The following is a 67002-nucleotide window of genomic DNA, read 5'->3' as shown; positions in this document are numbered from 1 at the left end:
TCCTTAATTCAAAATAATGGATGTGTAAAATGACTGTGTTTTTTACTGTGCCACTTATTTAAAGTCACATTTATGAAAATAATGAGTTTTCACTCACATTAAATGGGAGCTTTTGTTTCACAGTCTGCCTGTGTTCCTTGGATGCCGCTGTTTCTTAAAATCACTCTCGGATTCATCAAGCGGCTTTTCAGATACATTACTTTTCATTCTTGGTAATTTGTGGGGACTCCCTTTGTGTAATTCTTCTCTGAAAGTGCTGCCTCGCCCATAGAGATCCATCTTCATTACATTAGGACATTTCCCCCATTTCATGTCCTGTTATATGGTTGCTGATAAGAGGTCAAATCCCCATAATCAGGTATTACATTTTTGCGGTGATAAGAGGAGCAATAGAGTAGGGAACACTTATAAAAATAGCCTCAGCTGAGATCGTTTGGGACCTGTACTTCTTTGTCTTCAGATAGTCTTTCTCAAGCAAAATTTTGGGAACATGTACTAATGAACATTAACCATTGATTTGACGTAGCTCAGAAGCACCTGATAAAAACTAGTTTCAGTTGAGTAATTGTCTTCATCAGGTTGCTCTGTGGGCATGGCTATGAGGGTTGTCTTAATTATTAACTGATGCGGCAGGGCCCAGCCCATTTGGGCAGAATCATCCCCTAGGCACTTGGTCCTGTACTGTATAAGAAAGGCAGTTGGGAATGAGCATGCCAGGAGTGCTCAAATAATGCTACTGAATGGTTCCTGCTTTGCCTTACTTAACCATGACCTGGAAGTGTAAGCCAAATAAGTGTACTTCCCTAAGTTGCTTTTGTTCGAAGTGATTTATCACAGAGAAAACTGGCCTCAAAATCAACCTACCTTTTGCCTTTGAATCCTGGGAGTAAATGTGTCCGCCATCACACCCAGTGCACTAGGTAGTTTTATGTCGATTTGGCACAAGCTATAGTCATCTGAGAAGAGGGAACCTCAGCTGAGAAAATGCCTTTGTAAGCTCAAGCCATAGGCTGACAAACTTATAGGGGTTTTTTTTTTTAGAGCATTTTTTTTCTTAATTGATGGGGGAGGGCTCAGCCCATTGTACGTGGTGCTACCCCTGATCTGGTGGTCTTAGGTGCTATAAGAAAGCAGGCTGAACAGCCATGAGGTACAAGCCAGTAAGCGGCATCCCTCTATGCCCTGTGCATGAGCTCCTGCCTCCAGGTCCCTGCCCTATTTGAGTTCCTTCCTTGGCTTGCCTCAGGAATGTGACTATGGACACATAAGCCAAATAAAGCCTTTCTTCCTCAAGTTGCGTTTCGTTGTGCTGTTTCGTCACCACAACTGAAAGCCCAGCTAAGACACTCAACTTAAATATTTTTTAAAGATACCTTTTAAATAATTTTTACTTACGTGTGTATCAGAATCTGTGTATGGGTATGTGCATCATGTGAGTGCAATGCCTTCAGAGAACAGGAGAGGGCGCCTTCTCCAAGAACAGTGCATGCTCATAACTGCTTCTCCCACTTCTTAGCCCTAGTAAGATACGCGCACATAAGCTTTTGTGCTTTAAAGATGCAATGGAGCAGCCACAATGCATTCCTTCCCCTCTCTCTGCACCCCCAAGTCCCTAAAACATCAAATCAACTTCTCCAAAGTGCGAACTGCCAGAGCTTCTGCAACAACAATGTTTGATGCAGCTCTTGACTTCTGTTTCCCAGCAGGGTCCGTCACTAACAGGCCAAATGCTTCTCCTATCTCAACGCATTAAGGACCTTTTTATATGGAAATACGACACAGACCACAGGAGAAATGCCTCGGAGACCGAAGAGAATCATCAGAATCCTCCTTCACTGCAGTAAGAGTGATATCAGGTGGTTATTGATGGGTGATGGGGAGCTGTAGAAATTCTCTGAGATCGCGTTGAAATGCCCTTCGAGGGAAAACGGTGCCTCACCTGAATTAATCCTGTGGGTCACAGCCAGAAGTTGCAATACCCTCGTAAGTTTCTCATAGGCTCAGCTGCCCACAGATCAAAGATCCATCTTAAGGAAACAGTTCTTGGATTGTGTGTGTGTGTGTGTGTGTGTGTGTGTGTGTGTGTGTGTGTGTGTGTGTGTGCGCGCGCGCGCGCACGCGTGCGTGTGAGTCTGATTGTTGTAAAGTATGTATCTGTACAGGTACCAGCAGTTTCTCTCGTAGACAGATGCGTGTGAGATTTGAACTGAGGTTCAAATTTTTATTGATTTTTGAGCTCATGCAATTTGGCTGGTAGCTGCCCCTTGGGATCCTTTACAGATTTGTGTCAGAAATAAGCCTTGCAAATCCAGAATGGTTTGATTTTTCACTCTCTGCTCCAAGGAGAACAGGCTCAGACACTTCCTATTCATTTATGGCCATATATCATCCTTAACCCAATTTAAAAACACAAAGGTCAATTGATCAAATACAAAGTTTAAAAAATTGCCTCCCTAAAAAAAAACCTCAAGAAAGTGCTGAGAGCGCTCCTTTCTCACAATCCATTCATAAGGTTAACCTAAAATGCATCGTGGTACACACAGCAAAACTTGGTCTGCAGAGAGAACCCAACGTTTGTTATTTGAAGAAAATTCAATGCAAGTTTGTGCTTCTGTGTGTCATGATGCTATATTTTTCTACATACTGGAAATTAAACATTTATTTTAACTTTTTTATTTTATGTGCATGGGTGTGTTTGTGTGTGCCTGCAGAAGAGGTCATTAGACTCCTTGGAACTGCATGGATGGTTGTGAGCAGTCCTGTGGGTGCTTGGAAGGAACTCAGGTCCTTTGCGAGAGCAGCACATGTTTTTAATCCCTAAGCCATCTCTCCGTTTCTCCCAGACATTTATTTTGAATAAAATAAGTTTCAGAGTCCATGTTTTTGGTTTTGCTCTCAAAACCAAAGAGCAACCAGAAGCCAAGAACTACTGATAAAGGTTGAATTTGGGGCGGGGGACAGGGAGGAGATTTCATATGGAGTCACCCAAGCTGGATTGGGTCTGAATTAACCTTGAAAATGTCATAGTTTTGAAATGAATAAATGCTGAGCCAGGCTAAGTAGAAGCTCCTCAATGAAGATGCAGGAAAATCCGCAACTTTGTAGGCCATGCTTCTAGCTTATTGTACAAATCTTTCCTACTCTTGTGTATCTCAATTGCATTTCAGGTTCTTATAGAGGAGCGAGTACGTGCTACCTTGATATTTTGCAGCTCACCAAGACAGGCACAAGGGCTGCAGAGATGGCTTGGTCACTAAAGGGCTTGCTTCACAAGCACGAGGACCTGAGTTCAATCCCTAGGACTTGCCTAAAAAGCCAGGCATGATGTCATATGCTTAAAACCCCAGAACCAAAGAAGTGGAGACGTTTTGACCAGACACATTATCTAGTCTAATGAGTTAACACAAGGCCAATGAGAGATGCTGTCGAAAGAAAGAAAGAAACAAACAAACAAACAAACAAACAAGGAAACAAAGAAAGGAACAAAGAAAGAAACAAAGAAACAAAGAAAGTGAAAGCTCCTAAGGGAGGGCACATAAGGTTGACCTCTGGCTTCCACATGAACACATACACATGTATATGAGCACACACACACACACACACACACACACACACACGCACACACACACGCACACGCACACGCAAATAAATAAAATAAATAAATAAATAAATATAATAAAAAGGTGCAGAAATGCCCAAACAACTTGGTGTTTAGTATCCCCACAGCACAGATGTGACTTCTCAACCTGAAGATGGCTTATCCACACTCATTGCAAATACAACTGAGAGACACTCTCTAGTTGTCCCCGCCCCCTACACAGGCACACAACTAGAAAGAGTTCCATCAAAGTTCAATTTAACAAGGAAGGGAGGAACACTTAGGGGAAGTCCTGACATTTACAGTAATGTCACTGCAGCCACCTACCTTTCTGAAGTTATAATGGTCAGATAATTTAACCTTGGGAGTCAGAAAGCAGATTCCTCCCTCGGGACAGTGTCCCAGTGAGGCACCAGCTTCCTAGCTTCCCATACTGAGGCTCACCTTGCCCCACAGTAATGCGCCAACTCAAGGGGGCTCACCCCATCTCTCACATCGGTAGCCTGTTGCCTCCTGCCACTCTCGTGTGACCTTCTCCGGTCTGTGAGCTTTAAATGTAATTTACCCACTGCCTACTTCTGTGTATGCATCTTAAAGTCCTTTATTGAATGGCATGCGAGACATGCTTTAAATCTCCAGCAGTCAGCTCAAAGTTAGCGGATGCACAGTTTAAGGCTTAATCTTTCCAATCCATCCTCCCCTTCATCTTCTGAACTGTCATTAACGTCGCTGCTTGACCGCTAGTGTAGGGCCAATAATTTAGCACTGAGAGTCTCAGATTTGGGTGAGCACCATCACTTATAGAAGACAAGTGTGTAGGACCTTCCCTGGAAGCTCTGGCTCAGTTCCTCTGGGATGAGAGAACCTTCATTTCTTACAAGTTCTAGAACGGTGCTAATCGCCACTCCATATCATTTGAGGGACTGCCTCAGGGTTGTGTTTCCTGTCTCCCTTTAGCCCAGGTGACCTTAGCCCTCTATCTCTTCCACTTGGCACTGAGGCCACCCTGATTAACCTGACTCCTGTCTTGTCATCTCCCCTCATTTATTCACAGAGCAGCCCCGGTAATCCTTCTGAAACATAAAACCAAATCCTATCCTGTCTCTGCTCAAACCTCTCTACTGGATTGCTGTCTCACTGGAAATAAAATCCAAAGTCCCAGTAATACTGCACAAAGCCCTTGGGGCAGAGGTTGGATAAGGAAATTGGGGGGTGGGGAGCACTCGCTACATGAAAAGTGAGAAGCAGAGTTGAGCTGGAGGCACACTCAGCCCTGTTCCAAGTCCCCATGCTTCACCCCTAAGCGGTCATGGGAGTGGTCTATGGTTCTACTCTAAGGAAAGTTCTCCAGAGACATCGCTCCACTAAACTTATCATCCTGCCTTCACTCTGTTGGTCACAAGTAAGCTATTAAGACGACTTTTTCCCTGACTTCAGGATTTGTGTTTGTTTTCCTGGGGCTAAGGTGTAATGAAAAAGATGGGCATTGTTTTGAGAAACGTAAAGAATTGGCATTGTAGTTCTTGCCTTAGAATAACTGTGATATGCCAGTTGGGGCCAATGCGTTGGTAGAAAAATCTCTTCTGAGCTTGAGAGGATGGCTTGTTGCGTTGAATTGTCGAATGCTCTGTGGTACATGGTTATTGCTAAATATACGCATGTTCAGGTGGTGGTCTCACGTTTCCTTCTGTTGTTCCTTGAAACAGAAATGATTGACACCAGTTGGAATGTGTGACCTACCAGGATACTTCCTGAAGCAAATCTCTCATTTCTTTTACACCGTGGACAACCCATATCCACAAACATGGCTGTTGGCAAGCACAGAGCATAGAGAGGGCAGTTGGGAATGCGTCTGTCTTGCTCCTGGTTTTAAGGAGATTGCTTCTGGTTGTTAATGCAGGATTAAAAAGATCGTCAATATGGAAAGTATAGTAATGTTCTACTTTATAGGTGGTTTGGTCAAATAGAATATCACCTCATCTCGTCATGCTCTTCCTCGGACTTCTCAGGCTCCTGCTTCACTTTGCGACACCCGCACATTTCCACATCTTCATGTCTCTCTCACCTGGTTCCGTGATATCAGAGAGAAAGTACGCTGTTACAAAGCCCAGCATTCTAAGTTCTTCTAGAGTGGATGAGAAATTTTAATTTGCCAGATTACCACATAGAAAGCCATTTTCAAAAGATTTTTTTAATTATGTGTGTGTGTGTGTGCGCGCGCGCGCATGTGCGCGCACACATATGTATGTGTACATGTGGGTGCAATACCCATGGAGGCCAGAAGAGGGAGTAAAATCCCAGGGAGTCGGAGTTACAGGCAGTAGTAGGTCACCTATTGTGGGTACTGGGAACTTAACCTGGGCCTTCTACAAGCCAGAAAGCACTCATCATTCCATCCTCAGACATTTCTTTCTTAATAACCTATTATTTTCTTCTTTTATATCACTTCTCTGTGTGTTAAAATGATTTGTTTTCCTCTAAACTCCAATGGCCCACTTCAGAAACTTTGTTCTTGTACTTTTGCATTTATTTATAAAGCTGGGTCTCTTCTACCTCAGACTAGCCTCCAACTCTTAATATAGCCAAGGATGACCTTGAACATCTGTGTCTTCCTCTCTAGTGATGGTGTGTAGGCATGCACTACCATGCCTGGTTTATGCAATACTGTGGACTGAACACAGAACTCTTGTGTGCTAGGTAAACATTCTATAAACACCCTTAGCCCTTACCTCTGGGCCCTCTGTTCTGTGAGTTCAAAGTCCCCTCTGACACACCATTCTCCCATGCATTCCTCACTAACGCATTATTCTAAAATTTATGTTCGTTTTATTTTCTTCTGAGAAAGGTCTTTGCAAGTCGAAATTCTTTATTCTCAGTTTCTGGAGTAGATTAATTTTTTTTTCTCTATTGACAAGTATTCAGGGCTTCTGCATAGGAAAGACAAGATCCACACAAAGACATGCTCAACGTTTCCCCTTCTTGGGTGTCAAAGAAATTTGAAAACCAGACACAGTGAGATATCTCAGGAGGTAAATACTTCCTTTCAACAACCTGAGTTCAACCCCCAGTACCTGCGTGATAAAAGTTAAAAAAAAAAAACAATTCTTCTAAACTCCATGTGTGTACTGTGACTTATCACACACATACACACATATACACACAAAGAAAATATAAATCTTCACATCTGTTCCTTTATTGATCTCCGAAGTGTTGTAGATGAGAAAGGTTCTTTGCACACTTCAAAACTAGGTTGTGATCTTTGCTTGGCGTGAACTTGGGTTCATCATTATGGGTAGATAGATAATTGTTGTACTGTACAGGGAGTGGGAAAGATTGTCAAAGTCAACAGAGCCACATAATGAATCACTAACAAGAAGTATTCCATGACCTCTATCATGGTTTCTCTGGGGTGACTCCTGACTCCTCCCAAGATGCACAAGGACCAAGTACTCTAACATGATGACCCATGCTATTGGCTTCTGTATTGGAGGGACTCTGTCTGCGGGGTAAATCCTGTGCATCTCTATGGTAAATGTGTTGTGGGGGTTGGGGGAAAGGATCCTTTACAGAACTTACAACAAATGATTCCTTGAACAGCAGGATAGAAATTTGAAGAAAGAAACCCCCATGATGGGTAAAAAGGAGATGGGGTTGAAGGAAAGTTACTAACACAGCAGGAACCTGTGCCCTGAATAGAATAATATTTCCCACGTCCTGGAAATCTTTGTTGTGAAATGGTGCTGTGTGAACTCAAAACATCAGAACAAATTCAGTTTAGCATCTGAGATGGCATAGACAGCTTCTACCTGCACAGGGACGTCTATGAGAAATGAAGAGCTCAGGGCTTTGGAAAATAAATTCCTGTGGACAAGTCCAGGCCTTAAGGTCAGGCAAAGGAGTGCTAGGCCAGGTGAGCAGGCTGTGTACTCTACAATTCCAGAAAGGATTATTTAGTCACAGCCTTTTTATCATGGTAACTTTCTTGCAAGTTGTAGCAAAGTATCCTGTAAAAGATGTATCTTTATTTTCTAATTCATAGTTTAAGTCATCATTTGCAAGGGTGATGGGGCTGTAAATAGAAACTCAAATGCCTGATATTTGATGATTATATATAATCATCAAATATATATATGTGTGTATATACATATATGTGTATATATAACATATATATATACATATATATATACATATATATATATACATGTTTTCAGGACCAAGAGATATTGTTAGACAGGACAAGTGCCATTTGCTAGAATGTCTTAGAGATGCTCCTTTGGCTAAACAGATGTTGGTCATGGATAATTTTCACTTTTTATATTTATGTAAAAATTATGTACTGTCTTTGTGATAGTTAGCTTTAATTTTTAACCTGAGACAACCCAGTATTACCTAGGATCTTAATAAGAGACTGTCAACACTGGGTTGGCCATGTTTATGGGAGATTGTCTTGCTTAAGTTTATAGATCTAGGGATACTTAACCCACTGTGGGTGGCACCATTCTCTAGGCAGGATATACTGAACTGTGTAAGAGTGGAGAATTCCAGATGAGCACAAGTAAGCAAGTGAGGAAGTGTGCACTCATCGTTCTCTACCTGTGACTGGGGTTGTGATATTTGAAGTCTATGCCTTGACTTCCCCATAAAGATTGCCTATTACCCAGAATTGTGAGCTGGAATAAATCCTTTTCTCTATATTTTTATCCAGTTGTTTTATCACAACAGAGATGAAACAAGAATAGTCTTAATAATAAAAACAAAGCTAATTGGATTCAGCGTGTTTTTATTTTAAAAAGAGAGAGAGAGAGAGAGTTGAGTAGAGTGTGTTGGGAACATCACAGGGATACAGAGGTAGAATATGATCATATTTCATCAAATACACAAAAAAGATTCACAAAGAATAGCTTTTTAAATAAAATAAATAAGATGCAGAAACTGGAAAAGTTATTTCTCCTGTTGAAGTTAGTAAAGATCCTGATAAAAGGAGCCCAATGAAGGAGTTTTTTTTGACTCACATTCCTTGGGTACAGTCCATCACAGCAGGAAAGCCACCACAGCAAACTCGTGAAGCATCTGGCCACATTGCACCTACAGGAATATGAGAGCAATGCATGCTGATGCTCCACTTACATTCTGCACTCTCCCAGGACAGGATCCCAGCCTAGGGAATGGTGCCGCCCACAATCAGGGTGGGTTTTCCCACCTCAATTAACATAATTGGAGAAATCCCTTACGGGTACACCCAGAGGCTAAATTAATCTAGCTAATCCCTCACAGATGTGCCCAGGGGTGTGTCTTCTAGAGGTTTCCAGCCACCATGCTGTCCATAAACTCTTCTGTCCTCATCTTGTATACTGTTAAAGAAGTTAGGCACAACATATTGTGGGTAAGCATAGCTTTGCAGGACTACACTTATAGGATTATGGGAATTTTTAGAGACCTGCTGGTATTTCATCAGAATTCTCCAAACCCGGGGCACCTTTGCTCTGACTTGCCTCTGTAGATCCAAATTCCAGCTTCTCAACCTAAATAACTGAAACAGCTTCTCCTTGTCTGTGGGCATCAAAGAGATATGACTTTGTGCCTGTCCCCAATGCCACTGATGGATATTCAAAGCCCCACACTGTGCCTTTGCAGGTTTGTGCTGGAGGCGTGCTACAGATTAAATGGAAGTTGTCTAATGAGGATGGTGAATGGTGTTGCAAACCCCTGTTGTCTATGAATCTGGCTTAGGTGAAGTACAAAAGCGAATCTCTCAATGTGTCAACCCCTGCTCCGGTTTCCCATTAGTACCTGACCCAGGTGGTTCAGGTAAGTGAGAATGCTTCACCGTACATACTTCTAGCAGTGAAAACTTTATGCTGAAATTTGCCATTGGTTCTCTGGGCCCTTCTAGAATCCACCTCGAGACAGAGAGGGATAATGGAAACAAATCACTTGAAGCCCAGCTTCAGAACTGTGATTAGGGACAGTTGTGAGCAGCTGTGACTTTTTAAATGTGTGACTCTGAGGCACATTAGGAGTCTGGGATGGTTTGCCAAATTTGTGAGGGCCTTTTAAGTGGTTTTTTTTTTTTCCTAAAGAGCCAGTTGTTCTGAGCCTTTGCCTTTTGAACAAGGCTCCAAAATTTAATGAGGAAGCTAGGAAGTGTTTGATGCAGTGAGGTCTTCCTCGTATTCAGAAGATGCTTTTGTTCTGGTGTGGTCACATACACGAACTCTCATCTTTACAATTTACAACACAGGAGCTGATTAAAAAGCCTTTCGCCATTAAGAAGCTAGAGGATGGACTGGTGATATGGCTCAACAGATAAAGGTCAAGCCTGATGGCCTGGGTTCGAATCCTAGGTCCTACAAGATGGAGGATAGAATTGCTTGCCTCAAGCTGTCCTCTGAACTCCACGAATAGTGCAGCACACATTCGGATACACGGAGGCGGGGGCAGGAGCAACTAAAGTAATCAAACATTTTTAGGCAGGTGGAGGGTTAATAGAGATCCTACAGAGGTGTCAGCAGAATTTGGGCCAATCTGGGTAATGGGGAGGAGCCCCTTAAAGAAGGGTTCCTGATCCCAGGGTTGCCGCCCTCCCCAACAGATTGCAACTGCTAAGCCATGCAGGACCAATCAGGGAGGAGAGGGAGTGTCTTAGTTAGGCTTTCCATTGCCGTGATGAAACACTGTGACTAAAGGCAGCTTGGGGAGGAAAGGGTTTATTTCACTCACAGATCCATAGAACTATGAGGGCAGGAGCTCAAGCAGGGCAGGAACCTGGAGACAGGAGCTGATGCAGAGGCCATGGAGGAGTGCTGCTTACTGGCTTGCTCCCTATGGCTTGCTCAGCTTGCTTTCCTATGAACCCAGAACCATCAAACGAAAGGTGGCCACACCCACAATGAGCTGGACCCTCCCTCACCAATTACCAATTAAGAAAATAACTTACAGGCTTGATTAAGGCCCCATTTTTATGGAAGCATTTTCTTCATTGAGATTCCCACATTTCAAAGGACTTAATCTTCTGCCAAGTTGACCAAAAAAACTAGCTAGTACAGGGATTCTACATGGGGCAGGCCCCCAGGAACCATATAAAGTGCCCTCCAGAGTCCCTGGATAGAATCTCATCCATGGGGTCCCTCTCATGCCTTTGATGGGAGCTGTTTATCTGTTCTAATGGAGTTTGTTAGTTTTTGTTCTTTTTCTTTGTATCTGTTGCTTTCACTCTCCTAGCTGCCCTGAGGATCTGTGTTCACCACCCTAAGGTCAGCCAAAAGTCAGATCTATAACTGTTACTATCAGTACTTTTAAGTCCCCTGCCTTAGCAGTCACTCTTAGCTGCCCCATCTCTCTTCAGTGCTTTCCATTTTCCCGTCTGTGAGCATCTTCTTTCCAGTACCAACAATTCTTTGTTACTCTCACAAAGTCTGTAGTCCCCCTAAGCAACCACCCCTAACCCAAGACCCCCCTCCCCCAGGAAGTCAGATGCCCTGAGTAGCTGAAAAGGGATACCCAGCTTCAGCCTGTTATCCAGCTGCAGCTTCTTTCCCTGGTGAGGGTCTTGAAAGCAAGCCACGCCCCTTCTGGGAATGGACCTTACCAAAGATCAAAGCCCTAAACAGGGATAATCTTACAGACAGAGCAAGGAGCACATTCACATCATATACCAGAGAAGTCTACAGTTCTCCCCACTTGTCTGGGAATGCCCTTGGGGCTTTTAAACACCTGCATTGGCTTGAAGTAACAAGAAAACACAATATCTGGCCTCTTTACGTGACGTCAGCTGACCTTGGCTCTGTTTTCTCATAGCAGACTCCCTCCATAGACTCTTAATCACAAGGACCTCAGAGAGTGAACACTGCTTCCAAGGACAACAGAAGCCTTTCTTTCAGACCACATCCTGTTGTTAGGTCTAACAAACTCTGCCTGAAGGTGAGTCTGACTCGCTCTCTGGATCTAGATCTAGTGAACTTTCGAGCCTAACTGCAATGGCTGGGGCTTAACCCTGTGGACAGAAATCAAACGCAAATCAGCCTTCCTCATACTACAACCCTTTATTTAATACACTGCCTCATGTTGTGGTGACCCCCAGGCATCAAATTAATTTTGCTACTTCATATCTCTAATTTTGCTACTGTTATGAATTGTAATTTAAATATCTGAGTTTTCTGATGGTCTTGGGCAATCCCCAAAAGGGGTCTTGACCCACAGTTTGAGAACCACTGCTCTAAGTCCAGAGTGAAGGGATTCTAGCCCTGGAGTACGTAACTCTGGCAAGCTTTGCTCTTTTCCCCAGATTCCCTCTGCCTTATTTAAAAAAAAAAAGTTATATTCCTAAAGCTAGCCAGCCCCCAAGATACATTTCCTTACTTGACCATTTCCTCTTCCTGAGGCTTACTACCAAGGTCCAGCTATAAAAGTACTAGTGTTCCGCAATTCAAGCCCCCACATAATTAACATGCGCAGTTGAAATTAAACATGTCAGCCTAACACGAGGTTTACCCTTTTACCTTTATAAACCTCCGTTTTTTCCTCTGGGCTCTGTCTGACTCTTCCTTATCCAGAGGCAGTCCTTGGTCTCATTCCCCTACAGGACAAATAGCCCCTCTCCCTCCCTGTTCTCTTCCCCTTCTTCTCTATGTCCTTTCTCTGTCTCCTTACTCCCTGCTCTCTGCCCCTTTAGAGCAAATAAGTCTCCTTTGTACTGAGAACTTGGTCTTGGGGGGTCCTAAGCCTTTAACATCCTTTCACAGAGCATCCATGCAGAGGCCTGGGTTAGGGAACTGCCATTTTCTGTTTCTTCTACCCCATGTCATGAGCGAATGGTGCTGTCTCCATTCTCAGGGCCACCAAGTAAAGGATAATCCATCCACAGGCACAGAACATACAGGAATGTATAAGCGTATAAGTAACAAAAGACACAGTGTGGCCAAATCAGGGAAAGGGAGCTGTCTTAATCTCAACAGAGCATAAACAATTGTGAAGGCCCCTGAGCTAACAGAAGGGGACCCCAGAATAGACAGCAGGGAAGATAAGGAGGCTATAAAAGACAAACAAGTATGGAGAATGCTAGCTAACACAGAGTGGTCCACTGGGACAAGGGGTGGGGGGGGGACCTTTATAACTTTGGAAGATTGTTATAACCATTCTAGAAAGGCTACTGGAGACACAGGTAAAAGCGTGCACACAGGAAAAAAAAACCCTGAAGACAAGGAGGGATGCGGTTTGTGCAACAGAAATAAAAATTATAAAATCCTGGAAGAAAGAGGTCAGGACAGGGCCTTTGAGGAATTACACGGTCTGAGGGATGGCAGGTGGGAAGACTGGGTGAGGACACAAGTCATAATAGGATTCTAGACTCCCCGGGAGTTCTTAGCCCTCTGGCAAGATCTGACATTGCAGCCTGGAGTCCTGTAGCCGGGGAAGTGAATTAGAGACAAGTCATCGCACACTGGAGGTAGGTGTCCAGGTCAGGATCCTGGAGTCTCAAAGGTTGATAAAAGTTGTAGGGAAAGAGAGATGGAATGGTTTCAGTATAAATAGAAGAGATCACATTGTTCCCAGTAATTGAGCCCAGAGAGAGAGGGAGAGAGAGAGAGAGAGAGAGAGAGAGAGAGAGAGAGAGAGAGAGACTGGTTTCTTACTCAGCTTACAAATCATACAATGTGACATTGACTTCTTTCCCTTCCACAGCACCGGAATACTTTTGTTTGCACATATTCCATTTTGGTGGCTGTGGGGATGAAAATCAGTCAGTCAGGCTGGAGAGAAGGTTCAGGGGTTAAGAGCACTCTCAGCTCTTCCTGAGGACCCAGGTTCAATTCCCAGCACCACAAAGTGACTCACAATCAGCTATAACTCCAGTTTCAAGGGATCTAATTCCCTGTTCTGAATTTCAGGAGCACTGTGCACAAGTGATGTGTGTGTGTGTGTGTGTGTGTGTATGTATATATATATGTATATATATGAAACATTCATACACGTTAAATAAAGAAATAAAATTCTAAAAAGAAAGCAAAACAATCAAAATCAATACCCCCAAAATTAATGAAAATTCATTGATTTTTTTAAAGATATTTTTGTTTTATTTGTATGAATATTCTGCCTGAATAGATAGATGATAGTTAGATAGTTATTAGATAAAGGTATATAGATTTTTAAAGGTCATGGGAGGTCTGGGGAGATGCTTCAGAGATTAGAAGGTTTGACTTATGCCACAAGCATAAAGACCAGAATTCAAATCTCCATAAATCAATGTCAGTGCCTGGTGGTTCAGTGGCCCATCTGTAATTCCAGTCCAGGTAGGAGGTGACAGAGAGCCCTCCAGAGCAAACCAGCTAGCAAGACGGGCTACATCAAGCTCTGGGATTGATTGAGAGACCCTGCTTCAGTGAGTGACGTAGAAGAGTAATAAAGGATCAGTCCTGATGTCAAGATCTGCTCTCTGCATGCACACAACACAAGCATGCACTCCTGCATGCACATGTGAGCACATATACACACATGCATGCACAAGTGCACACACATACACACACGTGCATGCATGAATGCACATACATGCAAGCATACACACACACAAACACACACACAGACAGACACACATATCACATACACATACAAATATGCACTCCTGCATGCATGTGTGAGCACACAAACATGCACAAATATACACACACGCAGGCATGCATGAATGCACATACATGCAAGCATACATGCACACAAACATACACACACCACACACACAAACACACACACAGATAGACACACATACCACACACACATATAAACATGCACTCCTGCATGCACATGTGAGCACATACACAGGAGCATGCACAAATATACACACATGCAAGCACACACATGCACACACAGGCATGCATGTATGCACATACATGCAAACACACACACACACACACACACACACACACACACACATCTCAACAATGGAAAATAAACAAACACCCCTGGCGAGCATTACCAGCCCGAAGCCTCATATGCTGAAGACGTGTGTGGCCACTCCCCAGCAATTTTACCCGTTAACATCACATCAGCGTGAGATGCAACAGATCTGCATTTCTGAATTATCCCATGGCCTTCAGACTCCAGGAAAATTCCATTACTGAGCCATCCCAGAAGAATGTCAATTACAGAAGTGCCAAAGTCTTCCCTGAATTTCGTCCTCCTTCTGAATCCATCCCTAATTACTAGGTTTACGTTTCCAGGTGTGAGTTCCTACTGCCATCCTTGCAGAGAGAGACACCCCATGCCTTGGGAGGCAGTGATGGGATGGGGAGACACTGAGGCTCTGCGAGGTTAGTAGACTCCCAGCCAATGGGTGTGCATCCTGCGACCTTACGCTGTGTCATTCGCCACTTTTCCTACCATCTCAGGTGCAATCTTTAACCTTACCTCATCTTCTTTCTCGGGCAGCCTTATGCTTCTTACTCCACCAACAAAACCAATTTCCCTGATGCATGGACCTGCCCTCTCTATCCTCTGCTTGTGTCTTTACTTTTGACTGCAGGAGATATGTCACCTGCAGTTCAACCTCCCATACTCTCCTCCCCAGTGACTCTGCCACATCCTGCCTCCACTCCTAGTCCACCAGGTAACCTGGGAGGGGGGGGGCGGGGAGCATCCTCAGGCAGACTGTTGTAGTAAACAGCCACATACCTCTTGGTGGGGAGTCTGATCTTGTCACTCTCTGCTTTCCTTTCTGTCTAAGATGGGATTTCCCCAGTTACAGTAAACCTGGCTGTTGAGTTCATTCACGAACTTGCATCAGGACCCAACAGATATTGAGGAGATGACTCGTGTGAGTGAGAGTTCTCTCCCTGTTTTCATGGAAGAGGGACCTAAGACCCAGAGAAATTCAGGCACACTGTGATTTCATGACTGAGCCAAGGACATAAGTCTGAGTGTGATCTCTGGAGCCCATTCCTTGGACAGAGCAACCAGCCATCTGGAGTGGTTCAGGACTTGGCAAACCTTTAGTAGCAAACCCACAGCAGAAGTGCTGTGTGTGTGTGTGTGTGTGTGTGTGTGTGTGTGTGTGTGTGTGTGTGTGTGTGTGTGTGTTGTATGCTTATGTGTGTACCGGTGTCTATGTGGATGCACGTACATGACGTCACGTGTTCTTTCCTTCAACTAAATTATTTGTTCATTTGTTTATATACAAAGAAAGTTGTTTACTGGAAGGTAAGCTGTTATAAATCACAGCAGAGATAAGAATCCGAGACAGGGAGCCCGTGGTCAGGCAGTATCCTTAGAGCCATTTTCAGAAGCCTTGGGGATTCTCAGTAAATAAGAGCCAACCAATCCCAACACTTGCACACCAAGGAAATCTTGACAAAAGTAAAACTTCCTTGTGGACTTACAGACACCTGTATCCTTTTCCAATGAAGGTCCTTCCTAACCTCACGATTAATCTTTTTTGTAAAAAGAAAACATCCGATTCTTATTGGTTTCTTCCTATTGCTACATTGCATATAAAAATAAGGATCAGGAACCAGATCAATGACTTGTGGTTAAGAGCACTGGCTGTTCTTGCCCAGGACTGGGGTTTAATTCACAGTACCTATACGGTGGCTCACAAGTGTGCGCAATTCCTGTACCAACTAATCTGTCATCCCCTTGTGAATGCCATGGGTGCATACCAATGGTACACAGACATACATGCAGGCAAAACAATCACACATAAAAATAAATACAACTCTGGGGTTGGGGATTTGGCTCAGTGGTAGAGCGCTTGCCTAGGAAGCGCAAGGCCCTGGGTTCGGTCCCCAGCTCCGAAAAAAAAAAAAAAAAAGAACCAAAAAAATAAATAAATAAATAAATACAACTCTTTTTTTTTTCGGAGCTGGGGACCGAACCCAGGGCCTTGCACTTGCTAGGCAAGCGCTCTACCACTGAGCTAAATCCCCAACCCTTGCTTTTTTTTTTTTTTAAAGGAATACAATAGTTGCATCTTCTGCACGTTCTTACGAACGTACCTTGATATGTTTGCTTCTGAGCTTTTAGTTTCAAAATTAGTAGCTCTACTCTAATTGTACGTTAGAGGAAATATAATTAGCCCATCAAACGCCTCCTTTCATGGATATTTTAGCTTAGGACAAACTGGGAGTAAATAAGCAAAGGACACCAATAAAGCGCAAGAAATCATAGAGCAGTTGGTATCTGTGAAGGTCCATGCTGGGAAGAAGGTGCCACGTGAAAGCTGTCAAGTCTCAGGGACTGGGTCCCAACCCAATGACACACTTTAATAAAACAGATCATTTTGCCAAAGTTCTTGCGCTGAAAAATCCTGCAAAAGGAAGGGAAGCTGTGCATGAAATTATCTGTGTTTCCAAAATTCTAAGTGTAATTCGTCTTATACTTAGGGGCCATGGGGCTATGGAGATGGCTCAGTCAATAAAGTGCTTTACTGCATGAATATGAAGACTTGAGCTTTGAACCCTAGAACCCATGGGAAAGTAGGGGAAATGTTCCACTTATATAATCCTGGTGCCAGAAGCTTGAAGACAGGAGGATCCTGAGGTCTGATACCCAGCTAGTGTCATCAGCTCAGTGAGGCTTTGAGGTGAGTGAGAGAAAGGCACCCAAAATGGACCTCTGGCCTCGACCCATCTCACACATATATACAGCAGTGCGGTAGTCTATGGGACAAGCATCACATTACAAAAATGGCATTTGAAAGGCTGTAGAAATGACTCTGGTTAAGAGCACTGGCTGCTCTTCTAGAGGACCCAGGTTTGATTCTCAGCACCCACACAGTAGCTCGCCATCTCTAACTCCAGTTTTGGGAAACCTGAAGCCCTCTTCTGGCTTTTGTGGGCACTGAACATACATGGAGCACATACAATATGCAGGCAAAACACTCATACAGTACATTTTTTAAAACCTATATGCTATTTTGATCCACTAATTATATATTAACATGTAAAATCCAAAGAGTCTATTCAGTGGCCAATCAGTCACACACATTCATTCATTCATTCATTCATTCATTCAAGTGTGCATTACCCACTTACTACCTACTTATTTCCTGGATGATATTTTCCAGTTTGGCTGGAAATTACCAGTCTCAAAAACCCTTTAAAATAAAGGCTTTCTGTCTGAAGAATGGACAGAAAATAGCCAGAGAGGACATCAGTCTCGTAAAAACAAGTTCAAAGGCTTACAGCATCATTGCTCTCTTTGATGATGGCCAAGGAAGGGAGGAAACTGCAGGTGCAGAGCATGACCTGAAAGACAGTCCTCAGGAAAATGGGGACCCCAGTAATCTGATTGCAAGAAGCCGGATCATTTCAACAACATGAATGAAGCTGGAGCAGATTCTCCCCTGAAGCCCCTGGGTGAGAGGCCACCAGGTAGATACTGAAAGACCCCAGCTTAGCAGCAGTAACGCCATTTTGCAAGGCTGTACTTAAGATGACTGGTTCAGGGAAAGGTTAGAACACTGAGTACACAGCAGCTGCCAAGCAGGATGTGTTTGGTTGAAGGCCTGGCAACAGGACGACTTCGGTTGAGCACCTGACAATGAAAAAAAGCCCCGGGAGAGGTCCCACACCCTGGTGGGGGGCCGAGTCAGTCGTTATGTTCCAAGAAGGTAGCTAAGAAACTTGCCCCCGGGCTGAACCCTTGGGGGGCCGAGTCAGCCGTTATGTTTCAGGAAGGTAGCTAGGAAACTTGCCCCCGGGCTAAACCCTTGCCATATTAGAATCCACCAATTATATCCCTGTAACCATGCATCTGCTTCTGTATGCTTGCTTCTGCTCCCCAAAATCCTATAAAAGCCCATCCTTGGTTCTGTGGGGCGCGCCAGTCCCCCGAGTGACTGAAGCGCCCGCAGGTGCCTGTGCCTGTGTATCCCGACAATAAACCAAATCCTCTTGCTGATTGCATCCTGTGGTGTTTCGGTCTGGTCTTTGGAGTTAGAGGGTCTCCATCCCGAGGGAAAGTTCTCCCTGAGAGCTTTTCAGATACCTTGTTAGCAGTCTGGGGAGAGCTTAGACAAAACGCAGTCAAGCTAGACTGAAGAATGTCCTTCTGGTCTGCAGAGCTCTGGGGCGAGCCACTGTGTATGTGGCTTTTTTTTTTTAAATCCCATCTTCTCTTAGCCTGTTCTATATCCCTCCTGCTTGGATCTAAACCTTTTACCTCTCTCCCCGTGTGAATCCAGGTCACTGGGCTTCTATCTCTCTCTTCTGTTCCCTTCCACGGGTCCAGTGGTTCACACAGCTGTGTGACCGTTCTATTCCTATCAAAACCAACCTGCGGGCCCTCATCCTGGGCCAGTATGTTCATGAACTCTGTCTGTATGGGCTGTGATTATGAGCACACTGGAAAGATATTCTTTCTTACTCCATTTCAGTCAGGGACTACACACACAGTCACAACTCCTAAACCAGATTCTTGGCGGTCAGAAAGAACTCAAGCCTACAAAACCCACAGCGTGCACGCCGCTACTGCATGTTTAGCTTTAACCCTTTCAACGTGGATATTACGTCTTTTCCGGTCTGACCCTGAGCAGATCAGAGGCTGCAACCGTCATATCTGTACAGTCCACGTGGTCAGCACTCATTTATTTGTTAATTGACCCTCTTGTCCATATGACCATGTATTTACAAAGGTCAGCTCTGCAGTAGTCTCATCAATGAGCTAGATAACTTCCAAGTGTGAATTTTCAAAAGTATCAGTGAAAAGGAGACAAATGTGTCCTTTATTTTGGGGCCATGATGATGTGAATTAGAAATGTTCCCCTCTGGCTCAAGTGTTTGCTCTCCCAGACAGTGTCAACATATACTCGTGACAAGACTTTGAATATCCATATAAATCTTATTTTTGTTTTTATAAGATTTTTATTATATTATCTCTCTCTCTTTCTCTCTCTCTCTCTCTCTCTCTCTCTCTCTCTCTCTCTCTCTCTCTCCCTCCTGTGCATGTGTGTGTGTGTGTGTGTATGCGTGTGTATATGTGTGCATGTGTTGGCCACACATGTATGTTTGCCCTGGATTCCCAGGAGCTGGAGTTATGGGTAATTGTGAGTCAGACATAGTGGGTGCTGTAGACTGCCCTCAGGTCCTCTGGAACAGCAGCCAGCGATCTTAACCTCTGCATCATCTCTCCAAACCACCATCTTCCTCCCTCATGAACACTAAACTTGATATCAAGTTGTGATGATGGTGATGGTGGTGGTGGTGGTGAGGGCTGGTGGGGTAGAGATAGGGGGATGAGAGTAGAAAAGAATCTACTAATGAGGTTAAAGAGGCTGTTTCTCCAGAGTGGAACTGTAAGGGGTTTCAGTGTGAGCAAGGCTTACCTGAGCCCATCATGGGCCAGGATGTGGGGTGCTTAGAAAAATTGTTCAAATGCTAAAAACAGGCCCTCCACATAGACCCAATTTGAACTCAGTTGAAAATACACCTTAAAATAAATCAAAGCCAAGGCTCAGGCAGGACAGGAGGGTGACAGGCAGCTTTAAAGCAGAGAGGAGAGTGGCTTTCTCTGTCTCCATCATCCCAGCCTATTAGGAGACATCTTTGATTCTGTGTGAACTTATATTTACTTCATGGGTACTACCTCCTCGTCACCACCATCCTTTTGTAAGCTTGGGACTTTCAAAGGCCACCCTGCCTGCCTCTCAAGGACAAGAACATTTTTATACCAATGCTGGGAAAGCAGTCAGCTGAGTCGGGAGCTGTTCACCCCTCTTGGAATAGCCTCAGCTGCAGAGCAGTGTCTCGGCCAAGGCTGTGTCCTCTCTTGGGCAGCTGCATCTGATGACTGGCTGGTGCAGAAACCAAAATCCAAAAACCTGGCAAGCTCATCCTCACTAGGGAAATTTCCTAAGCCACCGTGTCACAAAATGTCCTTGGGGAGTCAACTAATGAGTTCCTGAGCATCTCACTGCTCATCAGCATTGCCCTATCTTCCCTTCCACAGGTATTGTCCCCAAGGTATCATTTCACACTCTCCATCTTGAAGACGTGTTCCCTGGCTCAGAGAGCCCAACCTATGATGTACAATCCACATGGCTAATGTTTCTCCGGCATTGGTGAATTTGGTCAGGCATGATGCTCGTGCAGACATGATGTCATTTCACCGTCAATTCCCCGTGACCTGGGCTCTTAAGTGCATCTATGGATGAGAATTCCAAGACTCAGTGACTCAGAGAATCAAGGATGCAAACTTAGAATTATAAACGCTACTCTGTGGATACCAAATCCCAGGCTACATAAATATGTCTTCCGTCTCCTGGCATGCTAAAACAGACACACGGGACTGTTCACAAACTTGCTGTATGTAAACTTAGACTTCTCTGAATAGCATTTCTGTGAAGTGTCCATATGCACGCCTTGAATGTATTTTCAGATGACTATACACTGTATATTCTCCTGTGCCTTCATACAATGGACTCTTGGTGCTTGCTTATACAACCAAATGTGAGCTCCTCTGAGAAAGTTTCAAGCTCCAGAACACATCTAGAACACAATTCTACTTCTGGTTGCTTTCATTGCTGCCAGATGTTCGTCTATAGGTAAAATTTATAGCAGTGAGTTGTGTCCAACTCAGCTTACGATGGTGTTGTTTCACAAAAGTGCCATGCAGAGGTTAGGGTGTGGAGACTGAGGAATAGTCAACCACATCCCTGCACAAAGGGATGGGTACAGGAAGCCATCAGTCTCTGTTCCTCTGAGAGTCTTGACATAACTCTGAGCTTTCATGAGGCATGAAATTTCCTCAGATCCCTCCTCTCAGCAACCACATGAATCATCTGTGAACATTCATCTTGGAACCACCATAAACCACAAAGTGGCACAAAGACAGAAATAAGAAACAGTGGAGGAATGCCTCCAATACAGGGTATACACTGTGCTTGAGATCTGGCCCAGGGTTCCCCAAATCACTTGTTTGAAGTGTTGCTTAGGGAATGCACAGGATTTGGTACACAGGCCCTCATGTCTATGATTTGCTAATGCACATGGATGCACAGACAAGGCACCAAAGGGAAAAGGCACATGAAATAAAGTCCAGGGAAAATCAGAAGGGGGCATTCATCCACATCCTCTCCCAATGCTTACCCTAGGATGTGATTATTTCCCCCCAATGTGAGTCAGGCCAACCAGTGTGAACATCCAGCACTGGAGATGCCCATCAGAGAATCCAGGTACAGGACATACATGGAGAGCTCTGTGTGTACACAAGCATCCTGTAAAAGTAGGAACCCAGTGTAGCTACAGGCTTTACATAAACAGAAAGGTGCAGAAAAACCATTGATCTAAGTGGCATGTGCCATCTGTAGGAAGCCTTCAGAATGACAGAAGGCTCGAATCTGTGAGGGAACTCTTCTCTGTGTAGCGCCCAGTATGGATGAGTAAATGAGTGACAAAACCAGGGAGAGCCTTGTGGACAAGGAAGGCATGAGTCCAGAGATTGCATCAGACCTAACTTCAGTGCACCATGAAAGCCGATTGTCTGAAGTGCAATGGGGTATGGTGACCTTAGGCTGTGATCTACTGATGCCTGTTGTAGATGGGAGATGGCCAGGCAGTGATGGTACCCACACTGTGTGCAGGGATTGTCACCAACACACCTTTCTTGTCCAGTTTTTCACACCAGCCCTGTGTAATCATGGTGGCTCTCCTCCCAGAATGCTGTTCCTCACTTAGCCTCTGCTAATGAGAAGACTATGCATACCATAGGCAATCCTCATGTCAATGTGGCCAGGAGTGGACACTCTAAGCTGGTCAAACAGTTTCATAGGCTAAATATATCCCGAGAAAGTATCACATTTGGGGAATGCTGTGAGGGTGGATGTAAAATCCATACTTCTGACTTCGCTTGGAAAATCGGAAAATAGAATAAAAATTAAATTTACATGTTTGAATGGCAACCACTGACTGGAAACCAGATGCATGTGTGAAGTAGGTGGTTTTTGGAGTTAGGATCTACTCAGTGATACTTCATAAATTATTTGAAGACGTGGGTTGGAATGTTCTAGCAAAGGGAATATCCTGAATTAGATATCAAAAATCTAAAATGAAGAAATAGTTTATATAAAAATACCAAATTACTCTATGCTTCTGAAATGGGAAGAATTGCCCCCAATGGACCATGGTGCCCCAGTGGCCATTGTTGACATAGACCCTGCATGGGGAGGCAGCTTTACTGTCTGTTTCCCACAAGCTTAAGCTTCCCTGGCTTTGAGTTGAGAACCCATAAGCAAGGAAGGACAGGGAGTTGACTCAGTAGAGTGCTTGCTTGCTTTGCACATGAAGACCTGAGCACTATCCCCAAGACCCCAGTACTGGGGAATCCGAGAGAGGCAGATTCCTGAGGCTTAATAGCCAGCCACCTATCCTGAGTGGCAAGTTCTAGGCCAGCGAGAGACTCTGTGTCAAGACCAAGGTCTATGGTACCTGAGGAACAAGAGCCAGGGTTATATTCTGGTCTATACATACAGAAGCACGTGCATACATGTGTGCCTACCCACATACGTGCATGCACATGAACATGTGTGTGCGCACACACACACACACACACACACACACACAGACCACACACACAGAGAGAGACCACACACACAGAGACCACACACACACACACCACACACACACACACACCACACACACACACCACACACACACACCACACACACACACACCACACACACACACACACACACACACACACACACACACACACACACACACACACACTATACAGTCATGTCTGCTGGGGTGTCCAGGGAAATATCTGAATCCCTTTAGATCTGAGGTTTTGTGTTCTCATCAATGCCTTCTTTGACAGCAGTATTCCAGCAGATCAACACTCCAGTTGGATTTCTCCTCCCTTAGAAGAGCATCCACACCCTTGATAAGCATCTCAGTTATCTTATATGGACCAGACAAATGCAATCTCTCAAATGTCTACCAAATTAACCAACTTGTTATTGCTGGGGTTTTTTCAGTCAAATGAGAAACATATACTAATACTTCACTTATAACAAAGCAGAGATTTCTGAATCTCATTATATTCTGAAAGGTGGACTCTTCTGATGCCTGGATGCATCGGTAGGACCCACCTGGCGCCACATCTATTCAGTGCGTCGAATAAAGCCAGCCCTGTTATCTGTTGCCAGGGCGAGGGAGATTAAATAGTTCAGACCCTTTAAAACTCTGCTAGCTGTTCCCAACTTTCATCTGAGAAAACTCCTATTCCAAATCTATTCATCTCAACTCACTGCCCTTCCCATCAGCTCTGAGGAGTCCTCTACACACTGGCCCGCTTGCTTTCTGTTTTCATCATTAAATTCCACTCATTGTCAAGTTACTGTGTCCGCCCAGTAAAGCAGACAGACATCAGTCACAATCCACACCCACTCATATATCACACATAACATACATACTATAAATAAAAAGCCCACAAGTAACCCTGTAGTGTGTGGTTTTTGCTACCACGTTTTAGGCTCTGGGCAGACTGTACTATCATCCCCCGCCCAGATTCCCTTGGGATAAAGAAAAAATACACACACACACACACACACACACACACACATGCCAGTTAATCTTAAAATGCCTTTGCTAACTCAATGACTGGGCACTCCTAAACCTCCCCTGGCACCCTAGGCGTAATCCAATAGAGTTGTCATTGGCCACTCAGCCCCAGATCTCACAGGACTCCATCTCTGAAGCATAGGAGGCCATGATCCATGCTAGGCAGACACTTTGAGTGCTGCTGCAACGGGGTCCCAGGCTTCTCAGGCTTCTGTCAGTAACCCCTCCTCCATTCTCTGTAACTAAGCCCAACCGAATCCCTTTTTTCTGTGGTCCTTTGAATAGGAATGTTCCTCAAAGGCTCAAGCATTTGAATGCTTGGTCATTAGGGAGTGGCACTGCTTGAGAGAGATTAGGAAGTGTGGCCTTGCTGGAGTAGGTCACTTGAGTTAACCTTCCCAGCCTATATAGACTCTTGCACCTTCTCAGACTTGTGTAGCCATGTGTAATTAGAGCATAACTGCTTACAAACTGCTTGGAGGAGTGGCTGGAATCTGAGGTTAGGGGCCAATGGCCCTGGGACCCACATTTCTATGAAGGAGTGTCAGTCAACAAAGACCACTCTTAAGGGGTGAGATCTCAGCAAAGAAGTGCAGCTAACGGGGTTGGGGATTTAGCTCAGTGGTAGAGCGCTTGCCTAGGAAGGGCAAGGCCCTGGGTTCGGTCCCCAGCTCCGGAAAAAAAGAACCAAAAAAAAAAAAAAAAAAGTGCAGCTAACCTCAGGAGGAGGCAACTGTTTTCCTCAGAGGACCTTGTTCCACACCAAATATGCTCAGTAATATTCCCCGTTAGTATTCTCTAGGCAATATGGCAATAATTTCAATAATTTACATGACATTTGCATTGTATTGTCTAGTATACAGAATCTACAAAGTGATGTAAAAATGTTTGGAAGACTTTTCTACAATTCACCTGTGAGCAAATGCGGCATTTTATACAAGGAGGTTGACCACGAAGTGATTTTTTTTTTCACACGGGGCTGGAACTGACCCCCTGCGGATACCGCGGAATGATTTTGAGATTATATATGCAGATTTTTATATTTGTATCAAGTTAAATCTGCACTTAGCTGAACGGCCCCATCAGCGGGAACAATAATGAACGCTCCTTACGTATGCTAGAGAAAACGCTCCTTGGTAAAGCTAACAAGAGAAGGATCCAGAATGGGCATGGCTGGTTGAATCAGAGAAGCCCACCTGGCCACGGGCATGCTCTGTAATGACAAGAATGTTCTAGAGGATGGAGAGGCAAAGGCCAGTGGTCAGCCTGAGAATATGGAACAGCCAGCTCTGGACAAGTGAGGCCAGCTTACTGCTCACAGCTATATAGTTGAAAGCCTGTCTGTGTGGCATCTCCTGAATCCCTCCTTGGAGACACGATGGATTCTGATAAAGGGTGAAAGAAGGTTGCTACGAAAATGATGATGAAGGGGCTTTGCCCTGAAGGTCCTTTCTAGATCCTGTTGTAAAGGTCTCATCATTCAGTGGGGCTCACTGTAATTATGGATCCTGCATACTCCAGTCCGAGAGTGGATGTCAAAGGTCACAGAGCAGCACAGAGATTGGAAGGTCACCCTCTCTCTGGGCCCTTCATCGAAGAGGAAACAAACAGCAAAATAACCATAAATACCTCAGCGACAGATGTGATCCAAAAATTGAAGTTCCAGATAAAGTGACTCCGAGGAACAAAAGCAAATTCCCAGAAGGAGCAATCGCTGAGTGGGTTCATTTTGTGAGGAAGTTGCCCTTTTTTATGACGCGCTGACTTCGAAGGCTGAATTGCAGAGACTGGAGCAGAAATATTTTCATCAAGATGCCGCCGCTCTTGGGAAGGGGAGGGCAAAAGAGGCTTCTCAGCTCTGTGCACCATGGCAACTCTCAGAATGTTTTCTAGGGCAGGTATGCCCTCTCAGTGAGGCAGGCGAGTTCTGGCTGGATGTCCTGTCTGCAGACTTGCCCTCTAAGTGGCAGGGAGGAGGGGGCTTAAAGGTTGGAAGCACCGGGAGCCCGAAGGTACGTTAAACAATCTGAGGTGACTTTTACTGGGACTCTAATCCTTAAGACAGGACTCCAGTCACAGCAGAGGATCCTCAGAGAATCCCCCACACCTACTGTCCCTGTTCCTTTCCTCCTGCTGCCAACTTGGGCCCAGGAGTCCTGGGTCAGCACCCCTCCCCTACGCGCCGTCTCTGCTTCCTGTCTGTCAAAAGGAACAGCACCGGGTTAACCGGAAACAGCAAAGTTCTCCTTCTCATAGGTTTAGGGTCAGACAGTTGTCACCATCAACGCCAAGGGCTTCAATCACATCAGTCAGGAGTGATGGAGTTGCTTCTGGGGGTGATTTACAATCAGACCCACCTGTATTTGCAGCTTCTATACACTTCACGAAGAAAACTAAGATCAATGGGCAGAATGGTGCCTGGGCAGGAACATAAAACCATCCTCCTGGGGGTTGGGGATTTAGCTCAGTGGTAGAGCGCTTGCCTAGCAAACGCAAGGCCCTGGGTTCAGTCCCCAGCTCTGAAAAAAAAGAAAAAAAAAACAAAAACAAAAAAACAAAAAACAAAAAAACACCCTCCTGGGTTCACGTCTTGCTTCTGCCATTTGATAGACCAAAGCGGCTTCCAAATGATTGTGCTTGGGTGAGCTTGCCTGAGAATGGGAATTATAACAGAGTATGCGATATGTTGCTTTGCTGGGCCATGGGGACAGTATGGTAAAGCAGGGGAGGGGACTGGGAGCTCCCTTGTTTTCCCCAACACACTCTTAAGCAGGATCCCGTCACAACCTTACAGTGAAGAAGATGAGGAACAGCACACAGCCTAGAAAGAAAACAACAAACAAACAAACAAAACCCCCAGTATTTGCTAATACCTCAGATCAAAGGTCTGAGCTCGCTGTGCCTTCTCCCATTTAACAGTCCCCAGGCTCCCTTTCTCTGTCTTGGACTCCCATCGCATTAGTTTACTGTGGAGATAGCCTTTCCCAACAGAGAAAGGTTGGTCCCTGTCTCAGTTTGGAAGCAGAGGGGTGCTTGTTATCTGTGCATTAAGTTATAACTGGAGAAGTCAAAACCATCAGAACATCACAGCGAAAGACAGTCCAAAAGACTCTAGCCTATGGAGTACAAACATTTCTGTGTGGCGTCATCCAACCCAGTGTGGAAGTCTGGGAGTAAATGACAAACGCTTACATTGATAAGAGGGTGGCACTGCCCTCTGATGACCTTTAAACCTCTATTCTCTAATCATTAACCAGAAAGGAAGTGGCATCACTGGTGTAGCAGACTCCACCTAGTTTGTATAGCTGGGACAGAAAGTGGAAACTCCCCACCCCTTTCCAATGGTCATGCTAATGCTCAGTGTGTTAATAGATTAATTAATTAATTAATTAATGCTGAGGATAAAATGGACTGAAGAGTGTGTTCCATAAAGATTCTCCCCTGCCTAGAACCTAGCTGGCCTACTTTTACATTGGTTTCCATTGTTAAAACTCTGTAGAAGTTAGATAGTTCTCCCTCCCACCCCCAAGCTCCCCAAAATAAGACTCAGACTCAAAATATATTTACAACTACCGTGGCCATATAGCTAGGCTCTTCTCTCACTAGTTCATAATTTAGAAAAACCCATTTATTCTAATATGCATTCTGCCACGTGGCTGGTTACCTGCGCTCAGGTATCATGCCTCTGTCTCCCCAGGTGAATCTCCTGCTTGGCACTTTCCCAGAATCCTTTCTGCCTCCTGGCTGTTCCACTTCCTATTTCCTGCCCAAGCTGTGAGCCATCAAATGTCTTATTGACAGGTGCCACATCCATAAAGACGTAAGATATTTTCTTTACAAATCTCTACTTCTTATAGCATGAGGTACTACATTCCATAAGGTATCCCAACAACTATATAACAAACATACTTTGAGTATGTCACCTAAGCAACCTGGTGTGCACTCTCCCACCCATCAGATGTCATCCAAGCGGGGAAAAAAAAGGATCCCACATTCCTTGTTTTGAATTTTCCATTTAATATTTGGACTTACTAAGACAAACACAGAGAAAGGTCTGCTCTTACCAAGAGCTTCTTGCTCGATGGGAAACTCCTACAACTTCATTCATATATCTCTGCCTTTAATGTCATTTTCAAGAGGGAGTTTTAATGAGTTAGTGAATTACATCCCTTTAAATATTTCAAAATATGTTCATAAATTCAACATATCTGGCTCCTTTTAAAGCAACGAATAGACCTCATTAACATGGGAAGCGCTCTCAAACACTTAAGGGGTCCTAATAAATCTCACAAGAGAAACTTCCGAGAGCCCTTGACTTCTGCTGAGCTCCCCGCTCTTGTTGGTACTTACAGAAACTCTCTTAAACTCCTCGACTTAAAATCACAAGTCCAAAATTAATTTCTCGCCACAGGAACCTCGAGGCTATTCACTTGCCTGAGAGAATGCTCTATCATAAATATACATAGAAAATACACTTTGATAATTATACCGCTTAGCATAAATAATAAGAAGGAGCAGACCTGGTTTTATTTGGCAATGACTCTTAAATTGTTAAACTTTCTGGGTTCTAGACTCAATAAGAAAGCTGTTTTTACCATCTCCAGAAAGTGTAGATTATACGCAAGCAATGTGGGACGCACCATTCTTTTATCACCATAATCCCCGTTTCAGTGAGCCAAAACAGTCAACTGACCAACATTTAGGATCAAGTACCATGACCCGCTATCACCACATACTCTATTATTGTCCTCACCGCCCTGACTAAGAGCATTACAGTCACTCTTCTAGCGTCTCCATGGAGACAGCTTCAGGGCCAGCACTCCAAGGGAACTTCTCTAATACCCCTGCCAATATGGCTGCTTACAACCTGGGTCTCACCCCACCTTGGTGGTTATGACTGGATTAACTCAATCAGCTGACTACTTTTTAAAAAAAAGAATAAGAAGACAACTTCATTAGATGAACTGATAAATTTGACATTTCTGAAGTTATTAAAAAAATACTGCGCTACTGCAAAGAACCACCATCTCACATCACTAAATGCAACAGGGGTTTTAAAAATGAGAATGGGATTGTGATGGTTTGTATATGCTCGGCTCAGGGAGTGGCACTGTTAGAAGGTGTGGCCCTGTTGGAGTAGGTGTGTCACTGTGGGTGTGGGCTTTAAGACCCTCATCCTAGCAGCATCAGATGAAGATATAGAACTCTCAGCTCCTCCTGCACCATGCCTACCTGAACACTGCCATGCTCCTGCCTTGATGATAATGGACTACACCTCTGAACTACTAAGCCAGCCCTAATAAAGGTTGTCTTTATAAGAGTTGCCTTGGTCATGGCGTCTGTTCACAGCAGTAAAACCCTAACTAAGACAGGGCTCTAGAATTTAATGTAAGGAACACTGTAAAACAAGAGAGGACTGGAGAGATGCCTCTCTGGTTAGGGCACCCGCTGCTATTACAGAGGAACCAGGTTCGATTCCCAGCACCCACACGGTGGCTCACAGCCATCTGTGACTCCAGCTCTAGGAGATCTGCTGGCCTGCATAAATAAGATTAAGAATAAATTGTTCAAAAGATGAATCACATGAGATCAGTGGGAGAAAGCAGATGAATTCTAGGGAAAAATGAACAGTAAGTACAGAGCAACCTCTAGATATTACAGTGAAGGATAGGATGGGGGATTATGCATAAATCCCATTACAGAATCATTATAGACTTGCCTGACAGTAGGATCTTCTGTAACCTGTTCAATAAAATTTTTAAATTAAAAAATAAAGCTATGACATGTCCTCAGAGGAAGATAATAATCCTCTAAGCAGGATAAAAAAAAAACTTTCTTCGGTCATGGCTGCATGCCACGCTGTGGTGAGTGTGTGTGTCCTGTTTTGGAATGATGACAGATTTACCGGAAGACTAGAAGCAATTACAGAGAAATCACATGTGGTCACTGCTCGGCCCCTCCCAAAGGTCATTTTCAAACACACCATAGGCTCAAGAAGCTGAGCTGAGAGCCAGACACAGAGCTTACTGTGAATGGAATCTGTCCAACTCTTAACAGTGTTGTTCGTGGCTCCTCCTGTCCCCTCCCTGGAATGCCCAGGCCATGCCCAGCCCCAGATGGCCTCTTTTCCCACAGTCTGACTCTGTGAATTAAGTTTGCTTTCCAGAGTCCTTGACTGATCCCTGGCGAGGACAGCCTCCCCTCAGGTTTCCGTGATACTTCAATCACAATGTATCCACTCCTCACCTCATTGTTTGATCTGTCTCTCCCTGTGTCTATTTCTCAGAGTTGAGCTTCACATCTGTGTGAGCATTCACCTCCTTAGTCTAATCCTAAGCAGAGGGTGAGCATTCGATGTTTTAATCTGTTCTGGAGGAAAAACAGCTGGGGTCCTCTTCGATGAAGACCTGCAAAGCAAAAGATCCTAGAGGGAAAACAAAGAATGGTCTCATTAACTGAGTACTGGTCCTGATACAGGGGAGGGGGAAAAACTGTGTTCTTGAATAAAAACTTCCATTAGTAGCTAACGTTAAAGTAACTAGTTTGATGAGGGCGAGAAAGATGTCAGGCAGAAAGACAAAATAAACTCACAACGATCTTACATTTAAAAACAGATATGGAAGAAAATGGAGAAAGGACTTTACACATCAAGACTCCTGGAATTCAGAGTTGATTAAACGAATCCCAAAGGCTCTGGCTTACGATGTGATTGGTTATTCATACAAATGGCATTTGTTTTCTACCTGCATGAGCATCTTAAATGTGGTTTTGACAAGCAGGAAAAAAATAATTTCCACGCTTGGCTTCCAAGTGGACAAAACTTGCAACTTGAAGGGAGTTGCTGTTTCTAGGACTCTTTAAGAGGAAGCGGGAGCTGTCCAGCTCGGGGCCACTCAAACGAAGGAATGAGAAATGGAGGCTATGAAGAGAAGGAAAAATCAGAAGAGGAAGGAAGGAGGGAAGGGAAGAGAGCTGATGTGCCAAAGAGATTGATAAGAAGCAAATAAAAAGAAAAAAAGAAAGGGATAATCTTCTCATGGGAATGGCATTAATTGGAAACTCATCTTTAAAACCTATTCCACTAGAACTAGAAATAGACTCAAGAGGGGTCTAGAGAAAATGGATGGATAATTGCCAGGAAATTTAAATTACTTTAAATTAAATTACTCTAAGGGTATTTCATAAACGCTCCTTTGGTCTTCTTTGTTTCGAGGCCACTGAGCTGGAAACCCACAGTCCTCCTTTCTCGTGGACACCTGTGCAGCCTCTGCCGTGGGTGATCAGCCAATGGGACTGCAGTCAAATTAACCCACAGTCACCAGGAACCTCAGATGAGATAATGAGTTACCAACAGGAGCTCAAACTGGATTGAGGTAAGGACAATAGCTGTCCCTCTGACAAAAGGAATGGGCCAAGGCACAGACACAAGAGAGAGAGTCGTATGATGATTGAGGTGGAGAAGGATGTTGCCACAATCCATGGAACCCAGAGACAGCAGAAAGAGTAGAAGGCAGAGGTGGGGCTTTCTCCTGAAGTCCCCAGAACAGCATAGCCCTGATGGTACCTTGACTTCATATGTCCAGTTCCAAGAACTAAGAACAAACAAACCAAATTAGACTGGATTGGGCTAATCTTACAGGGACATGTGAGGCTGTGTGTGGAGATAGGGTCTCTTGGGGGTAGCTGGGGGATTGAGATAAAGGAGGTCTTCACAGTAGGGCCATCATGCAACAGGGCTTAGAAGAAGAGAGTCCTCTCTTCCCCTCCCCCTTCCTCCTCTTCTTTCCCCCCTTTCCATCCCTCTTCCTGCCACCCACTACCCTGTTGTGCAGACAGTATGCCAGGAAGAACCCTCACACGAACTGAAAGACTCTAATACTCTGACATTAATCTCCCAGAGTCCAGAACCCCAATAAAAACTGCACCTCACTCGCTCGATAGACTCAGCCTATGATGTTCCCTGTTGACAGACAGCCAGAGTTGACCAGGACAGCCATTGAGCGTGGGGTGACCTCACACAGCAACCACTGAGCCCAGATTGTAGAAGATTCTGGAGAAAAGAAGGCATTGTGAGGATGTCGAAGTTTACCTTTTCCTGTTTAAAGGGAGACCATCCTAGTATTCTTCCTCCTGAACACAGACTGAGGGGCGACAGGATCTCCATCCTGTAAGAGAGGTTCAGGAAAATCTCACTCCTGGGCCGAGATTCACATTTTCTGCATAGATATATCCCAGGCTCTCGTGTGCCTGACTCAGAACCCATTGATGGAGAAGAAGAATGGGGAGAGGAGGGTGGGAGATGTAGGAGAATGGAAGATGGAGGGGGAGGAGAGAGGAAGGGGGAGGGGAGATGGAGAAGGAAGGGCAATGGAGGGCCATAGGAGATGGAGGAGTATCGGAGAAGGAGGGGAAAGGGGAGGGGAGATGGAGGGGGATGGGAGGGGAAGGGAGGGGAGATGGAGGGGGACGGGAGATGGAGGGGGATGGGAGATGGAGGGGGATGGGAGATGGAGGGGGATGGGAGATGGAGGGGGATGGGAGATGGAGGGGGATGGGTGGTGGAGGGGGATGGGAGGTGGAGGGGGATGGGAGATGGAGGGGGATGGGAGATGGAGGGGGATGGGTGGTGGAGGGGGATGGGTGGTGGAGGGGGATGGGAGATGGAGGGGGATGGGAGATGGAAGGGGATGGGAGATGGAGGGGGATGGGAGATGGAAGGGGATGGGAGATGGAGGGGGATGGGAGATGGAGGGGGATGGGAGATGGAGGGGGATGGGTGGTGGAGGGGGATGGGAGGTGGAGGGGGATGGGAGATGGAGGGGGATGGGAGATGGAGGGGATGGGAGGTGGAGGGGGATGGGAGGTGGAGGGGGATGGGAGATGGAGGGGGATGGGAGATGGAGGGGGATGGGAGATGGAGGGGGATGGGAGATGGAGGGGGATGGGAGATGGAGGGGGATGGGTGGTGGAGGGGGATGGGTGGTGGAGGGGGATGGGAGATGGAGGGGGATGGGAGATGGAGAAGGAGAAGGATGGGAGATGGAGGGGGATGGGTGGTGGAGGGGGATGGGAGATGGAGGGGGATGGGAGATGGAGGGGGATGGGAGATGAAAGGGGATGGGAGATGGAGGGGGATGGGAGATGGAAGGGAATGGGTGGTGGAGGGGGATGGGAGGTGGAGGGGGATGGGAGATGGAGGGGGATGGGAGATGGAGGGGGATGGGTGGTGGAGGTGGATGGGAGGTGGAGGGGGATGGGAGGTGGAGAAAGATGGGAGTGGAGAATATTCTTAAGAGAAGTACTTCCTTGAATAGATTTTCCTTGAATGTTAAAACTTTCTGATTGGGAGACGTCTTTTTATTCTGGTAGATGGGAGCTTCCAGCATCTGTCAGGCCATGTATCCAATGGGGAGGGACCATATGTACATGTGCGGGAGGAGATGGTTGGGGTGAGAGGGAGGAAAGAGGGGGCAAGGAGACTACATGGGAAGAGGAAAGGATAGAATGGTGTTTGTTAGAGTGTTTGAAGGTAGGGTCACTGCAGGCTCTATCTGGAACAGAGGAGAAGATGACGACCTCGTGGTCTCCACCCCAGGAGTGAAGATCTCTGCACCTCAGGTAATGACGCGAATCACCTCTTCCTTGCTTTCAAAGCGGAGCCCGGGTCACTGTTAAACGAAGTTATTGTACACAGGGGTAATGTGTGCCTGAAATGTAGCATAGAGAACCTTTGTAAATAGTCCTACCGTTTCTGAGGTTCATATCATTAACTACTCACACTGAAGCTGACATTCCCTATAATGGAATCCGCAGCATTGAGCAGGCCCAGCTCATGCCTGAAAGCATTGACCACAGGATGGCAACGTACTGTGGCACTCGCCTACCTTTTGGGTGAATTAGCTTTGTGACCGACTGCCCCATTTCCAACTAGAGACAAAAAAAAAAAAAGAGAGAGACTGAATGGACCGTCATGTGGCTCGTCGATTAAAATCACTAAATTGGTCTGGAGAAATGTCTCAGGCATTAAGAGCACCCTGGGTGATCTTCCAGAGGACCTGGGTTCAGTTCCCCGTGCCCATATGGTGACTCCCACACGGTGACAACCACCTCTAATTCTTTTTTTCTTTTTTTCGGAGCTGGGGACCGAACCCAGGGCCTTGCGCTTCCTAGGCAAGTGCTCTACCACTGAGCTAAACCCCCAACCCCACCACCTCTAATTCTTACTCCAGGGAATCCACCCTCTTCTGACTTCTCCTGGCACTGGACATGTATGGTGCACAGACACACATGCAGGCAAAACAGCCATACACATACAAATATTTTAAAAGCCTAGAAATTTTAGAAAGCGGATATGTCTTGACATGTGAGCTGTTTGTGACAGCCAAGAAGAAAGTTCGGAAGAAGGCACCTACCTAAGCCATCATCTCTCGTGCCACTGTGGGATAAGAAGGGCTGAACATGGACTGTTCTCTTCCCACTTTGCTTACAGAGCCCGGCTACAGACTGGACAAACATGTGAGACACAATTGTCGATTCAAATACCAAAGGAGTGACCATGAATAGTAACAATTGCGTATTTTTATCGGGCACTTAACTACATGCCAGAACAGTTCTAGGTGGATTTTAAGGTACATGGATCATGGCATTGGCTTCAGGGACTGGGGAACATAACAGAGAAAGGTTCCATATGGGTGGTAGCTCTCACCTGTAATCTCAAGTCAAGAGGATTCTCTGGAATTCAAGGTTTCTCAGTCTACATGGCAAGATCCATGCTGGCTTAGGCTAAAAAGGAGACACTGTCTCAAAGATGAAAGGGAAGAAAAGAGGGGTTGGGGATTTAGCTCAGTGGTAGAGCGCTTGCCTAGCAAGCGCAAGGCCCTGGGTTCGGTCCCCAGCTCCGGAAAAAAAAAAAAGGAAGAAAGAAAGGAAGGAAGGAAGGAAGGAAGGAAGGAAGGAAGGAAGGAAGGGAAGAAAAGGAGGATGGGCGGAGAGGAAAGGGGAGGGGAAAAGAAAAGAAAAAGGGCCTTGCTCAGAATGTTTGTGGGGATTGGCAAGGCGGAAGGATCAGGACTAAATAACTACTTGGAAATTAATTTAGCAGCAAGCTCACTGTATACACAATGGCTTTTGGCTTTGAAACCACTTAGCTATTGAATTAAGGATTCTCCATTAAAAAGACACAGCTCGCAAAAAAAAAAGAAAAGCAATTTAATACAACTGTTTGAAGACCAAACCCGTACATGCAGGTAAATTCAACCCTCAACTGCAAACATCACACACACACACACACACACACACACACACAAAGCTGGCCAACCCTCAACTGCAAACATCACACACGCACACACACACACACACACACACACACACACACACACACAAAGCTGGCCCCTGGGCATGGAGGTAGCCTCAGTACAGGTGAAGGTTGGGAACAGGCCAACAAGATGCAAAAGAGATGCTGGCTTAAAGCTTTGAGCTGAAGTCACTGGTTTTGAATGTCCTTGAATGTCCTTTGAATGTCCTTTGAATGTCCACACTGACTGGATGAGTCAGGTTCTCCAGAGGAGAAGTGATAGGAGGCATGTAGATTACAGAGGGGATTTATTCGAGTGACTACATGATGTGGGCTGGGCAGCCCAACAACAGCTGTCTGCACACTAGAAAGGCTGAGAACACAGTGGCTGCACCATCCCCAGGACTGCATGCCTCGGAAGTCCCAACCTTGTGCTGAAGAGCTGGAGGATGTCTGGAGGAAAATCACCTTTGGTGCAGAGTGAAAGGCCAAGAAGCTGTGCTCCGACGTCAGTGAAGGATAGCAGCCATGATACCAGGCAGATGCACTCAGCGGTGTGGAGGGAAGACTGTCCGCACGAGTACCACTTTTCCTCAGATCCCTTTATAGCTAGGCTATCACTCGGGGGAAGGGTCTCACAGATCTTCTAACTGATCCCACATCAAACCATATTGTCAATCAACAGGCATGTGGCCATTTTGTTCCTGTGCCCACAGGTGAGACCCACGAGCTATCCAGAGACAGGTCAGCTCCTGAGTCACCGTGGTCACCGGCTCCTCTGGCTCATCTGGAACCGCACTTGTGTTCTGAATAAAATGTCCCCCACAGGCTTGTGGGTTTGAACCTTTGGTCCTCAGCTGATGGTGTTGTTTAGGGAAGTTGTGAACCCTTAAAGAGTTAGAGGAAGTAGGGAATGGGAGCAGACCTTGTGGTTTCATAGCCCAGGACCACTGCCTGTTAGCTCTGCTTCCTGTGTGTGGTCACAATGTGACTAACCAGTCTCCCAGCTCCCACCACCATGCCTTAGCAACCATGATGGACTCTGGCCCTCTGAAAGAGTGAGCCAAAATAAACATGTTCTCCCCTAAGTAGCTTTTGTCTTATACTTTCATCCCATCAGCAGAAAAGTAGCTGGAGAGATGGCTCAGTGGTTAAGAGCACTTGCAGCTCTTCTGAAAGACTAGAATTCAGTTCCCAGAACCCAACTGGCAGCCCACAACCACCTGCCACTTCAGCTCTGAGGAAATCCGGTGCCTTCTTCTGGGCTCTATGGGCACTGTACTTATGTGCCCAGTGGTTTCTGCCTTTCCATATTAAATACTGTAAATAATATGTGCCCTCCGACCCTCTGATATCAGAAAACAAGACCAAAAAAAGGCACGCAGACCACATAGGAAAAGCTTTCAGCAGACCTAGGAATCTATAAAGCTTTTTAAAAAGTTGTCTTACTTTGCCTTTTGAAGATGGATGGTGTGTAGTCTCTTGGAGTCACACTTCACCTTTGCTTGTGTCTTCACTTGGCCATGGGTGTTTCACCTGGATTTGTACTGCTTGGAGACCCACCAAGCTCTACAAGTCACTGCCATGAATGCTGGACTGAGTTTGCTACATAGCAGGGTCACTCGCTAACTAACCAACTGCCCAACTTCCCATTCCTCTGCCCTTCCCCTCACTTCCTCCCTCTTTGTCCCTCCTCCTTCCTCTCTCTACCCTTCCTCTTACTTCCAGCCCCTTCCGTGGATTCTAGATGCCTCAGAATTCAGTTCTATGGAAGGAAGCTGTTCACTTCCCACTTGAGTAGGATAGAACCATTCCCAGCAAAATCACAGGGAGGGAGTGTGCCTGGGAACATAACTGATGTGGGGCAGAAATAAGACAAGAGAAAAATAGAGGAAGAGACTGCTATTTTTAAGTAGAACATTCTTTTCTCTTCAGTGACTCGGGAGAGAGGCAGACTCTGCTGAAAATGGGTTCCTTACTTACGGCGAAGTGCTGGCAAGTGGGAATCTATTTTGGACTAGAGCTGAAAACAAAGTCTATTTTGAGAAACAAGCCGTGATTGGCAGTCTGCTTTGTTTGACTTCTGCAGACCATTGTCCCTAGCAGAAAGAGAAGCGTGCGTGTGTTTGCTCGTTTTTTAAACAGCAATACTGTCTCCGCTTTGCAAGATTCGAGATTTTTATACTTTTGTCAGAACTCTCTCAGCAATGAGAGAAACAAGGCAAATTTCCAAACTCCCACGGTTCTGCCCTCTCTTCCTATTGCTGCTCTGTCTTTGAGATGCTTGTCTGTGTCACTCACCATCACTGAAACCATCCCAAGCAACCTCTTATCCTGAGAAAGGGATTGTGGGAGAATCCAGAGAATGCTAAAACATGAATTCTGTAGTATGAAATCTGGGGGTCTGTCTGGGTCTAGATGACGACCATAGGGGTCCTTCTCTTGCAACTTTGGGCTGAGACCCTCGGGGTAACACTTCATCTGAACAAGCTTAGACAGAAAGGACTCAAGATGAGAGAAAAGATACTGTGTCCATTAGCAATAGAACCTCAGGTTGGAGATATTAAACATTGTTTCTCTTAAAGTGAAGTGTCTCATAGCCCAGGTTGGACGACCTCTCACATTCTCACTCTCTTTATTGACTGAGTGAAGAGTACATATGGCCATTCCATTACATCTTTGCAACATCTTATGAACCTGTAGCCATTTAAAAGGAAGTTTTCTTTTACAATAGTAGTAGTAGTAGTAGTAGTAGTAGTAGTAGTAGTAGTAGTAGTAGTAAAAAATAATAATAATAATGGCCCAGGTACACTGACTAGCCTCACTCTTATTTCCTCCAAAGGCCACAGACTTTCTAGGGTACACGACTTGGTGCTAACTCTGCACATAAATTTATAATGAGCAGCATCCATGATCACTCTTGTGACATGAATAAGTGATGAGTTTACCTTCAGCCCATCTTGTTGCCAGTCTGTGATACTGCTGTGTATAGTGAAGTTAACATGTAAACTCATACTTAATATATAATCCCCCATTAAAAGCAATTACCAGGGCTGGGGAGATAGTTCAGTCAATAAGTGCGTCTGGGTAGGCATAAAGACCTGAGTTGAGATTCTCAACACACAAAAGCCAACCGTGGAGTTGCATATCAATAATGGAGATACTGAGGAGACAGAGACATTAGACTCCCTGGGGCTGGCTATGCAGCTAGTCTAGATGAATTGGTGATCTCCAAGTTCTGTGAGAGACCCTGTCTCAAAAAATAAGGTAGAGAGTGATAGAGGAAGATTTTGCCACTGACTTCTGACATGCAGGCTTACCCAGGCATAGAGTGTACCATTGGAGAGCAAAATAACTAGAGATATTGACTATATTCTATCAACAGATGGCCACAGTGGCCCAACTTGACCACAAGCATTTTTAAGCGGTAAATGCCAGGCAATAGGATCATAGAAGAGATGTGCCTTCCTACCTATAAGATGTGGGAGACATCAGGGAAATATAATCACAATGGTGGCGTGGATGGATTGTGTCATATATAAAACACAGCAAGCCCTGAAAGTATAGAAGAATAAGTTTAGATAAGGAACCACATTGGAGAAATAGCCAATCCTCCTGAGACAAGCAGAGGTAGATTAGGAGAGAGGCTTGATGGGGTTTGCTGGGTAAAAAACTGTTGATTCATTTAGTGTCTATTTAAATTTTCTAAACTTTCTAGTGTCCATGGCAACTGGATTTGATGATGCAACCAACTGTATTTCTCAACACCCAGACACACAACCAATGTAGCATAGTTATGCACATTTTCAGACCTCTCTCAAATATTTAACCTGTATGAGACACAGGTGTGTAATGGGCTTGTTTGATTCTCTGAGAGCCTCTGTGACGGATGGATGGGGTCTCTAGGGGACAGCATCAAGAGTGCCTTTGACACCCTTTATAAAGGTTCACCCACATGTAGAGACTCTGAGGTAAATCAAGCTCAGGAGAGAATGTAAAGGGACACTGTGTCTCCAGGATTCTAGAAGGAACGTTCTATCCTGTATGCTGATTTTTCCTTTGAAAACTTTCAGACACGAGTCAAAAAAAGAACGAAAAAAACAACGAACAAACAAAACCAGGGAATCCTGTTTCCATGCACCCACATCCCACTTAACTGAGTTTTCTAATGCCTGTTTTCAAGCACAGTTTTTTTTTTTTTTAAGATTTGTTTATTCATTATATATAAGCACGCTGTAGCTGTCTTCGGACACACCAGAAGAGAATATCAGATCCCATTACAGATGGTTGTGAGCCACCGTGTGGTTGCTGGGAATTGAACTCAGGACCTCTGGAAGAGCAGTCGGTGTAACATGTCATACAGGTGAAGGCGGGTACAAGATAGAACGAAGCCTGTCATTGGACGAGAAGGAAGGATGGGCGGGAGAAAAGTTTGAGCGGAGAGGAGGAGACTGGAACGGAAGGAGACCGGAGAGGAAGCCATTGAGAGAGAACATGGAGGCAGATGTCAAGATTCCACGCTGTACCTTTACAGGTTGTTATGAATGTTCTCAAGGGATGGGTGGCTTTGTATAGGTGGGCAATTATATCTTATCAACTGGATCAGAGGTTATTGTGCTGTGTGTTCTTTCCTGTGGTGAATTAAGTTTAAGAGACTATGTGGCGGCTGGGACGCTAAGCCGCCATGGAATTGAGATGTATATTTCTGGCATGGTGGCCTCCTGTCTTGGGAACTAGATGGGTAGAGAGATTGTTGCCAAGTCCAGAGAGAGGCCATCAGCAGTGTTTTATGGGATGGAGCAAAGCGGGTGAGAGGCTTTGCTGACTGGGATTAAGATATCTACCAGATATCTTGGGGCACTGCAGTGCCGGACCTAGTGGTGTAAAAGCCTTTATTTTATATAATTTTACAACAACAAGTCCATGCTCTTAACCACTGAGCTGTCTCTCCAGCCCAATGGCTGTTTTCAAATGAGTCGATCCTTTTCTTCATTGACAGGTACCAAACAACAAATCCCCAAACAGCACTTTTCAGTAGACTCCTTCCTAACTGGTCAGGGACTCAAACTTTCCTCAGAAGCCACTGCCTCAGTTGCACAATCAAACCCTACACCACTGGGTCCATATTCGCTGTTTGCAATACTAAGCTAATTAAAGGCTGTAAGTTCGTTTTACATGAGAGTCCCAAAAAAATGTACAGTGTTGACAGAATTGTGCGTTTAATATTCTACATCAATCTAAGGCAGCTTCACTTACAAAATCAGAACAAAACAATCGGTAACTGGTGTGCAGTTCACTCTAGGTGTACACACGTACCGGAGAGGTTTGTTTTGTTTTGTTTCGTTCTGAGGGAAGTTGTTTTTGTTTTTGTATTTTAAGACTGGATGGGGTCACATAATCCTGGGGTCCTTTGCATTTGTGAATCTGTGTGTCTTGGGCGAGCCAGAGGACTCATGCAGCATGAAACTCAAGACTCAAATAAACTCAAGTTGCATGTGGCTCTATTTTGATACCTCTTATTCCCCATAATAAAATGGCAGGGGATGGAGAGATGGCTCAGGGATTAAGAGCACTGACTGCTCTTGTGGAAAACCCGGGTTTGGTTTCCAGCACCCACACGACAGTTCACAACACCCTCCTCTGGCCCCTGTGGTACTGTATGTATGTGGTGCACAAATATACATGTAGGTAAACCTAGCCATACACATGTAAAACCAATAAATAAACCTTTAAAAATAAAATGGCAGTTTGCACTTAAGGTGGTAAAAGCCTGTGGTAATTCATACCGGTCTCATTTACAGTTATTTACTGCCAGCTACAATAATTTGGTTCAATAATATTTGGCAAATCAATTTTGACTGAATCAGTAAATTAGTGGGAAAAAAAATTTGCAAGGTGTTTCATGAGAAAGCCAAGCTGGTCAAAAACGGTTGAGTATCTTTGACTCAAGCTTTTAGTAGATCCTGCATATTCAAGTGTATCATATAGTCAGGAAGCATTGAGGTTTACTGCATGAACATCATCAACATATACTACCTGTAAATGGAAGTAGTATTTTTAATATTTTATTTTTACTGTATGTGTATGAAGTTTTTGCCCACACATATATGTGCACCATTTGAGTGCCATGCCCAAAGAGGCCAGAAGAGGACATCAGCTCTCCTGGAACTGGAGTTAACAGATGGTTGTTAGTAGACATGTAGGTCCTAGGAACTAAATTCGGGTCTTATAGAAAAACAGCCAGTGCTCTTAACCACTGAGCCATCTCTCCAGCCCCTGAAGAGGTATATTTTTGCATATCCAATGTTCCCATCATGAACAAGATGGGAATCTGAGCTTGGTCCAGTATGGAGGTCAACATTACTCCTCAATGTGTCAGAAATATGCCATTGTGGGATATGAGAATAGATTCAAGTACTCATATATAACGGTCAGATTTTAGTCTTCAATGTGAGGTTCAGAGGTTTTTTGTTTTAACTAATTTAATGATTGATGTTTGTATTTAAACTTTGTCAACTTGATTTTTAAAAATATTTAGATGTAGTAGCGATAAAATCTCAATCAGTTTTTGCTCAAGCCCTTCATCGCGCAGCTGAAAAACCAAAAGTTAATTTACAAAAATAGCAATAGCATATTCCCGCAAGACAGCACATCCCCTCAGAGGTGTGCATTCTTACCTGGGACTGTGTCTGGAATAAAAGGATGATAACTGAACCAAACCAACCCTCACGGCTGTTAAAGTGTCACTTCGAGTTTGCGCCTCTGAAATTATGACACAGGCACATTCAGCAGGAGAGTCGTTTAAAAGATAGTCCTGTGGCCTTGGAGTATCCAAGGCTGGGAAAATCCACATAATACTGTACAGATCATTATGCTGCGAGATCTCATGGGCCGAGACGGGTGGAAATGGGAGACAGGGGCATTTCACATTTGTTCAGCCATTCTACTGACCTTTGATGAAAAGACACTTAATCATAATGTTTGCCTGCTTGGAAGAAGGGTAAGACAGGTTTACTATTAGCTCAACACTAGGAAAGGCCCAGGTGGGTGCCATGAGTGTGAGGTTTGGTCTGTTGCTATGTATCACAATGCTAAGTGTGGGCCCCCAAGACCTGGTTGCCCCGGAGACGAGAGAGTCTGCACACAGATCCAAGTGGCACAATGTGACTTTACTCCCATGTTATTGCTGATTGGTGAATAAAGATGCCAGCAGTTAATAGCTGGGAAGAAGAGACATAGGTGGGATGTAGAGTTCCTAGATTTGGGATCAGAAGGGAGAAGAAGGTGAGGAGAGAAGAAAGCAGCCATGGGTTAGGGAAGCACAAAATAATGGCCGTGTAGATTGGCTAATTGGAGTAAAGAGCAGCCCAGAGGAAACATGGCAAATTATGTAATGGGATTATTGGCTAGGAAATAGACATACTAGCATAGAGGATAGATATCTACCTTACTTACTGTAAATTAAAGGTTGTGCATGCATGTGTGTGTGTGTGTGTGTGTGTGTGCGTGTGTGTGTGTGTGCGTGTGTGCGTATGTGTTTTATTTAAAAGGTTAAAGGCGGGGTTGGGGATTTAGCTCAGCGGTAGAGCACTTGCCTAGCAAGCGCAAGGCCCTGGGTTCGGTCCCCAGCTCCGAAAAAAAGAAGAAAAAAAAAGGTTAAAGGCAGGGTAGAAACCTCAGATTGGGATTAAACTTTTCTACAAGAGCAATAAGTAGAAAGTTACTCTATTACCCGGACACATTCAGAGACAGGTATATTATGTCATTTGCAAATGGGTGGTCACAGTTCAAAGCCGGCCTCTAAGGAGACATTCCTAGAAGTCAAGCTAAAGGAATTGATTTAATCTTTGAGAAGATGGGTTTATGTCTCCAACACATGGGGGAAGGATTCGTAAACATTCCCTTTCTGGAAGCAATACTGTTTGGATGGCTAATCCTGGCTGTCAACTTGACATACCTGGAAAGAGGAAACCTAGGTTGAGGGATTACCCCCTTTCAGATTGGCCTGTGTCCATATCTATGGAGCATTCTATTGACTAGTTATTGACGCAGGAGGCCCCAGCTCACTGTGGGCAGTGCCACCCTGGGAAGGTGGTCCTGGATGATGTAGGAAATCAGGCTGAGCAAGCCATGCAGAAGAGTCAGTAAGCATCATTCCTTCATGATCTCTTTCAGTTCCTAACTCTTAAGTTCCTGCCTTGACTTCCTGCCCTAATATTCCTCAGGGATGGGCTGGGAGCTGGGAGCTGTAACATGTTAGGATATGTTAAAGGTAGAAGGTTATCTGAAAAGTGTCTGGGAGGCCATCATCTCTGATGGAATGGGACTATTTGGTGACATTGCTGTTGTTGGGTCACCCCTGGCCCTATAACCCCACCACCACTGTTCCCGTTAGTAAGCCCAATAAACGTATCAATTTGCTAAGTTGGACTTGGGTTGCTATTCCTTTGCTTTTTTGCTGTGTTTTATCACCAGAAAGTAGACTAGAACAACTGGAGACAAACTCAGAAGACTTTTCCCCTTAGAGCATCAAAGAAAATGTAATTTAAAATTTCACTTGCTGGAGAGATGGCTCAGCCGTTAAGAGCACCCAACTGCTCTTCCAGAGGTCCTGAGTTCAATTCCCAGCAACCACATGGTGGCTCACAACCATCTGTAATGGGATCCGATGCCCTCTTCTGGTGTGTCTGAAGACAGCGACAGTATACTTATATATAATAAATGAATAAATAAATCTTTAAAATTTCACTTGCATGGGCAACCAACTGTTTGCTGCTTCATTGTGCTAGGAATTGGTGCTAGAAAGAATTTCACTGACAGCCTAGACACTCTAAATGACCATAAGATGAATTAAAAGGTGAATTATCATTAGCCTCAGCATCGCAGAATCCCTTGGTGGTCAATGTGTGTGAGTTTCAGGAGTTTGGGGCTCAGAGAATGAGGACAGTCAGTCACTCGGTTCCCTTCCTCACTGGAGCCTCAACTTCAAAGTCCTCTGCTAGGCCTTGACTCCATAGTACCTGTGTTAGACATCTCTCCACCATGATGATAGTCACCTGAGAGAAATGGTGTGAAAAAGGTTTCTTTGGGCATGAAGTTTTAGAGATTGTAAATCCATGGCCAAGCTGGACCATTATTTTAGGATCTGTAGAAAGACGATTCATGGCTGGGTTATATGTGTCCAAGAATCATTTTTGAGGCTTGCTGGGGTGAAGTATTTCCCCTGAGCATAGGCATGACAGGACAATTGGCCATCCTGGAGCAGAGGTTGCTGTGGTGACCTATAGAATGTTTGGCACTGTGGTCATGGCAACATAATAAGAGCAACAAGGAGATAGATCAAGGAATGATGATGTAACTGTTAATATTCACTGGTAGGAAGTGGGAAGAGAAGGCACAGCCTCCACCCTTGGGATACAGCCATCATCCCCATGGCTTGAGAGCTGTTAGGATATGTTGAAGGGAGGTTAACTAAAAGAGTGTCTGTGGGATCATCATCCCTGATGGAGTAGAATGTCTTGGTGACGCCACTGTTTGGGAATCATCCCTGGTCCTATAAACCCTATAAGCCTATCACCCCTATTCTTGTAACCACTCCCAATAAACGCAACAATCAATCTGCCAAGTTGGATTTGAGCTGACATTTCTTAGGTCTATTGTTGATACGCTATCTTTAACAAATAGACATTTGCTCATGTCATCCCAGGAAAACACAGAGGCCCACCCTTAGTGACAATATTGCTCACTGAACCCCAACTTCTTTTCCATCTTTATTAACTTGAGTATTTCTTATTTACATTTTGATTGTTATTCCCCTTCCCAGTTTCCAGGCCAACATCCCCCTAACCCCTCCCCCTCCCCTTCTCTATGGGTGTTCCCTTCCCCATCCTCCCCCAATTACCGCCCTCCCCCCAACAATCACGTTCACTGGCGTTTCAGTCTTGGCAGGACCCAGGGCTTCCCCTTACACTGGTGCTCTTACTAGGATATTCATTGCTACCTATGAGGTCAGAGTCCAGGGTCAGTCCATGTATAGTCTTTGGGTAGTGGCTTAGTCCCTGGAAGCTCTGGTTGGTTGGCATTGTTGTTCATATGGGGTCTCGAGCCCCTTCAAGCTCTTCCAGTCCTCTGATTCCTTCAACGGGGGTCCCATTCTCAGTTCAGTGAACCCCAATTTTTTAAAGTCTCATTACCTCCTAATAGCTGTGATCAAGGGGCCTTTGGGTGACACACTCAACCCAAATTATAGTAATAGTATATCTATGGTGACCATGAGTTCCATGCATGGGATAAAAAGTCAGCATTGCCTGATGCCAGTGTGTTGATGAAGCCCCAGTGGAGATGTTCATTGATGTGTGACACTCCTCCTGGGGGGTGGGGAGGTGGGATGTTAACAAGCATCCATTTGCCCTATATAGGAAACTGACAACAGATGAAAGTAAAAATATCAAAGTCCACTTTGAAGAACCAACGTGTCTTGTCGGAGCTAGTTACAGGAGTATGGGTGAGGAGTTACATACAGAAACCAAAATGACTCAAATACAGTTTTATCAGCACAGGTGACAGCTCACAGAGCCTCATAGGCAACTGAATAGGTTGAAAGTATCCTTTCCAAGTAGCTCAGCAGATCTAAAACTTTTCTAGGCACCTTAGATGATCTGAGTGATTCTCAGCAGTCCTTACAGCCAATATATGCTTGTAAATGGAGGAGCCTAGCAAATCTGTTCAGTTTCAGGGACTTCCTGGAACTTTTGAGTAGTTTACTTCCTGGATGGTCTGTTACAGCTCAGAAGGATTGCTACACAATAGCTACCATCACAGAAACCCCCTTATCTGCTTACCACTTGGGTCTCAAGGGTGATCTCTGTGGCCAGCAGTTTACAGACAAGATAACCTACTCATAAAAGCAGACAAACTTTCAGAAGAACAGAAGCCACCATTGCTCTGAAAGTTGGCTCTGAATAATAATGAACACACAGACAGTTCCCTTTTCCAGGACCCCGGCTGGCTGCACAAAGGATGCAGGCTCTGTGCCCATAAAGGAGTCTTTGCAGCCTGCACAGCTGATAATTAAGCGGCCTTGTTGGAAGACTGCTATGTTTACTGATGCGGTGGGAAGATTTGATTGAAAAATAAATAAATAAAGAGAGTCAAAGAATATAAAGAATTGCCTTTAAGTCTACTTTGATGTCAAAAAGTCTTAAAAACATGCTGCTAAAATAAGACACGCAATCCAAGCGGCGTTATCCAAACGTGGCTGAGCTCCACAGCACCCGAAAGGTGCTTTTGTGAGATGGCTAATGCTTATGCATGTATATTGTTGAATTTTTAGGTATGTAAATCTGGGCTTAAGGCAGATGGAGGCTGTTTATTGAACAATGCATGGAGAGGCTGTAATACCCTTAGAGCTGAGAGATCCAGACATGGCCAGGACGCAACCATGCCCAGAGCCAAAGGAAAAAAAAAATGCTTTGTCACCAACTAAGACTGGGCCAATAACAAACAAAAACAACCCAGAAACATCAGTCTCTTCAAACCAAAGGGTACTTGAAGTCTGCAATTAACTCCTTGTTTTCTGTAAGCGATGCAGCTACACAATTATTGCTGAGTGAACCCTAGATTATAATGTCAGAGTAGATCAAATGAGTGCAGGCTATCTTGATAGGATAAGCCAGCAAGGCCACTAGCAAATTAGTTTAGCTCAGGAAGGATTGCGTTCACTTGTGTCTGTCCCTGTGTCCATGTGACATCTACTGGCTGCCCACGTCTGAGAAATTGTCTTCTTCAGTCTGAGTCAATTCATCATGAGTGGAGTGAATTTAGAATTATCTGGGAGACACTCTTCTGTCTGTGAGGATGTCTCCAGAGATATTTAACCGAGATAAGAAAAGCCACCTGAATGTGAGCGACACATGTCACTGAGTAAAGCCCTAGACTAAAAAAGAGAGTGAGGGGGTTGGGGACTTAGCTCAGTGGTAGAGTGCTTGCCTAGGAAGCGCAAGGCCCTGGGTTCGGTCCCCAGCCCCGAAAAAAAAGAACCAAAAAAAAAAAGAGAGAGAGTGAGCTGAGCACCAGCATTCGTCTCTCTCAGCTTCCTAACTATGGGTGCAACATAAACAGCCCCCTCATGTGCCTAGAACCATAATGGGTTTTATCCTCAAACCTTGAGTAAGAACAAAACTTCCCTTCCTTCAATTGCTTTTGTCTGGCTTTTTGTCATAGCAATAGGAGAAGTCACTATTTAGGGTGACATGGATGACATAAATGACACAGCTGAATAGATAAATAAACATCATTAAGAACTGACAGAATATTAGAATTCAGACTCGTGGCTTCTGTAAACACTAGCCCAGAACAATCAAGACTATCCAACAAATGCCAATTGTCCAACTTCCTATCCAGGATTGATCAGACACAGGCAATCTCAGAAGACATGTGTGGTGGTTTGAAAACACTTGGCCCAGGAAGTGGCACTATTAGGAGGTATGGCCTTGTTGGGGTAGGTGTGGCCTTGTTGGAAGGAGTGTGTCACTGTGGTCATGGGCTTTAAGAACCTTGTCCTAGTTGCCTGGAAGTCAGTATTCTCCTAGAGGTTTTCAGATGAAGATGTAGAACTCTCAGCTCGTCCTGCACCATGCCTGACTGGATGCTGCCATGCTCCTGCCTTGATGATAATGAACTGAACCTCTGAACCTGTAAGCCAGCCCCAATTAAATGTCCTTTATAAGTGTCGCCTTGGTCATGGTGTTGGTTTGCAGCAGTAAAACCCTAACCAAGACAACATGCTACTTCTAATGAGTCCACCCACAGCGTCCCAATGACAGCAACCAATCTGGATAATGTAAGTCTGCGATCAGTGTGCTGTGTGACTCTCCTATGGCTGTATCAGTCTTCAGGAATGAAGAACAAAAAGATGGTGGCTGGCTTCCCTGTGAAAGTGAACAAGATAGGCTTGGTGTCTTGAGAGGACTTCTCTTATTCTCAAGCACTAATGCTTAAGAATTCGATTGATTAATAAGCACACAGGGCTCGGATCTGTGTCCCGCTCTTATCCATTCCTATCTCTAGCACCTCTCAAGTGTCTATCCTTCAGCTGAAGCCCTGCAGAAGCAAACATATCTGTTTCCCTCCAGAGGCAAAGAATAGAGAGCCGAGGTTCTGATTGAAAAAGAAAAATGGAAAGTAAAACAACCACGGCCATCAAAAAGTTAATGCCTCCAGAATATTTATTTCAAGTGCACGCCCGAAAGACAGCCTGAAGCTGTGTCTGTGCTTGGTGTGTATATTACTTCCTGCAATGCCTGACCCAACAAGAAAGTCACTCACGGGCCTTGTTTTTATATACATAAGGATATGGAAGGAGGGGTGTTTTGGTGAGGATGCGTGTATAGGGAGCGAGTGGTGCTCAGGGGCGGGGGTGGTCCGAGGCTGGTTTGATTTGATTTTCCCCAGGAATCAGCCAAGTTGAAGACATTGCTCTGCATGTACGAAAATAGATTTCCCCAAATGGATGTTTTGGCCCGAGAGATGATAAATTGTGCTGCTTCCCCTCTGTGCAAATCAGGAATGGAAATAGACGACGGCGCAAGGCCAGAGCAATGTCATGGCAAATGAGCTTGTGCTTCTCAAGTAACGTTGCTTTGGTTCTTTCAGGAGGTGGAGTGTGGGGTAGGGGTGCACCCGCTCTCAGTACAGACGCAGGCTGGGGTGTCCCTTTGGTTACACTGGTTATAGGTGGTATTTCCTCCTAACATCTTGATGGCTGTAACCTGTGTTTGGTACGGATTTTCACATTCTAACATATATCCAGTCTTGCAATTTCGGGTGAGAAAAAAAAATTAATTAATCTTGGTGTCCTCAGGAAAGCTCTAGAGAGTCAAAGGAGATGTGTCTTGCTTTAAAAAAAACAAACAAACAGACAAGCAAACCAAACAGCTAAGGTCCAAATTGCTTATTTATGTTTCACATGTATGAGTGCATATAGGGAGACATGTTAAAGCCCAAGGTTGACTTCAGGAATCGTCGGCCATCACTCTTCCACCTTATTCACTGAGGCAGACTCTCTCAATCAAACCCAGAGCTCACCAATATGCTTAGTCTTACTAGACATCCTGATCCGGAGATCCCCCTGCCCTTGCCTTCTGAGGTTGGAATGACAGACAGGCTGCAATGCCCACCTAGCATTTATATGCTTTTCTGGTGATACTAACCTGTCTTTCTGCCAAGGGCCGTGAAAAAGGAACAACAAATGGCTTTAGAACTCATGGAATGTGGCCCACCGGTTAGCACAGCCACGATGGGTATGCCTCAGTGTGGTACGACCTGGAGGACTCCATGTCCTGAGGACTCCATGCTCTCATGCACTTCTGCTCTGCCTGCTGCCTTCACATCCCTCTCAGTCTAAGAATCATATGAAAACCCTAGGGGTCTTCCAGCCCCTCACTGGACAGTGTCTCTGGCACTCACAATAACAATGCTTGATCTCTTTCAGGCATTGCTGCAGGAGCAGATTAGTTCATCCAATCGCCACCCTAGGAAAGAACTTAGAGATGTAGATTGTCAGCTGTGATCACCGCCCTTAGAAGACATTTGGAAAAATAAAATTGTTAGTGAAGCTAGGTTGAGATGTTTTTGCTACGGACTCTGGTGTAGGAAATCTTAGGGAACAATTTGAAGTTCAGAAAGGCACACTCTTATTAGTTAAGCTAGGGACCTTCATGGTCAGGAAACAAGAACAATGCCAGCCTGACTGGCGTGACTCTCACTGAGGCTGGGCTGCTGATGACTGATTTCTTATATCCATTCTCACCCTCAGCTTCCTGATATGATTTAATAAGAATTGCTGATGAGTACACATGCATTCCGAGGATTTAAAGTAAATGTGGCTGATGTTTATACAAAAGTTTAGAGTCTTTTAAGATTCTTATAAGATTACTTTTAAAGATAAATAATAAGATAATCGGTCCTTTAAAGTATTGAAAGTGAAAATTTCTGACTGCCAGTAAGAGAAACTGGCTGAAAAAAACTATTTTTCTTGCTTACACTTAGTTAATCTATAACAAGTTGCTTAGTTAAGAATGTACAAAGGTTCTTGGGAATAACTTGTTTTCTCTACCTGTACAACATAATGTTATTTCTCATGAAGGTATTGGGCAACGCACCATCTTTTTCATAATCATTCACTAGGGGAAAATTAAAACATAATCACATTGTAATTTTATACTGCTTGAAAGATTTTGCTGGGATATACAAGCTGTGAGAGAAAGAGTAAAGTTGTTGAAATGTTGTTGCTTCCACCCATCAACTATGTGTATGTATGTATATATATAAAGTTTATGTGAGAGTATCTTAGAACACTGTTTCTTTCACCCAACAACTACGTGTATATATGTATATGTGTGTATTGTGTATATGTATATATGTACATTTATGTATATTGTGTATGCATATGTGTATATATGTTATATGTATATTTGTGTGTATATGTGTGTATGTGTGTATATATATGCATATATGTGTATATGAATATAAGTGTATATGTGTATTGTGCGTGTGTATATATGTATGTGCATATGTGTGTATATGTATATGTGTGTATGTATGTATGTTCTATGTATATATGTGTATGTGTATATATGTTATATGTATATATGTGCTGTGTGTGTATCTATATATGTTTATATGTGTATATATGTATATGAATATATGTGTATATATATGTGTATATATGTATATGTGTATATTGTCCATGCATATATATGTATATATGCATAGATATGTATATCTGTATGTGTAAGGTTTGTGTGAGAATGTGTTGGAACTCTGTTCCATCCATCAAATATGTACGTATATATGTATGAATGTATGTATGTATGTAAAGCTTGTTGTGGTCTAGGAATCACTTCACAAACCACATGAACACCAAACTCAGTCAGACAAGGATGGTTTATTGAACTAATTTCTGATCAATCAGGCACACAATAAGGACTCTGGTGCCTTATTGTGGTACCAGTCTGTTTTCAAGGCAGGCTTGTTATAGGAAAAAGCAGGCTCAAATGTTTAAAAGGCAAGGAGGAGAGCAGTACTACATTTTGGCTCCCTAGACAAACTATTATCCACTAACCTTTAAGCTGATTGGTCCTGAGTGAAGCAACCAGGTAGTAGACAGGTGGTGAACAGGAGAATTTCAGAACATTGGAATAACAGAGCATGAGTATTATAATCATAGCTTTTTGGCTTATTAGCAGCATTCTTCCATGTCAGCCACAAAACCCACAATGAGCTCATATTCAGGTGCAAGAGGATCTGCCCAGTGTTCAGCTCTGACTCAAGCCATAACAGTTCATATTGAACTTTAACTTGATGGGTCCTACATAAAGGTTTGTGGAATTCCTTAAGATTAACAAACCTCAGGACATATAGAACAAGATATGTAATCAGCATGACCTTGTTCTGAGCCAAGTCATTTCTGTGTCAGTGACAGGCGGGCATGTTACAGCAATGATATAAAATAGCCGGCAGGCATGGAACAAAATGGCTACAGCTATTCTGGGGGATCGGGGAGTATCAGACTACAACACCTGTGTGGGTGTGTAGGAGCTTGCTCTACCCATCGACTGTATGTATATATAAATATATATATATGTGTGTGTGTGTGTGTGTGTGTGTGTGTGTGTGTGTGTATGCATATGTATGAAATGCCTGATTGTTGGAACTTTGTTCTATCCAACCACCAAACATATACATGTGTGTATGCATGTGTGTATGTATATGCTTATGTGTATATATGTATATATGTATATGTGTGTGTGTATATATGTATATATGTATGTATATGTGTATGTGTGTATATGTGTATATTTGTATATATGTATATATATATATATATATATGAAATGCTTAGAGCCTGCTTGCTCCAGCCATCTAATGTGTAAGTATATATGTGTTTGTCTTATGTATGTATGTATGTATGTATGTATGTATGTATATATTTGTATGTGTAAAGTTGATTGAGCTTGTCTTTGTTCCAACATTCGTGTGTGTGTGTGTGTGTGTGTGTGTGTGTGTGTGTGTGTTTGAACTTTCTCCCTCCCTTTTCTTCTAATCTCTGGCTGCCATCAGCAACAGCCCTTGTCAGTTGCTATTAACTCCGACACCCATCAGCTGTCATCAGCACTGATCCTGATTGCTATCGCCACACTTCACTGCCTGCCTCAGTCTACCTTTAGGTTTCAAGGCTGATCTTTGGCATCTTCCTATGGAAAGTGCTTTAACCACCTCCCCAACCTGCAGGTCATGAACACAATGCTGAGAAAATATCTGCTGTTACCAGCCCAATGCCCAGAACCACCCAAAACCCAATGGAGAGACAGAGCCCCCAAGACAGAGCATAGCCACACTTCTCAAAGCATCTTGGGAGGATCTTAGCTGGAGCCTAGTAAGCAACTCTGATGCTCCCTGGAGATCCTACTGCTCCCTGGAAATCCTGCTACTCTCTAGAGACAGATTGCTGGTGTGGGGGGGGGATTCTTTTTATTTGTTTTGTTTTTTTTTCAACAGATGAAACAAAATACTAAAGAGCTGCTGACATCTTGACCAAAAGCAATTGATCCCAAAGACCACAGCTTGGTTCCCACTTTTTTTCCGATTTTGTCTGTAGAATGGTTGAACTAGATGCTATAACTAACAAACCCACGAATATAAAATAGTTAGCAACACGATTGTCATCAGCTCCTCTCTTTACTGTCAAGTGAACAGTTCTTCTCTGAGGTAGTATGAACTTGAGGAGGAAACCCCTCCCATCTCGAGACCTTCCAACCAGCTTTCTGAGGGTGAGTGCCATGTTGCTGGCCATCAAACTGGTGGAGGAGGATCCCAGTGGGATGTCTATGGAAGCAGATGGGAGAGCCAGTCAACCCTTATCCACCTGCCATTGGCTGAGAACGAGTCACATGACCTCAGGTAAGGATTGAGTCCAGAAATAAGGATCCATCTTTGAAAGTCTTGGGTTTTTTTTTTTTTTTATTAAATTGTGACAACTTCACACATGTAAGTAATTGATTGCTCTCACACCAACCCTATCTTATCTTCCTACCACCTTGCTGGTTCCACTCCTACCTCACTACAGGTCCCTTCTTACATTCATTGTTTGTTGGTTTTGTGACTCAGGGAATTTAACCAGCTATGGTGATGGTTTGAATGAGAACAGCTCCTGTCGTGGGTTGTTCCGATGCTGTTTGTATCCTGATGTTAATTCTGCTTCCTAAAGAGGGAGCAGTCCTTCACATACTCACGTGATTCTTCTCCCATTTTAACTGGTCAATAAAGGCTAGAGCCTGTTATCGGGGCGGTGGATGGGAAAGGAGAAACTAGAGGTTTGAGAGGAGGGCCAGATAAAGAGAGAGAGAGAGAGAGAGAGAGAGAGAGAGAGAGAGAGAGAGAGAGAGAGAGAGGGAGAGAGAGAGAGAGAGACATGGATTAGAGGAGAAGGAGAGAAGACTGAGGAAGAAGAGGAGGAAGCCATGATGGACCAGAACCATGTGGTCAGGAGAAACAATAAGTAAAATGGGGTCTTAAAGATGGGGAATAAATTACTATAGTGTTAGATCTGTCCAATCTAGGCTTATAACTTACAATTATAATAACTGGATTGTGTGTTTTTATATGGGCTTATTTGGGTTGGAAAGTTCAGCAACAGGCCCCCATAGGCTTATACGTTTTGATTTGGCCTTTAGTTGGTAAAACTTTTTGGGAAGGATGAGGAGGTATGCCCTTGTTGAGGGAGGTGTGTCACTGGATTTCAAAAGGCACATAGCATTCCCAGGTAGCACTCTTTGACTCCTACTTATCAAAGACAATCTCCTAGCTGTTCCTGTCATCATATATTTGCTCCACCATCGTGGACTCAACTAACCCTTTGAAACTGTAAAGCCCAGTTAAACAGTTTCTTTTATGAATTAGCCTGGTTCATGGTGTGGTTTTTTTTTCATGATGATAGAAAAGTAATTTAAGATGTCAGGACTGTCTACATGTCCAGGTTTAGTACTGTTCCGGTGCTTTCGCCACTAGATACATATCTGATGACAATGTTTGTCTTCCAACCAGAGTTCATTAGCAGCCAATAGTTCAGTAGCAAGAGGGACCCATGAGCAGCTCCCTGATCTCTGATTGGTTGTTGACTTGCCCAGTGACCTTCAAACACAGCAGCTGTTGTGAGATCATGTTTACAAATACTGTGTCATTCCTAAAGATTATGTTTCAAAGCTTGTCTCCATGACTTCTGGATCTTGTGATCTTTTTAGCTCCTATTTCATAATGAGCCTTAGTGTTATAAATGTCATGTTTAGGGCTGAGCCCTCAACTGTCACTAATTCCAACCCCTCAAACAACCACTAGTCTTTGCACTAAGTGTTATTCACTGCGAAGACAAGCTTCTCTGATTAAGGATGAGAGTGGTATTTCTCCATGGACAGGAACATCAATATTTAGAAGGGATTTAGTGCTATAACACTGCAGTTGAACATTAATGAGTCCTTCCTAAGACCTAGGTCCTCCCCAGCCATTTTAAACATGAGATTTACAGTGCTAGGCATTAATTCTTTTATGCAGAGTGGACCTCGAACCCAATGAGAGAGCCACTGTTTACACTCATAGCAGTCAGGCCACAAGTGCATCCAAGAGCACTTGCCTGGCAGTCAACCATGCAGAACATTACCTGGTTTAGCTAGGAGAAAGTTGTAGAATTCCAAAATCATTTCCCCAAAAGAAAATCATTGCAAACCGTAACGAAAAAATGGGAAGACCTTATTTGCTCATTGTTTTCTTTTTCTTTATTTTTTTCTCTTCCTGTCTTTTTTTTTCTGTTGTTTTTGGATATTGGGGAAGGATTCAAGTCAAGGTCTCATGTATCCCAAGCTCGTCTCAAATTCACTGAGCATAGTCGTGACCCATCTCCAATACCTAGTCCTTGGATTACAGGCATTCTCCCAGTTGTATGCAGTACTGGGGGTTAGACCCAGGACCTCAACTGTAACAGAGAAGCATTGTACAAACTGAGATATGGTCCCTGCACTCTATAGTTTTGAAGGTGCACCGTCCTGTGTCGTATCAGATCTAAATGCTGTAAAAATGGATACCAATATATAGAAGGTAAACACTCCACTACACAGAACTGAAAATAATTTTACAGAACTGGGAAGGTGCATCAGAGGGTAAAGTGCTTACTGCACAAGCATGAGGACCTGAGTTGAGATTCCAAGACTCACATAAGCCACACTCAGAGACAGGCATCTGTAATCCCAGAGCTGCCTAAGGAGATGGGAAGTAGCCTGGTGTACACAGAAGCAAATAAGACACCAATTTAGCTTGGGGATTTAGCTCAGTGGTAGAGTGCTTGCCTAGCAAGCACAAGGCCCTGGGTTCGGTCCCCATCTCCGAAAAAAAGAATAAAAAAGAAAAAAGAATGTCAGTATTTTTAAAGGAGTTGGGGATTTAGCTCAGTGGTAGAGCACTTGCCTAGCGAGTGCAAGGCCCTGGGTTCGGTCCCCAGCTCCGGAAAAAAAAAAAAGACACCGACACTCATGATTGTCTTCTCACTTTTACACATGCACTGTGGCACACAAACACACACATACACACTCACACACACACACATGCACATACATATGCACACGCATACACACATATGCATACACATACACAGTATACAAATGCATACACACATACAGATGTTATAGTTTAAATATAGACATATTTCAAAAAGAACCTTCTGTTTTCATTTCACAAGTAAAAGCAACAGACTTTGAGTTAGTCAACCTTCTGGACTAGCTATTTATCCTATCACGGATGCAAAACTGTCAGGAAAGCAACCTGCTCAGTGATTGCTTCTGGGAAAGATGGATCTGGTACACACATTTGCATGGTCAGGCTGGTAATGTACATTACCAGTCTATTAGGTTACTTCACCCACAATAACGTTTTATATACAGATAGGAACTATGATTGATCCCCATTTACTGTTGAGGAAAGATGTGTGAATTAGCGTGATTTCCAGCCATCATCGATGAAGTCATAGAACACCCTCAGGCAAAGTGTAGGGCAACACAGGCTGGACACTGGCACAGTGAGAGGGTAGGATGGGGGTCTGTTTCATCTAGAAAGCCTGAGTATATTGTATAAGATGTCAGAGGTCACAGGAGAGAAACATATAGTGCCCCTTGGTCACAGGTAGCTTCAATTGTCAACTTAACACATCTGGAAAGAGGGAACCATAATTGAGAGAAATGCCTCCATCAGATTGACCTGTGGGAAGCCATGTGGGGCATTTTTCTGGATTGGTAATTATGTTGGGAGGATCCAGCCCATTATGGGTGGAGTCACTTCTAGGCAGGTGGTCCCGGGTGCTATAAGAAAGCAGCCTGAGCAAGCCACGGGGAGCAAGCCAATAGGCAGCATCCCTCCCTGGTCTCAGCTTCAGTTCCTGCTTCCAGGCTCCTTCCTTGACTCCTGTCAGACTTCTTTCCATGATGGCCCATGTGACCTGAGAAGTGTAAGTCAGACCTTTTCTCCCCCAAGTTGGTTTTCTGTCAGTGTTCTATCACAACAAGAGAGAGGCAAAGCAGGACATCTTGTACCTGAGAGCTGATACAATGTCTCCCTACCACAAACGAGATACATCTATCTACAGCAGACAAAGGGAAGCAGGAGATGGAGAAGCTGAAGAAGGGAGAAATAGGCACCTTTGCAAAGGTCTGGTGTTCTCATATAGATGTGCGAGCATCCTAATATTCCTTTATGGGTGTATGAAGCAAGGATCTGGGGTGGACTAATCAGAGGAATCAAGCCTTACTGGGATCAACAGTCCCTACTTATGTACGCCAGCAATGTCACCACCATGCACTTCCTCTTGCCTCATAGGTCAGGTCACCCAGCTACAGCCAGTCTCCCTCTGGGGCAATGAGGGTCATGGGTGACTGGGACACACTCACACTTCTGCATGGAGTAATTGTCAGATGCACAAACGGTGGGCTCGGAGGGAACTGATCTCTCTTCACCTTCTCAGCTATGAGCCAAGCACAATTGAGAAAAACAGTTAACAGATAACTGACTTGGGAAAAGCTACTTAACATTTTAAAAGTTTTGTCCCTTGAAAAATTGTAAAAAAAAAAAATCTCTCTCTCTCTCTCTCTCTCTCTCTCTCTCTCTCTCTCTCTCTCTCTCTCTCTCTCTGTGTGTGTGTGTGTGTGTGTTTTACTGTGTGCATGTGCATGTGTACATATGTATATGAATTGAAATTGAATGTAATTATGGGAAATGATTGTCCACTCCATAATGAGAGATTGGCCTTCAGAGAAAACTGATTTCTTCACTATAAATGAGTTTTTTTCACCCACTCTGTCACCAGCATTTTTCTGACATGCTTCAGTTTCCTCATTTACTAAACATCCTGAGGGTGAATGGTTCTTGACCCTCTCCATACATCAGTAAATAGTGCTGATCCATCAGACTCAAATATTGACAAAAAAAATTACCTATAATTACGATTGCTTATAATAAAACTAAATGTTTGCCCTTTAGGCCCTGACCCATATGAGTGGATGATAAAATGAATCTCAGTCTTGGAAATTTTCCACGTGACTTATCCTGACCCCCTATCAAACTGTGCCCCTGACATACCTGCACATTCAAGACTCTGACGTTCATTCTGAGCTCATTCTTCTCAAAGCTTAAACTGAGATATAAGGAACATCGACTAGCGAGGATGCCATGGTCTGCCCTTTGCACGTCTGTTTTCCTCTTTGCTACGGCAAAATATCTAACAAAGCGACTCAAGGAGGGGTTTGTTTCAGCTCATGGTTTGATGTCACTATCTAGGTGTGGGGAAGGCATGGCGGCAGGAGCTTAAGGCAGCAGGTCACATTGTATCTATAATCAGGAAGCAGAGAGAGAGAGAGAGAGAGAGAGAGAGAGAGAGAGAGAGAGAGAGAGACTGACTGAGAGAGAGACTGAGAGAGAGACTGAGAGAGACTGAGGCTGGTACTAAGCTCACTGTTTCCTTTGTGTTCAGTCCAGGACCCCCAGCCCATTGACTGTTAACACAGCCCCTTAGTTCCGTCAGCCTCCAGACACTCCGCAGCGCCCCCTCTGACTTCCCTCAGTCTGCTCAACCTGGCGCAGTTCTGTAGCTCTTTGGAATGAGAAGCTGGTGGAGAAGCGGTGCTGTCTTTGGGGCCTTAAGGCAGCCTAGCCAGCTGCTGGGCATGCACCTTGCCCTCTTCCATCACTCCTCACCCCTGCTCGCCCAGCCGCTCTTTGCTCCAGCCTGTGTTCCGGCTTCCTAGAAACCCAAAGCAACCCCACCTCCCGCTTCTCTCCTCTGTCAGCGATGCTACGGATGGCTGCCCTGTGTCCCAGAACACCTGCAACTAGTTTCAAGAGGAAAAAAAACCGAGTTCAAAATATTTCATAAATCCTCTTCTGGGATAATGACTCAGTGCTCAGACACTGTCTTGTCCTTTTACAGTCGCTAAGGGTAGTGACAGCTGCAGCTCTACCTGAAAATAGAATAAAGGCTGGGGTAAGCACCTGGTCCCCACCGCCATTAAATCAGTGGCCATTACTGCTGGATAAAAGTCTTTTGTGGCTCCCACTGTAATATGTCATAGGGTGAAGAGGATTTTTTTTTTCCTTTCCAGGATAGAAAAAGAGATTGTCACAACAAAGAAATCATGACCTCTGCTCCACAAATAAGCCTGCTGATTGAAGACTGCCCACCCCCGCTTCTTCCCTGACTCGGGCTACCTCAACTCCTATTGTAAGAAACAAGCATGTCCTGCCCTGTGACTACCCCTGTAGTTACAGACAGCGGTGCCCTCTGCTTTGGAAGGCGTCTTCTTTATAACTTCATGTATCTCCTCCATTAAGAAGATTTATCGGGGGTGTGTGTGGTATGCGTGCGGGTATGTGATGTGTATGTCTGTGTGGTGTGTGTGTGTGTGGCGTGTGGTGTGTGTGTGTGGTGTGTGTGGTGTGTGTGTGGCGTGTGGTGTGTGTGCGAGTGTGTGGTGTGTGTGTGGTGTGTGTGTGGTGTGTGTGCAAGTGTGGTGTGTGTGTGGTGTGTGTGTAGTGTGTGTGCAAGTGTGGTGTATGTGTGGTGTGTGTGCATGTGTGTGGTGTGTGTTGTGCGTGCCAGTGTGTGGTGTGTGTGTGGTGTGCATGCAAGTGTGGTGTATGTGTGGTGTATGTGTGCATGGTGTGTGTGCGTGTGTATGGTGTGTGTGTGTATGGTGTATGTGCAAGTGTGTGGTATGTGTGTGTGGTTGTGGTGTGTGTGGTGTGTGTGTGTGGTGTGTGCGGGTGTGGTGTGTGTGAGAGTGTGATGTGTGTGTGGTGTGTGTGCAAGTGTGGTGTGTGTGGTGTGTGTGGATCTATGAGGTGTGTGGTGTCCGTGTGCACGCACGCGTATGCATCCAGTATCTGTAGAGGCCAGAAGAGGGCCTCAGTTGCTGAAGTTACAGGTGGTTGTGAGCTGCCAGATTTGAGTGCTAGGGACTGAACTCTGGTCCACTGTGAGAACAAGGGCCCAACCTCTGAACTATCTCCCCAGCTCCCATTTATTCATTTTTATAAGACAGGGTTTCACTCTGTAGCTCAGGCTGGACTCAAGCTCATTACAATCCTACTGCCTCATCCCTCTGGATTGTCAAAGCCCCACACACAGATCTTATCCCAAAAGGGATGAGAAATGGTGTGGTGGTTTGAATAGGTTTGGCCCCCATAGATTCATGTTTGAATGCTTGCCCATAGAGAGTGACACTATTAGGAGATGTGACCTTATTGGAGGAAGTCCATCACTGTGTCGGTGGGCTTTGAGGCCTCCATTGCTCAGGTTCCACCCATTGTGGAAGAGTCTCCTCCTGGCCACCTTCAGAAGACAGTCTACTCCTGCCTGCCTTTGGATCAAGATGTAAAACTCTTGGCTCCTCCAGCATCATATCTGCCTGGATGCTGCTATGTTCCCACCATGATGATAATCGACTGAACCTCTGAAACTGTAAGCCAGCCCCAATGAAATGTTCTCTTTTGTAGGAGTTGCCGTGGCCATAGTCTCTCTTCACAGCAATGAAACCCTAACTAAGACAGATGGTTTATTCTAGAACCAAATATGAGGGATCATGACCCAGGAACACAGATTCAGATAACCCGAGTTCTGATGTGGTAATGATTTCATGAAGTCTTATAGAAGCAGGACACAGAAACCAAAACAAAGAAAGGCATTTTTTTGAATCCATTAATGGAAATGTCAGGTAGGCTATGGCAATGCAGGGGACTCTGCCCCAGGTCTCAGATGCTGTCTGATGGCTTAGCCTCTTGGTTGATGGTGTGTGATGTAGATGTACATTTGGGGGAGGGGGGCTTCTTTATTGGGTTCTTATATCTACCACCCTTCTCCACCCCAATCCCTTCTAACCCCCCAACACTAGGTAGGCAAGAACAAAGTTAGAGGGAAAAGGGAGTATAGATCTCTTCAGACTACTTCCTGCTGATTAAGGGCATCAGGATCAGAATCTCTCCAACAAGCAATCCAGAAATCCAGCAATAGCAAACACAGCAGCAGGGACCAGCAGCAGCAGGGGGAGTAGCAGGAGAAGCAGCAGCAGGGGGAGTAGCAGCAGCAAGGGGAGCAGGAGGAGAAGCAGCAGCAGGGGGAGTAGCAGGAGAAGCAGCAGCAGGGGGAGTAGCAGCAGCAAGGTGAGCAGGAGGAGAAGCAGCAGCAGGGGGAGTAGCAGCAGCAAGGGGAGCAGCAGGAGAAGCAGCAGCAGGGGGAGTAGCAGCAGCAGGGAAGCAGCAAGAGAAGCAGTGGCAGGGGGAGTAGCAGCAGCAGGGTAGAGGGGGAGTAGCAGCAGCAGGAGAAGCAGCAGCAGGGGGAGTAGCAGCAACAAGGGGAGCAGCAGAAGCAGCAGCAGCAGGGGGAGTAACAGCATCATGAGGAGCAGCAGCCACCATGGTCCCTCTCAGAACTCTCAAGAGTCCCCAGAAATCCAAATGCAAACTACTTGCAGCTGGCAAAACCATGCCCCTCCTACAGCACAAGACAATCATAGTTAGTGGCTGTGGACCATCTGAAGCAGCCTCAACCCCCACGCCTGAGATTAAAATAAAAACATACTCATGTAACATAACAGAGATTTAAGAACAAAAACAAAATTCTCACAACAGTGTGTGGTCTGTGATGTCGATACACTCCAGAAAGTTTTGACTGTTAGTCATCAGGTGTGAGGTTAGACACAGAAATGGGTAAGGAATGGCTGTTAAGCTGTCCCAGGATAATCTGTAATTAGGCTCTAGACATGCAACATTAGAACCCCTCCACAGCCACTGGAATTCTAATCAGCTAATTAGCCTGGCAGACCACCGGGTGGAAGGCGCCATTGTTTTCAAGAGTTTCTGTTCACACATCACAGATAACAGGTTGCAAACAGCCTCTGTAATACTAGGTATCAGGATAACTTAGTCTGCAAGACATCGCTTCAAAGTAACCAACCTTCATCTGCCTGCGACACAGATTCTTAAGATGGTGAATAATAAACACTGACATGCTCCTGTCTCAGACATGATCTACAATATCCTAGACCACCCATGACATTGTAACATCTGAATAAATGCCTGAGGCCTCCCTGGCTTAAGAGGAAGGGGAGAGGGCTGGGGATTTAGCTCAGTGGTAGAGCGCTTACCTAGGAAGCGCAAGGCCCTGGGTTAGGTCCCCAGCTCCGGAAAAAAAAAAAAAAAAAAAAAAAAAAAAAACAAAAGAGGAAGGGGAGAATTTGGCAACATTGCATACTAAATGTCCTTTAGATTTTGTTTAAACTGTTGGCTCTTCTCTGCTTTGGGAAAGTTTCAGAGGCTAAGTCTATCCAATGCACTGTGCCCCAATATCAATTTCTGCATCTTTTACCAATTGCTTCATTCCAAGACCATAGCCTAGATGGAGATTTTACATCAGATGTTGACACGTACCCTGGGTTATGGTGTTAGGTGATAGTGCAGAGCTGGCCTAGGGGACGCACCCAGTGGTATAGTTAGGCTCCTTCCAAAATGTTAAGGATGCACAGCCCACAATGGCTTTTGATTCCCAAGACTCATTGGTTTGGCTGCCAGGTTTCGTCTCACTGCTGCAACACTGTGGTAAGTGTATGGCGTGATGGAGCAAAGACACTGAGAGATGATGACACAAAAGATCCTATTCCACAAAAGATCTGCTCCATAAGGGGCAGATTCATGTCCTCTGCTCACTTGGGCTCTGTTTGAAACTGGACCCTACAGATCAAAATATGATCCAAGCAGTGTCCTAAAAGAATTTTATGCAACTCCTGTCTTGGCTTCATGGGGAGGCTGTAGGGCCGGGTGTGAGATGATCTTCTGGCAGTACAATAGCACATTCTACTGTGATAACCCTGAGCTAGGTCACGAACACTTCATCTCATTAAAACCCATCCCCTGCCTAGCAAGCACAAGGCCCTGGGTTCGGTCCCCAGCTCCGAAAAAAAGAAAAAAGAAAAAGAAGAAAAAAAAAAACCCATCCCCGATTACTGCCGGAAAAGGTCCCGCAGAGCTCAGCAGCCAAGATGTGTGACTTCACCGAGGACCAGACCACAGAATTCAAGGAGGCTTTCCAGCTGTTTGACCGAACAGGCAATGGCAAGATCCTGTACAGCCAGTGTGGGGATGTGATGCGGGCCCTGGGCCAGAACCCTACCAACACCGAGGTGCTCAAGGTCCTGGGGAACCCCAAGAGCGATGAGATGAATGTGGAGGTTCTGGACTTTGAGCACTTCCTGCCCATGCTGCAGACCGTGGCCAAGAGCAAGGACCAAGGAACCTATGAGGATTATGTTGAAGGTCTTCATGTGTTTGACAAAGAAGGGAACAGCGCTGTCCTGGGTGCTGAAATCCGTCATGTCCTAGTCACGCTGGGCGAGAATATGACAGAGGAAGAAGTAGAGATGCTAGTGGCAGGGCATGAGGACAGCAACAGTTGCATCAACTATGAAGAGCTCGTCCGGATGGTGCTGAATGGCTAAGGACATTTACCTGTCTTGAGCCTGCTCCTTGCCCAGTGTGAGATTCCTGTGTGGCCCCAGAGGCTCCCTAATCACAGCACCTTGCCTGTCTGGTTTCTTTTGGATGATGTTTGCCCTCACCAAATAAAACTTGCTCTCTGTGCTCTCAAAAAAAAAAAAAACCATCCCCGTCCTTACAGCACAGAGCCTCTACCACTCCTCGCCATGAACGATGATGGGCTTGGAAAACCCAAGGTATGTGTCCCACCTAAGGTCAGGAGGCCCTGTCATGCCCACAGTCACACAGCTGGTAAAATGCCCAGCAGACGCAAACATCCCTCCTCACCTCTACCCTTCTTGCAACAGGCTCCTGGTGAGAGGAGGATCCCACCTCCACAGCAAAAACATTGTTCCCTTTCTCTCTTCCCCCAGATAAAAGCCCAGTTTTCCTATAAGCAAAGTCAGCTCCATTTCTTTCCCACTTGCTGTAATAGAATACCCCCAACAAAAGCCACTTATGAGAGAAAGCGCTTATTTTTGCTTGCACCACAAAGCACCATCCATCGAGACAGGCTCAAGGCAGCAAGAACTGGCTTGGCTTGGCTTGTGGCTGGCACGTCATCACAATCAGGAAGGAGAGAGAAAGGAAGACACACGCTCGCCTCATTCTCTCCTTTTCAAACAGCTCAGGCTCTCCTGTCTGAAGAATGGTCCAACAACAGAAGGACAGATCTACCCATACCAATGAACCTAATCCAGATGGTTCTTCCTTGCTCCCATGGTCTTACCGTCTCCCACGTGACTCCAGATCCCATTGAGTTCACAATCAAGACCATCAGGAACAAAGTTGGATGAGCTTCCTCATGTCTGTGTATTTCTGCTTCCTCCGATATTGAATGACTAAACTGTTGTGTAAACTCACAATTTAACACCCTTGACCTTTGGGAAACATTAGGAAGCCAGAAGCCAGAACAGTTCCATTCTGCTCTGAGGCAGGACAAAACCAAAACAAGGACCTCACTGCCCGTTATTACTGAGGACCTTGGAGGATTCTAAGACGAGCGTCTGAGCATCTTCTCCTTCCCACACACGTTCCAGGTTCCTCACAAGGTGAGGTCCAGGTAGAGTCTGGGTAGAGTCTTTGCAAGTCAGGACCTATTACCTAAGAGGCCTCTGGTGTCTGGTCTCATTAGCAGCTGAGTTAGGATAGATCAGAACCGACTCCCAGTGGAGTAAGGGCCTGTAAATCTTCTTCACCCTGCCTCTCCCCTGTGCGATTTCGTGTCATGTGCTCTTTGGTCTTTCCTTGCAAGTCTCTATTTGGTATTATAAAAATTCTCCCATTTCTTGAATCTCTTTAATCAGAGTAGAAAAAGGAACTCCCCTGCCGTTTAGCCCTTTCAATTTCACGACTCAGCACAGTCTTAGATTACTCCACTATTTTGCATTCACGACAGAAAAATACAAAAGGTGACAGATGAAATGTGGGTCAGGCCAACTTTTTATTCCGTCCCAATGAAAGTGCAAGTCCTCTGAAAAAGAACCTTTCCCAGCAATTACGAATATAAGAGGGATAATGTAGAAAAAATGTGGCGTTTGAGATTGAGGCCACCGTCATCATTTTAAAGCAGTTAGGGGGCACATTTCAGAGTAAATAGAACATGGAGATGATGAAGCCAGATAGGATTCTTGGAAACCCTCGGAGGGGAAGTACATGTCATATAATCAAGTCATTTGGGATAAGATCCGAGGAATTGAAAAATATTAATTTTGATGATGTGAGGCAAAATGAGCTGAGAGGGAAATGGGAGAGGGAAGGGGTATCTCCTTCAACAGTAACATCCCAGGATTTGAGGGAGTGATATGCTTGAACTAGTCATATGTCAGTTTGTGTGTGTGTGTGTGTGTGTGTGTGTGTGTGTGTGTGTGTGTGTGTGTGTAAAAGCAACAGGTGTCCCTGTCAGGTTTTTGACTCAGGGTCTCTCATTACAAAGCCCCCAGGGACCCTCTTGTCTCCCTCCCAGAGCTGGAATTATAAGAACGTGCTACAGTGACAAGTTTTTCATGTAGATTCTGGGGAAATGAGCTCTGGCTATTCATTTTATGTGTATGAATGTTTTATTTGTGTATGTCTGTGTGCCACCTGTGTGCAATACCTGAAGAGACCAGAAGAGGGACCTGGATCTCCTGGAGCTGGAGTTGCAGATAGTTTTGAGGTGCTGTGTGAGTGCTGGGAATTGAACCTTGGTCCCTTGCAAGTCCAGCCTCCTTCCATTCCCCTTCTCCTGTTCCCACCTCTTACCATTCTACTCTCTTCCTCTATACTGTGTTTTCTCACATGTAAGAGAGAGCATGCAGTGTTGTGTCATTCTATGCCCTGGATGGTGTCCCAGAAGCCCACATATGCGCCTGAAAATGACAAGTGACTCACACAGTTCATGCTGCCTGTCGACTACATTCCCTTCATCTATCCTCCATCATCCATCATTGGTGGACTGAGGCACGGGAGTTGTGTGGAACATGAGGCACAGAAGAGCTTACACAAAGACAGCCAATTGGCCAATGGGAACTCTTCCCTGGCTGAGGCTGACCAGAACTGACTGGGGCCACTGGGGCCAGGACAGAGGGATTCCAGAGTGCCTCAAGGTGCCCTGTGTGTCTCTTTGTGATGTTAAAACACATGTTTTGGGGAGAGATGCCAATGATGCACACATGGGAGCATGGCATTGTACACAGAGATACATATAACATGCAGAACATGCTTGAATCTACACAATGCATGATCTAAACCTCCCCACATCTCATGGCAGAAAGGCACACACGCTGAGCAGATCTGCACTATCTGGGTGTCCTCAGAAGTGCATCTTTGTCTCATCAACTCCCCCTGCTTCTGCTACTACCCAAGTACCTGTGTCAAATTCTTCACTTCTTCTGGACACACAAATCTGGAAATCCCAGTGGCTGCCCAGCAAACCCAGTGAACCAATATCACCCATATTTTTGTATTATGGAAAGTGTCCTAATAAACAGTGTGTGGTGTCTCTCAGGACAGTGGTGCTGCTCCTCCCTTTCTGGCAGTGGTTCTCTGTGGGACAGTGAAAGGCACCCTAGTTCCAGGTTGAGGAGGCTTGAACCCAGGAGACCCTCAAGGGATGGTAGGCATTTTGCCTGACTCCCAGGAAACCAGGACCATCAGTAGCCCACAGTCCTCCTTAGATTTGTGACCATCAGTCATGTAAGGGCACCGCCCCAAGCCCCTCTACAGGTAGAGGATGTGACCATGGATCACATAGGCTCAAGACAGATCTCCATTATAATGAAGTACTAAAGACCTGGAGGCTTAACCAATGAATTTCCCTTCCCAGACACTCCTCCCTGCAAAATGTATCTAATCTCAGGCCCACCCTGAGAACTGGGGTATGGTTTTACTCATTCACCTTCTGCCATTACAATAAACACCTTGAAATCACCACAGACTGCCTCCTTTCATAGGGATCCCCTGTAGGG

The 67002-nt window shown here is 44.8% G+C and overlaps 1 long non-coding RNA gene and 1 pseudogene across 2 annotated transcripts; one reads left to right on the top strand and one right to left on the bottom strand.

The window, feature by feature from the left end:
* Nucleotides 1–8361: 8361 nt before the first annotated feature.
* Nucleotides 8362–42505, bottom strand: LOC120095947 (uncharacterized). Of its 2 annotated transcripts, none has more exons than XR_015634321.1 (3): nucleotides 42115–42505; nucleotides 30391–30568; nucleotides 8362–8683 (listed from the first exon to the last, which is right to left on the bottom strand). It is a non-coding gene; the product is annotated as an uncharacterized LOC120095947 (long non-coding RNA). The 2 variants fall into 2 exon arrangements; XR_015634322.1 differs by lacking the exon at nucleotides 42115–42505 and adding an exon at nucleotides 32070–32194.
* On the top strand, nucleotides 63019–63663 carry Myl6l2 (myosin light chain 6 like 2; annotated as a pseudogene).

Source organism: Rattus norvegicus, chromosome 12 (genome assembly GCF_021556685.1).
Source record: "Rattus norvegicus strain SHRSP/BbbUtx chromosome 12, alternate assembly SHRSP_T2T, whole genome shotgun sequence".
Classification (NCBI taxonomy): domain Eukaryota; kingdom Metazoa; phylum Chordata; class Mammalia; order Rodentia; family Muridae; genus Rattus; species Rattus norvegicus.
This window is presented reverse-complemented; position numbering and strand designations above follow the sequence as displayed.